General features: G+C 32.9%; 2 protein-coding genes across 2 annotated transcripts; one reads left to right on the top strand and one right to left on the bottom strand.

Moving 5' to 3' along the window:
- Positions 1-40852: 40852 nt before the first annotated feature.
- LOC110651997 (probable inactive purple acid phosphatase 2) lies at positions 40853-44053 on the top strand. The gene is made up of 2 exons (XM_021807485.2): positions 40853-41674; positions 42420-44053. The coding sequence occupies exons 1-2, from the start codon at positions 40991-40993 to the stop codon at positions 43686-43688; spliced, it is 1953 nt and encodes a 650-aa protein (XP_021663177.2). The 5' UTR covers positions 40853-40990; the 3' UTR covers positions 43689-44053.
- An 872-nt stretch (positions 44054-44925) lies between these two features.
- LOC110651996 (putative SNAP25 homologous protein SNAP30) lies at positions 44926-47793 on the bottom strand. Its single transcript, XM_021807483.2, has 6 exons — positions 47533-47793; positions 46439-46954; positions 46144-46237; positions 45912-46042; positions 45724-45821; positions 44926-45347 (listed from the first exon to the last, which is right to left on the bottom strand). Exons 2-6 carry the CDS (start codon positions 46841-46843, stop codon positions 45248-45250), a joined length of 828 nt encoding a protein of 275 aa, XP_021663175.1. The 5' UTR covers positions 46844-46954; positions 47533-47793; the 3' UTR covers positions 44926-45247.
- Between the last annotated feature and the right edge of the window lie 18684 nt (positions 47794-66477).

Raw genomic sequence — 66477 nt, 5'->3', positions numbered from 1 at the left:
ACACTATGTGTCCAAGGAATGCAATCTCATTCAACCAGAAGTCACACTTAGACAACTTAGCATACAGCTTCTTTTCTCTCAGGGTTTGTAGAACAATCCTCAAATGCTCATCATGTTCTTCCTTGGTCTTGGAATACACCAAAATATCATCAATAAAGACCACTACGAACCGATCTAGGTATGGATAGAAGATACGGTTCATAAGGTCCATGAATGCTGCGGATGCATTTGTTAGGCCAAAGGGCATCACTAGGAACTCATAATGCCCATATTGGGTCCTGAATGCAGTCTTTGGCACATCTACATCCCTCACCCTCAACTGATGATACCCTGATCTGAGATCAATTTTAGAAAATACTCCTGCTCCCTTCAACTGATCAAACAGATCATCAATTCTAGGCAATGGATATTTGTTCTTCACAGTCACTTTATTCAACTGCCGGTAATCGATGCATAACCTCAAAGTCCCATCCTTCTTCTTTACAAATAGCACTGGAGCTCCCCATGGTGACACACTGGGGCGTATGAACCCCTTATCCAGTAACTCATGTAACTGAATTTTCAATTCTTTCAATTATGTGGGCGCCATCCTATAAGGAGCAATAGAGATTGGTGCTGTACCCGGCAGTGTCTCAATAGCAAACTCGACTTCCCTTTCTGGTGGTAAACCAGGCAATTCTTCAGGGAACACATCTGGGAAGTTTTTTACTGTGGGTATGTCACATAGATCTGGCTTAGCCTGCCTAGTATCCACCACATGTGCTAGGTAGGCTTCACAGCCTTTTCTCATCAGTTTTCTTGCAACTGTAGCTGAGATGACATTGGACAAGAAATCTGTCCTTTCCCCCATAACTGTAATCTCATTACCCTCAAGAGTTTTCAAAGAAATCCTCTTCAGTTTACAATCAACCATTGCCTGATGACGTGACAACCAGTCTATTCCCAAAATCACGTCAAACTCATGGAAGGGCAACTCTATTAGATCTGCTGAGAATTCATACCCCTGAATCCTTAACGGGCAACCCTTGTACACTTTGTTCACCACTACACAGTGGCCCAATGGATTAGTGACCAGAATGTCTTGATCACTCTCCCCTACTAGTATCCCTCTTTCTACAGGTAGGTTGATGCAGATGTATGAATGAGTGGATCCTGGATCCACCAATGCATGCACAGATGTATCGTAGAGGGAGAACGTACCCCTGATGACGTCTGGGGCATCTTGCTCCTCCTGAGCTCTCATGGCATAGGCTCGCGGTGGTCCGCCTCGTGCCTCTCTCTGGCTCGATGTGCCTGCGTGATGGTCCCATCTGTCAAATTTGCGATTTCCTACCCTTTTGTGGTGCAGAGCAGTGCATGTCGCTTGTGTTGGAGCAGTTGTAGTAGTTCTGCGTGGACAGTTCCTCAACTGATGCTCTGTTGACCCACACCTTAAGCAGGCACCAGTCATTCTCCAACACTCCCCCTTATGCCACTTCAGGCAATGTGGACATGCAGAAGATGCTGGGGCTGGTCCCCTGAACCCCATCCCTGGAGAGCTACCCACTGATGGTGTGGACTGACCTCTCCTAGGGGTAAACTGTGGCCTGGGCCCCTGAGACTGACCCTGACCTTGTGGTTGACCATGCAGGTGGACCTTTGAACTTCTTCAGTGCGGGGAGATGAACTAGACTGACCCAGGCCCCTCTTCTGCTGTCTCTCTCTTCTAGTCTGCTCACTTATTCTTACTTTTTCAACTTTTATTGTAGCTTCCACTAACTTGGTGAAGTCTGTGATTTCCAAGGCAGTGATCATAATCTTTATATTGTCATTTAATCCCTCTTCAAATCTCTTACACCTTTCGGCCTCATTAGGGACTATCTCCCTTCCGTAGCGGCTCAATCTGACGAATTCCTTTTCATACTTGGCCACTGTCAGCTGTCTCTGCCTCAGGTTAATGAACTCTCTTCTTCTCTCTTCCAGGTATACACTACCCACATATTTCTTCTTGAATTCGGAGAGGAAGAAGTCCCAAGTTATTACTTCTGGCTGTACTTCACTGGACACCGTATCCCACTATTCATATGCATCATCTTGCAACAAAGATACAGCAGCTTCTAGATTTTGTTCAGGAGTGCAGTGGAGTTGTTTTAAAACTCTGTCTGTTCTGTTCAACCAATTTTCGGCTGCAACAGAATCATCTTCTCTCTTGCCAAAGAAGTCCACTGCTCCAAATTTTCTCAATTTTTCCAGGTGTGATTTCGATTGTGGAGGTGGTGGTGGTGGTGGCATTACCCCAGCCATTTGTTTGAAGAATTCGGCCATTTGCTGGAACACGGCCTGTGGAGGTTGAGCAGGCTCTGATTGAGCTGGCGGAGCAGGTTCTCCCCTACCCCCAGTCTCAGCTGCTGCAAGTAGAGCATGACTCTCCACTTCCTCCTCAACTGCCCTCTGAGATGTAGGGTCCATATCCTATTCAAAATAACAAAGACAAACAGATCTGCATTAGTGTCACCTCGACTCTTACAAATGCAATGCATGGTATGGACTCAATCTAGGCCCAGAAACGCCTAAACCGTGCTCTGATACCACTAAATGTGACACTCCCTTACCCGTCTATAGTATATCCGAGTAAGATATGTCACACGGTGTACCGGAACACTCTATTTTATCTTAATCATTTTTATTCTTCCTTAATTAATTTTTATCATAGTTTTGAATATAACTTGTGAAATATAATTCATTTAAGTCATTTATCGAAATTATAATTTATTTGAGGTTCCAAAATTTTTATAGAAAATCCGGCAGAGTACAGGCTAAAAATGGAGAAAACAGTTCTTCGAAACCTGTGAAAAACACTTCCAATATTTTCAATCAATCCCAAACTCCATTTCATCAACAAAATCTCAATATGTTTTTCAACAATATTTCCATTTCTCAATCATTCATCTCATATGATAATCATGTAAAAGTCATAAATAAATGTTCACTTTTTCATTCATAATTACAATTTCTACTATTTACATTAATACCAAAATACATTACATAAGTTTCAATTACATATGAGAAAATAAAGGTTAATTACAAAATATCAAAATAAAACCTAGTGTTCTACCAATGCACTGATGACGGTGAGGTGACACGGACACTATGCAGAGCTGCAGGAGGTCTCACCCAGTCTGTGGTCTACTGGGCTCTCAGTCAGTATCTCCAGAACCTACGCATGGCAAAAGCAACGCTCTAAGCAATAATGCTTAGTGGTGCCAATAATAAAATAAAAAAAAATAACAGAAAATAAATATGTAGTGAATGCATTGATATCTCAATGTAAATAAATTTTCGTTGAGTATTTGTAGTCGTACTTATTTTGTACTGGTTATATTCATTATTTCATTACATTTATCCACTTTAATTTTTGGTTGCCCAAGTAACCTATACTGGACGACTGGACTGGATAAACGGGTAAACTGGCACTGGGTATCAAGTACCTCGGGCCGTCACACCATCGGTCACATATGTATCTCCCGGTGTGCAACAGAACAGCTAATAAGCTGTAATAACATCAGGCACAAGGCCAAATCTCAACACAATGTCAGAATGGCTAAAAGCCATGAAGTGACAGAATGGCATAATGCCATATGCAGTACTGCTAACTGAACCCTATTGGCATGCCAAACTATTCAAACCAATCTTGTTAGGTATACTAGGGCATTTGACACTTTTGAATCTTTCAATTTTTGAATTTCAAATTTTGGTGTTACTATTCCCTTCATTAGTCAACAAAAATGTTGACTTTTGTATAGAAAATAGGTACATTGGTTTTAACACTCCCAACATACCACATTTTGCATTCAAAATTTGTTGGTATTGATTACCAATACCATTTCTAAGCTTAAATTTAATGGAGCAAAATTTTCAGTTTTCATACCTTATTTTTACTGTTCCATTAGTTACTGTTGCAGTGGGAATTTGAGAAAATGATAAACATGAAAGTTGTTCCTTATTTTGTCTAGTTGAATTTCTTTTTTTGAATCACTCCATTTGGAGTTTTGTAGCTCAAGTTATGGTCCAAAAACCACAACTGGCCGGATTGAAAATTTTCAGGGCTGACCATATCTATAGTGCAGTGAACAGTGACTGCAACTCCCTTGTTGGATAGGTTCTGGTCATAATTTGGGGTAGGTTTCTTCATGAAAGTTGTTGTTCTATATCTTAGCTTGTTGCTGGTAAAATTTCAGGTCAATTGGACCATTCTACACTAAGTTATGGGCAAATGAACAATCACTGTTCATTTGGTCATTCTGCAGAAACTGGTTGCAGGACACCCGGATTGGGGCAAGTTTTTGGTTCACTTGGTTTGGTCTTATGGGCATGGTTTCTTCACCAAAGTTGTGCCATTATGTGTCTAGTTTCATGTCCAATTGGCCAAACACCAATTGAACCTACTCAGCCCAAGTTATGGCTGTCCAAACAGGCTGGACTCACATCCAAACCTGCTGGTTTCACTAGGCAGCATACCAAATCAGTTTTTTAATGCTACAATTCACTCCAAGTTATGGTCAATTTACCTCAAATGGTCACTAATTGACCATTAAAACTTTAGTTTATGTCCATTGTCATCCACCACCAAAATTAAGTTTCAAAACCCTAACCCTAATTATCCAAGCCTCCAATTCATGCATCTTACTCCCAATTTGCTATATTAATCATATAATTTATAAGAGGGGCAGCTAATATGTCACTTTAACCAAAGAATTCTCCTAACACTAACTCATGTCAAGGCTGCCAAAATTTCATGGAATATAACCATGCTTCATTAATTCAATTTTTATCAAATTTTCAACTTAACTTAGCTCAAATTCATGATTAGAAAGGTATAAAAGCAAAGTATATGGCACTAACCTTGTTGGAGCTAACTCCTAAGCTTGCAAAAACTTTCTTTTCCTTCTTCTTTTTGCTGGTTAGAGAGAGTTTAAGGTGCAAGGAAGAGTTTTTGTGAAGTGATTAAGTGGGTTTATGGTGAAACTTAGTGGGGTGTGAAGCTTGATGAAGTTTTCTATGGTGGAATGAGTATGGAATTTGAGAGCTACGGGTGAGTTTTGTGAAGGTGATGGCTGCTGGATTTTTATGAGTTTTTTTTGTATGCTTATCCATTTTTTATGTTATAATAATTATTTACTTAACTGGACAAGTCGGCCAAAAATCATCTCTGAAGACGAAATGACCAAAATGCCCTCCGTTTGGCTTAACGGGTCAAAATTGTCTGTACCGATTGAAAAATTTTTCCAAATATTTTCTTGGCATTCTAATGCCATAGGAACCTCAATGACCCTTCTCTGGAGTCCCAAAAATTATTTTATGAATTTTTCCCCGGGTCTAGGGCTCCTAGTTGCAAGAACCGCAACTTCTCACTAGGTTACCCATCGCTTGGGCACCGGCTCATTTAACTTGGTTGTATTTTATTTCTAAAATTTTTACTAAATTTTTCTTATTAATATTTGAGTTATTTATGATTCCTCACTTTAGTTTAAATATTTTTCCAGACGTTCTAGCTGTCTGGATAGACACCGATCACCGAAACAGTAGAATGTGCGGAATTACTACAGGGAGGGTGTTACATATGTAGTCTTCACTGGAAAAAAATGAGCTGATTTAGTTAGGCGGTCTACAATTACCCATATCGAATCATATCCTCGCATGGTACAAGGCAACCCAGTCACAAAATCCATAGTAATCATTTCCCACTTCCATTCTAGGATAGGGAGCTCTTGCAGCTTCCCTGACAGTCTCTGGTGTTCAAACTTCACATTCTGACAAGTCAAGCACTTGGACACAAAGTCTACTATGTCTCTCTTCATGCCATTCCACCAATAGCTATCTTTCACATCATAGTACATCTTGGTGGAGCCTGAGTGGACATTGTACAGTGTATAGTGTGCCTCTCGCATGATTTCATTTCTGAAATTGTCCACATCGGGCACACATATCCTAGAATTGCATAAGGGCGCCATCATTGGCAAATCCAAACTCACCACCTTCACCCTGCTGTACTCTGTCTATGATCTTCATCAATTCCTGGTCTCTGTGCTGGGAAACTCTAACCCTGTCTCGCAGGTCTGGTCTCACTGAAAAATGAGCCAACAATACCCCCTCATCTGAAAGATCTAGGATTAGACCTTGATCCATCAACTCATGTACTTCCTGAATCAACAGTCTCTTCTCCGCTGATATGTGCGCCAAGCTACCAGAAGATTTTCTGCTCAAAGCATCTGCTACTACATTGGCCTTTCCAGGGTGGTACTGGATGGTGCAATCATAGTCTTTTAGAAGCTCCATCCATCTCCTCTATCTCAAGTTTAAATCCCTTTGTTGGAAGATGTACTTCAAACTCTTGTGGTCGATGTATATCTCGCACACTTCACCATACAGGTAGTGTCTCTAGATCTTTAGTGCAAAGACTACAGCCGCCATTTCCAAATCATGGGTGGGATAGTTCTGCTCATGCCTCTTCAGCTGCCTTAAAGCGTAAGCCACTACTTTTCCATTCTGCATCAAAACACACCCTAAGCCAACTCTGGAGGCGTCACAGTACACGGTATATCCTTCACCACTCATCGGTAGTGTCAACACCGGGGCGGTGGTTAGACACTCCTTAAGCTTCTGGAAACTCTCCTCACAGTCATCTGTCCAAATGAATGGAACATTCTTCCGAGTTAACTTAGCTAGGGGAGCCGCTATCCTGGAAAAATCTTGCACAAAACGCCTATAGTAACCAGCTAGACCCAAAAAACTTTGCACCTCAGTGACTGTTATAGGCCTAAGCCAATCAGTTACAGCTTCAATTTTCTTGGGATCTACTTGAATGCCTTCACTAGAAACCACGTGTCCCAAGAATGAGATGCTTTCTAGCTAAAATTCACATTTTGAAAATTTGGCATATAGCTGGTGCTCCCTCAAAGTCTGCAACACCATCCTCAAGTGCCACACGTGTTCTTCCTCGGTCCGAGAGTATACCAAAATGTCATTTATGAATACGATGACAAAACGGTCCAAAAATGGCTTGAACACCCTGTTCATCAAGTCCATGAAGGCTGCTGGTGCATTAGTGAGTCCAAAAGACATCACCAAGAACTCATAATGACCATATCTTGTCCTGAATGTCGTTTTGGACACATCCTCATTCCTGATCCTCAACTGATGGTAGCCTGATCGCAGGTCTATCTTGGAAAAGAATCTAGCCCCTTGGAGCTGATCAAACAGATTATCGATCAGAGGAAGTGGATACTTGTTCTTCACAGTCACCTTGTTCAGCTGTCTATAGTCAATACACAACCTCAATGACCCATCTTTCTTTCTCACAAATAAAACAGGAGCGCCCCAGGGTGAAGTACTCGGACGTATAAAACCCTTGTCCAAAAGATCTTGTAGTTGCTCCTTTAACTCTTTCAATTCTGCTGATGCCATCCTGTAAGGCGGCATTGATATGGGGTTTGTACCCGGCACAACATCAATGCAAAACTCTATTTCCCTTCCTGGTGGCAACCCTGGAAGCTCCTCAGGGAAGACATCCATAAATTCTCTGACAACATGAATATTTTCCATGTTGACACCTTCTACAGATGTATCTCTCACCAATGCCAAATACCCTTGACATCTACGCCTTAATATTTTTCTAGCACTAATTGCTGACACCAAATTATATGGAGCCACGCTCCTGTCACCATCAAAGCTAAACTCTTCCACACCAGGTATGTGGAAATACACCTTTTTGTTCCTGCAGTCTAAAGTGGCATAATGAGTTGCCAACCAATCCATTCCCAAGATTACATCGAAATCCATTACTGGTAGAGGAACCAAGTCTGCTAGGAGGATCTTTCCATCCACTACTACTGGGCTACCCGGAAAAACCATGTCTACATCTACGTTATCACTAAGCGGGGTAGCTACAGACAAAGGGCATTCTAAAAATGTAGGGTTTCTACCCAATCTCATGGCAAACACAGGGGAGACAAATGAGTGCATAGCACCCGGATCTATCAAAACACGAGCCTCATAGGAACAGACTAGAAGAATACCTGCCACAACTACATTGGAAGCCTGAGCATCCTGGTGGGTCAGGGTGAAAACCCGAGCTTGACCCCTACCCTGCTTTGCAGAACCCTGATACTGACTTTTACCTCTTGATTTGCCTCCAAATCCACGTCCCCCTTGTCCTCGGCCCTGTTGGCCACTGAACTAACTGCCTGCCATGCTGGAAGCACCAGGATACAACTGACAAGGAACATTTGCAACAGAACCCTGTGACCCCATCTGTGGCTCACTGAACACGAGGCATTCCCTAGCAAAGTGACCTGGTTGGCCACACCTGAAGCATACTCCTGAACCCATCATACAAGGTCCTGAATGTCCTCTTACGCACTGTGCACAAGGTGCAAAGGAGGATCCTGAACCAGACCTAGAACTGCTGTACCTCAAACTATGACCACTACTGGATCCGTACCCTGGCTTGAACCCTCGAGGTTTGCATTTAAAACCACTCTTCTTGTTCCTACTTCTTCCTCTGTAATTACTCTGGCCACCACTATCCGTAGTACCCATGTGGAGAACACCTGAAGAACCCTCTGCTCTATTTTTCTTTGCCCTTCCGCTGTCATCCACAGCATAGCTAATCTCAATCTGTCTGGCTCGATCAACTACCACATCAAAAAACTGATCAGACATCGTGGCCAGGTTTGCATACCTCCTGTCAAGCCCCTTTAGGAACCTCTTCACCTTTATAGTTTCTGTAGCTATTGCTGTAGGGGCATACCTGCTCAATTCCAGAAATTCTGTAGCATATTCATCTATAGACATGCCATTCTGCCTTAAGGCCTCAAAGGCCCACTGCTTTTGATTTCTGAAACTTTCTGGTACAAACCGGTTGATGAACAGTTCCACAAACTGAGTCCACGACAAACCTTCCATTCGAGGTAATATGTAATCATTCATCCATTGTCTAGGCATAGGCCCCATGACATACTGCATACACTCTATAAGTCTTCTATCAGTCAACTGCAACTCTGTTCCTGCCTGTCTGCAGGAATCCAAAAATCGATAAGCATCATCTGACACATCATAAGTACCAGGCACTAACTTCTTGAAATTGATTATCTGTTTGTAAGGTTCCCCTCTTGGTGCGGTGGACTGCTGCTGTTAGGGAGGGTGGACCATATACTGTGCTATCATATCGATGGTTCTCTGCAAACCAGCTAGAGTAGCTGCCATTGGGTCCATGGGACCCTGTGCCATAAAAGACTGATCCTGAACTGGTGGCAGCTGCTCCTCTACTTGAGCAGTTCTAGGCCTCCTACCCCGCCTCCTCGGGGTAGGCGCCTCATCCTGTGCCGACAACTCATCAGGCACATCTGGTTCTGGTGCAGTGGTAGCTCTCCTGCTTCTACGTATTTTTCTGAAATTCAGCAGCATTAGCCCACAAAATTCAAAACTGCATATGACACAGCTCTATAGACTCATATTTATACATAATTATATAAAGCAGAAACTAGAAGCAAAGACAACAATGCAAGACGAATGTGGATCCTATTTTCCGCATGTGACTCCTAGTAGACTCTTCCCAACACTTTAGACAATTATTCCCTATGAATCTGGAGCCTAAGCTCTGATACCACATTTGTCACGACCCAACCTATGGGCCGGTCCGGCACTAGGACCTGGGCCAGCCTAAAGCCCCCGAGGCCCGTAGTAAGCCTAACTATTCCTTAACCCAACTCTAAGGCCCATTGGGCCTAATTTCAAAAATTCAACCGGACAGAGTCCGGCCATAAAATGGACCTTTCAACGGGGAGTTTTTGACTCACCCGACCTGTAAACACAATATATAATCAATTGGGGAGCTCAGCTCACCCTCCATATGCTCATAACAACATAAAAATAAATGGGAGCTCAGCTCCCTCATCCAGCCCAACACACATGCATAAAATAATAAGTTTACAGGTCCAAAATGACAATTTATATTACAGACCCAATTCAAATAAATATTTCTAACACATGCGGAAATTCTAAAAGTTAATAGGTTTATACAAACATTAATAAACAACTTGTGAGGGAGAAAAGCAGGTTAACCTCAAAAATATCCTCCTGTGGCCTGGAAAAATATTGAACAGGAGTGAGCGTTCGACTCAGAGAGTAAAATATCAATTTTAACCATAATCTCTATAACTATCTAAAGCTAATGCACCCTGTAGAGTGAAATGCAACATCAGTAATATTTTCACATCATAACAGCAAAAAGGTAATTTGGAGCACTCACACACCCAGTAATGTCAAATCATAAATATATGGGAGCTGATCCCCTATACAGTTCTCTTAAATCCAACATGTGCCAGTTAAGAACTCAAGCCGAACTTTCGCTTAATAAACCAAATCGGGGTCCCAGCGAAGAACGCAAGTTGTGTCTACCCCGAAGGACCGGGTCCCAGCGAAGATCTCAAGCCGTGTCTACCCGTCCTATCCATAGTCAACACCACATCACTGGCACACCAACGAACGCACACTGCTCCAAATTACCACAACAACATCTATGGCACTTTAACAGTTGTGAATGCAACATAAAACGTGCCTAGAGTTTAACTACATAGATATATGCATATAAGTGATGCATGGGCATGCTTGAATATATAATAATATCGAAATTACAATTAAAATTAATATTTTACTCATAGACTTTATAGCAGTCACTGTGGCGGCTGGGCGGAGGAAGAAAGCTGTCCCGGCTCACCTGACAATTTTATTACAATTATTTAATACATTAACTCAATACAAACCAAGAAAAGACCAAATACGTCCTAAGTCGTGCCGAAAATCTGGCAGAGTCTCCCCTATATCTAGGACCTACCCAACCTGCAAATGGGTTTAAAACACACTTCTATATCCACCAACCATACACTCACAACTCAATCATATCACACAGCCCCTTCTGGGCCCATCCAAACAGTCATCAATCACAAAATGTAAAATTACAGTTTAATCCTTATAATTGACTCTTTTTGCAAAAACTACCCAAATAAACTCTAAAATTTCTAAAACTTTGCCCCGTGGTCCTTAGCAATATTACTAGGCTAATGCAGAAAGAATCATAATCTTCTGAGCTACCACGAATATTTTATAGATTTTTAATCTCATTTAAGCACTAGAAAATTAGGAAAAAGTAAAGTTCGGGTTTACCTATGCCGATTTCAACTACAGGGACGCGCTCGGGACATCTAACAATAGTGGGGTAGCCAAAATCTCGATCCAATTAGGAGACCTTTCTGTGAGATTCAGTGCATGCGTAGGAAATTCGAGCTGACAAGCTGTCAAATTTCTGTGAATTAAAGATACCTACACGAAGCCCACAACATGGGGGTTAGTACATAAATTTTACGGAATTTTCTAAGCTCATTTAATGCTCGAAAAAACACTACGAAGTTTCATGGGACCCACCGAAAAATAGTGTCAAAAAATTTCAAAATTTATATTGCCGCGAAGCTCTCGACGAGTGGAGCGCTCTGGTACTCTCGGTTTCCTCGTGGGGTTCACAATTTGCGAGAAATCTGGCCCAAAAGTCAAAATGGGCTAAAACTTTTCGGACAAAAATTGGGCAAACCGCTCAATGGATTCTGGTGTTCTTGGTGTCTATGGAAAGCTCTCGAGGTGTAGATATTGTTTGACACAAGACCCGGCCCAATCGGTGACCGGATCGGCCGAATTTCGGTCGGGAAGACGAAGCGGTGCGCTACGCGTCGCGCGACTTCGCGCGCGGTTTCCCAACGTTCCAGGCGGCGGCCGGTGATGGGGGGATGCCGGGGTGGTGCGCCTGCGAGGTAGGGAGGGCTGGGTGGCTGCTGGCCGGCTAGGGGAGGAGGGAGGAGAAAGAAAACGGGAGAGAGAGAAGGAGAGGTCGGGATGCGCGCAGGGAGAAAGAAAAAGGAAGAAGAAGTCGATCCGATTCGATCGGTCCGATCCGGTCTGGTTCGATTCTGTCGGTCCGATTCAAGATACAAAATTTTGAATGTTTACTCTGTCTTAGGACCGAAAACGAGGTTCAAAAATTCCGAAAAAATTCTAGAAAACTCAAAAAAATTCGTAGACTCCAAATATATTTTTATTTTTTACTACGTGGTCTTTAAATTAATTTTTAAAAATCATCAAAGTTTTTATTTTTGAAAAATCAAACCCGATTTCTAAAATCCGAAAAAATTTCAAATAATTTCCTAAAATTCAATTAAAATAAAATATCAATATTTACCCAAAAAAATAATAAATTTAAAAATTTAGGGGTGTTACTTTGAATAAGTTGAAATGTTAAAATATTATTAATAAGTTTAAGTTTGATTAAAATAGTTTTCATGAGTATTTTTTTTATTACATATATGTATGAGCTCTCCATATATATTTTTTCTTTCTGCATAATTTCCATTGAGATATAAATCTATGGGAATATATAGAAGTGACCTCTTGGAGCTAGACCTAGCCGTTGGTTTGGTCCAAATTCAAATTTAATTTAATAGGAGGACGGATTTAGAATTAGATTGTAAGATATTGATTTAATTTTAACTTCATTTTAGTTTAATGATACTTCCATTTGATTTTGATATAATTCAATTGTTGATTTTTTTTTATTTTTTTTAAAACAAAAAAAAAATTGATTTGAGTCTTAATTTAAATCAAACTTAACCATTTAACTTTGATGTGATTCGAAATAAAAGAGAGAACAATTAAATTTAGATAGATATCCATTTAACTTTAATTTTGAATTAAATTAATTTAACTTTAATTTAAATCCAAAATCTTTTTATGAGAAGAAGTGAACTCCCTGTGAAGTAACTTATTTTTATATGGGTAAGTAATTTATTCTTAAAGAAGTGAAGGAAATGTCTTATAAGGATCGCAATGGATCGGGTTTTTGTGGGTACTCATCCGACCAAACTCTAATAGAATAGGTTTGGGTAGTATATAATCGGGTTTAGGCCGGGTCGGGTTTGAAATTCAATACTCGTGATGGGTTCGGATAGGATTCGAGTTTTATATATTGGGTATCTGTTACCCGAACTCATTTATATAAATATTTAATTAAATGTAAAAAATATATTTTTTTAATAATATTTATAAATATTTATATATTTTATTTTCTATAAAATAAAATTGAAATATTTTATGAAATTATTAAATTTTTAAAATATAAATTATTAATAAAAATAATTTTTTATATAGATTATTAATTAAATATATAAAATTAAATAGGTTTTGGTATTTTTCGGGTAATAACAATCGGGTTTGAGACGAGTTCGGATAGTTGAGAATAAATTTTAATCGAGTTTGGAATGGATTTGGATTTTGAGAATATTAGTCAGATTCGAATTTGGATAGAGTGATTTTCGTGGGTACCCTACCCATTGCCATCCCTACTCTTATTTGACTTTCATAAAGTTAAAATAAAATACTAACCAAATAAATTATATTTTCACACTTCCTGAAAATTAAAAATTCACTTCCCGGTAAATTTAGAATGTCCAAAAGCCATTATATATGATTCATTTGAAGGAAGGTAATACCATTAATTTCATTTAGGGTTATTTATTTATTTATTTCAAAATTAATATATGTCTTCTAGTTTTTAAAAATCAATTATTTCATCCTGAGTTTTATTAATTCAACACTAAATTATCTCTATCCAAATTTTCATCAGCCTTAATGATATTTTTTTCATAAAAATATTATAATTATTTAAAGGCAGAATATATAAATTTATACCTAAACTTTATTAAACAAGTTTTATGACACCCTCGGTTCTTAAAATATTTCATAATACACCTTAAACTAGGTAAACACATCCGATAATATATTCAAGTGTGAAATAATATTTTCAGCCTTATTTAAAAAAAATATCCTGTATAGTGAATATTTTATACTCATCAAGTTTATAATGATAAGAGATAGAATACACACATATAAAAAATTATGTAATAAAATTAATTTATATATAATAATTTTATTATAACTATTAATTACGGTGAATCTTACATGAGTTTATCACGATCAATGATATAATTAGACTCTTGTATATATAATTATTATATTAAATAAAAATTTAAAACCATAGCCATAAAAAAAAATGTTTAAAAATGACAAGGAAGCCTTCCCACTTCAAGCATCTAGGCAATTTCTTTCCCAAAATCAGAAGCATTGAATCTCGATTTCAAAAGCCACTTGGGACACGTCCCGCAAACCACCTCCTCTCTTAAATCCGGCATTTCTATGCTCCTCTGACCTCTCATCATCAACTTTCTTCTCCTAGACATGGAAGGAGGATAGTAATTATCATGGTTCTCAAATAGATTCAAGAAATCCTAAGGTGAAGTTGATCGATGGAGGTGGAGGGCGGGGGCGATGGCTTTGATGAGCAAGCCGTCGACAACAGAGGTATAAATGAAGATCCTTGCGGTGGGTGAGACCCATAGCACCCAGTCATTGCCTACATCTGATTGCAGTTCAGCTGGTGACTGCGAGTTCCTGACCGCAAGACTCTGTTTCTGAACAGAGACATGTCTAACCTGCACGTGAAAAGTTACCTCTTTCACCTAATTGTTTGAATCTAACACTACTGCGGATCATCGAGTTCCAACACCTCAAAATGAGAGTTTTTTTAACAAAAGGGTGTAATAAAAAAATATATATATATATATATATATATATATATATATATATATATATAATAAATTTAAATTTAATTACTAAAAAAATATGAGATAAAAAATAAGGAGACGAGAGATGCTAATTATAATAATTTAAAGGTTCAAATATTAATATAAATAGTATATAAATTTTAAAGAAAATTTTGATGCTATTTATAGTAGCCAGCTTTGGCTTTAATTTTTTAATTATTTTATTTTATATTTTAAATAAAATATAAATATTATTTTAATAAATAATATTATAATAATTAATATTGTATATTATAATATTTTTATTATAAAAATTATTTTTTAATTTAAAATTAAATTAAATTTTAATTAAATAAAAAATTAAAATATAAAAAATTATTTTTTAAATTAAAATTAAATTAAATTTTAATTAAATAAAAATAATTTTTTATATTTTAATTTTTTATTTAATTAAAATTAAATTTAATTTTAAATTAAAATTATAATGAAAATATTTTAATTAAAATTTAATTTAATTTTAAATTAAAAAATAATTTTTTATAATGAAAATATTTTAATTAAAATTTAATTTAATTTTAAATTAAAAAATAATTTTTTATAATGAAAATATTATAATATACAATATTAATTATTATAATATTATTTATTAAAATAATATTTCTATTTTATTTTATATATAAAATAAAATAATTAAAAAATTATATAAAAATAAATAGTGTCTAACTTTTTATTTAATTTTTTAATTATTTTATTATAATAATAGTTTATATTTTAATTTTTATTTAATTAAAATTTAATTTAATTTTAAATTAAAAATAATTTTTTATAATAAAAATATTATAATATATAATATTATTTATTAAAATAATATTTTTATTTTATTTAAAATATAAAATAAAATATTAAAAAATTAAAATAAAAATTAGACACTATTTTTAAAAATTTTTAATTATTTTATTTTATTTAAAATTTATACGCTATTTATAATAGTATTTCAATTTTAAAATACTATTACAATTAGCATCCCACTCTCTTATATTTTATTTTAGCATAATTTATTTGATAATTAAATTTAAATTCACTTTTTATATATATATATATATTTATTTTATTCCGCCTCCCTCAAAATGACATCGTTTTGCCAATTCGCAGCGTTTGATAATCTGAAACTCCATGCACAACGCCACAACCAACCATTTCCCTAACCAGTTCAGAGAAGTCAACAAATAAGTTAATGATAATCTTATTGATTGCTTAATGCACTCTGCAACTATTATAAAATGACCAAAGTACCCTTCCTTCTCCCTCTCCACTCATTCTCTCCTCTTTTTACTTGCTTCAATCTTCTCCCTCAACCAAAGCAAAAGCGAAACGCTTCTATAATTGCTGGCTCAAAGCTTGGTGCTTTAATAAATCAACAACCAATCAATCACAACGCTGGTGCTTCATAAATCAACAACAGCTATGAGAGACTTCACAGGAGTTGAATCCTGAAATTGCTTAAGCATAGCCATCTCGCAGTTCCATGCCAAATTCTGATTGTTATCAATTTGAGGAACCCACTTTAATCAAAATCTCACCATCCTTGATATTTCGATTCAGCTTGGCCAAAACATAATTAAGAATAAATTGCATATGTTGTCCTTTAACTTTAGTCTTTATTCATGCCAGTCTTTTAACTATAAATGATAATAAAAATTCTTAAACTTCGATTTTTTTTTTTAACAAAAAATCTTGATAGCCAAACTTTGATCATACCTCATTTAAGGGAAAAATTATACAGTGAAATTATGATATTATGTCAATATTTTATATGGAATAACAGAATAATAAGAGATTGATAAATATATAAATATAGTTAATAAAATTAAAAAAAAAATAAATAACTACATTATGACTATAATTTTTTATGACCCACTATATATATTTATTTATTCACTTATTAGTTTGTCATTCTATGTAGGCTATCCTACATAAAATAATTAATGTATTATATATTTTCTCTATTTAAGGGCTAATGTGGCATTGCCACGCTAGCATTTTGTTGATTAAAAAAAAGGATTTCAAGCCACGTGGAGATGCAAATGAAGTGTAAAAAAATAATTGCACATGTAGATAGATGATGGCTCATAGTCACTTTTAGACCTCACCTCTGTCTTGCATGGCTTAAAATCCCTTTTTTTTCTTTTTAAATAAAATGTCAGTGTGGCAATCCCACATTAGCCCTTAAATAAAGGTATGACCGGATTTTCACAGTATCATTTTAAAGTTAAATAACTGATATATAAAATAAATACTAAAATTTAAAGAACAATAAGCTTAATTTAGTCACATAATTGACATCGCAAACATAGATCTTTGATAAAAATTGAGCATATTATATTTTCTAACACAAAATATAACATCAATAATTGAGAAATAGAGTAGAGAAATTAAGATATAATGGGTTTAAGGTGAAAATCATGAAGTAAACTGAGTTATAGGAGTGTGTATTATTTAATGATAACTGAATAACGAATTAAATTGATTATTTTGATAAGAGTGTGTTTAGTGTAATATCTCTAATTTTTAAATAATTATTTTATATATATATATTTTTTATTATAATCCTGGTATCGTGGACTTCGCGTATGTACTTTCATTTCCTGAAAATTTGATCGTCGCCTGGATTTACAATTTCAGGCCGAGCAGATAAGCTGCTAGAACCATTTCAGAATCGGGTCAAAATTATAGGCTACCCCACCGTTTTCAGACGTTCTGGACGCGTTTCTGTAACACCCCAAAATTTTAAATTTTATTATTTTATGAGTATTATTGATATTTTAATTTTAATTAAATTTTAAGAAATTATTTGAGATTTTTCGGATTTTAAAAATCGGGTTCGATTTTTCGAACATATAAACTTTGATGATTTTTAAAAATTAATTTAAAGACCACGTGGTAAAACTAAAAATATATTTGGAGTCTGCGAAATTTTCTGAGTTTTCTGAAATTTTTTCGAAATTTTTGGACCTCGTTTTCGGTCCCAAGGCAGAGTAAAAATTCAAAATTTTGTACTCCGAATCAAACCGACCGAATCGAACCGGACCGGTAGAATCGAACCGGCTCCTTTTCTTCTTCTCTTTTCTTCCGCGCGTCCCAACTTCCTCCCCTTCTCTCCCTTTTTCTCTCTCCTCCCTCCTCCCCTTGCCGCGCCACCTCCTGCCACCCGGTGGCGGCGCCCCCAACCGTCGATCCACCGGCCGCTGGAGCGTCGGAAAATGGCTCGGAAGAAACCACCTTGTGTGCGCCGTTCGTCTTTCCGGCCGAAATCCGGCCGATCCGGCCACCAATCGAACCAGGTCTTGTGTCTAAACTCATCTACTCGTCGAGAGCTTTCCATAGACACCAAGAACACCGAAATCCGTCGAGCGGTTTGTCCGATTTTTGCCCGGGAAGTTTTTAGCCCATTTCGATTTTTGGGCTAGATTTCTCGCAAACCGTGAACCCCACGAGAAAACTGAGAGTACCAGAGCGCTCCACTCGTCGAGAGCTTCACGGCGACATAAATTTCGAATTTTTCCGACACCGTTTTTCGGTAGGTCCCACGAAACTTCGCAGTGTTTTTCCGAGCATTTAATGAGCTTAGAAAATTCTGAAAAATTTATGTACTAACCCCCGTATTGTGGGCTTCGTGTGGGTATCTTCAATTTGCGGAAATTCGACAGTTGTTCGGATCTGTGAATTTCCGGCCAGACAGACCTGTTACCGGAAAAGTCTCCGAATTGGATCGAGGTTTTGGCTACCCCACTATTGTCAGACATCCCGAGCGCATTCCCGAAGTCGAAATCGGCAAAGGTAAACCCGAACCTTGCTTTTTCGTAATTTTCTAGTATTTAAATAGGATTAGAAATCCATAAAATATTCGTGATAGCTCAGAAAATTATGATTCTTTTTGCAATAGCCTAGTAATATTGCTAGGGACCGCGGGGAAAATTTTTAGAATTTTTAGAGCTTGTTTGGGCAGTTTTTGCAAAAATGATCAATTATAAGGACTAAATTGAAATTTTACATATTGTGATGGATGATTGATTTGATGGGCCCAGAAGGGGCTGTGTGATGTGATTGAGTTGTGAAAATATGGATTGTGAATATAGAAGTGTGTTTTGAGCCCTTTTGCAGGTTGGGTAGGTCCTAGGTATAGAGGAGACTCTGCCGAATTTTGGGCACGACTTAGGACGTATTTGGTCTTTTCTTGATTTGTATTTAGTCATTTGTATTAAATAATTGTAATGTAATTGTCGTGTGTGGAATGACCTTCTTCCTCCGCCCGCCCACGATGACCGTTGTCAAGTCTGTGAGTAAAATATTAATTTTAATTGTAATTTCGATATTATTATATGTTCAAGCATGCCCATGCATCACTTATATGCATATATTTATGTAGTTAAACTCTAGGCACGATTTATGTTGCATTCATAACTGTTAAAGTGCCATGGATGTTGTTGTGGTAATTTGGAGCAGTGTGCGTGCGTTGGCGTGCGTGTGATGTGGTGTGGACTATGGACAGGATGGGTAGTCACGGCTTGAGTTCTTCGCTGGGACCCGATCCTTCGGGGTAGTCACGGCTTGAGTTCTTATTTGGGACCCGATTTGGTTTATTAAGCGAAAGTCGGCTTGAGTTCTTGGCACCAGAGTTGGATTTAATAGGTTTTGTATAGGGATCGGCTCCCATATATTATGATTGATGTTACGAGTGCGTGAGTGCTCCAAATTACCTTTTGATGTTATGATGTGAAAATGTTGTTGATGTTGCATTTCACTCTCTGAGTGCATTAGTTTTAGATAGTTATAGAGATTGTGGTTAAAATTGGTATTTTACTCTCGAGTCGAACGCTCACTCTGTTCAATATTTTTAGACTCTGAGGAGGATTTTATTGTGGTTAACCTGCTTTTCTCCTTCGCAGGTTGTTTTATCAATATTTTTGTAATTTTATTTACTCCTAGAATTTTCGCATGTGTTAGAAATATTTAAATGATTCGGGTCTGTAATATAAATTGTCATGTGGACCTGTAAAATTATTATATGCATGTTTGATGGATTGGATGAGGGAGCTGAGCTCCCATTTATCTTTATGTTGATTTGAGTATGTGGAGGGTGAGCAGAGCTCCCCAATTGATGATATATTTTGTTTACAGGTCGGGTGAGTCAAAAACTCCCTGTTGAAAGGTCCACTTTATGGCCGGACTCTGTCCGGTTGATTTCTTGAAATTGGGCCCAAATGGGCCTTAGAGTTGAATTAAGGAATAGTTAGGCTTACTACGGGCCTCGGGGGCTTTAGGCTGGCCCAGGTCCTAGTGCCGGTCCGGCCCATAGGTTGGGTCGTGACAGTTTCAGTTGTCAGATTTGGCATAGGTAAACTCGAACTCTACATTACTCAATTTTTGTCTTGTACTGGGTTATAATAAAATTTATAAAATATTCGTGGATGATAAGAAAATTACGATTCCTATTGCAATAGCCTTATAATATTGTTAAGGACCGCGTGGCAGGTTTATAGAATTTTTAAAGTTAGTTTGAATAGTTTTTGAAAAATATTAGTTTTGAAATCTTATAATTGAGTTGTCTGATGTTATGATTATTGCTTGGTTTGGAGGGCCTAGGAAGGGCCATATAATGATAATGAGATATGGGTTGAGTTTAGAAATGTTATTTGAACCATTTTGCAGGTTAGGTAGATCATAGGTATAGGGGAGAGTCTGCCGGATTTTCAGCACAACTTAGGGTGTTTTTGGTCTTTTCTAAACTTGTATTGAGTCAAATATATTAAATAATTGCAATGAAATTGTCAAGTGAGCCGGGACAGCCTTCCTCCTCCACCCAGCCGCCACAGTGACTTCGGTTAAGTCTGTGAGTAAAATATTAATTTTAATTGTAATTTCGATATTATTATATGTTTAAGCATGCTCACGCATCACTTATAAATATGTATCTATGTAGTTAAACACTAGGCACCTTTTATATTGCATTCATAATTGTTGAAGTGCCATGGATGTTATTTGTGGTAATTTGGAGCAGTATGTGTGCATGGCGTGCGTGTGGTATGGTATTGGATATGGACAGGACGGGTAAACAAGGCTTGAGAGACACTCGCTGGAACCCGGTCCTTCGGGGTAGACACGGCTTGAGAGACACTAGCTGGGACGCCGCATTTGGTTTATTAAGCGAAAGTCCGGCTTGAGAGACACTCGCTGGCAGAGGTTGGATTAAGAGTGCTGTACAGGGAATCAGCTCCCATATATGTATTGTTTGACAGTGTTGGGTACGTGAGTGCTCCAAATTGCCTTTTTACTGTTATGATATGAAAATTATCACGATATTGCATTTCACTTCGCATGGTGCATTAGCTTTAGATAGCTGTAGAGATTATGGTTAAAATTGATATTTTACTCTCTGAGTCGAACGCTCAGTCTTATTCATTTATTTTTCCAGGCTACAGGGGGATTATTTGTTGTGGCTAACCTGCTCTTCTTCTTCGCAGGTCCATTGATAGTATTTAATGTATTTTGTACAATTGAGTTAAATTTTAGACTTCGCATGTGTTAGAAGTACTTATTTTTATTTTGGACCTGTATTATAAAAGTTATGTTGGACCTGTAAAATTATTAACTGTATGCATGATGGGATTGGATGAGGGAGCTGAGCTCCTCTTTGAGTTATGACATTTTGATTATGTGAAGGGTGAGTTGAACTCCCCAATTTATTATATATTGTGTTTACAGGTCGGATGAGTCAAAAACTCCCCGTTGAATGATCCATTTTATAGCCAGACTCTGTCCGGTTGAATTCTTGAAATTGAGCCCAAATGGACCTTAGAGTTGAGTTGAGAAATAGGCTTTAGGCTGACTCAGGTCCTATTACCGGTCCGACCCATAGGTTGGATCGTGACATTTAGTTTAATTCATTTACCTATTAATAATTTTTAAATTTTTATTGATTTGGTTATCTTTACCAATAATTGAGAAATCAAGTGGAGGAATCAAGATATAATGGTTTGAAGTTGGAAGCTATGAAGTTAACGAAATCATTGAGTTGTATGGGTTTGCATTATTCAATAATAATTGAATTACCGAATTCAACTGACAAATTTTGGATCATTTTAATAAGAGTATGTTGGGGATTTAGTTCACTTGTTGATTAATATTTCCTAAAATTTTTTATTTTTTATTATTGATTTGGTTAAGTTTGGTTGGGTAACAGAAATAATTGAATTATTTTTATTAGTTAATATATTAATTAAAATTTTATTAATAATTTATTATTCAAAATTATTATTTTTATAATTTTATTAATAATATTTAATTTATAATTTTTTATTAAAAATAAATGATATTTATTATTTATATGAAAAAATATTATTAATTTATTTTTATTAATATTATATTAATTAATGATAAAAAATATATATTATATTTTTTTCAATTGGTTTAGTTATAGTGATAAAAAAACAAATATTTTCAATTTTTGTAAGGTTTAATTTGGGAAAAAAAGATCAAATAACTTCTTGTATTCTACATCAATGGGTGGACAAGTCTAAAATCAAGTTTTGGGTTAAATAAATTATTGTATTTTCTAATTAAAACTAAACAGGTCCACATTTAATAAAATATTATTTTTTTAATTTTTAAGTAATAAAATATTAAAAAGAATAATTTTAATATTGTACAATTTTTTTTTCAATTTCCTTTTTTAAAATTTCATTTTAATTAAAATTAATAAATAATTTTTAATATTTAAAATTAGAAAAAATTATAACACCTCTAATTTTTAAATTAATTAGTTTATGGGTAGATATTAATATTTTATTTTATTTTATTTAAATTTTGAAAAATTATTTGAAATTTTTACTATTTTAAAAATCGGGTTCTATTTTCCGAAAATATAAAACTTTGACGATTTCTAAAAATTAATTTAAAGACCACGTGGCAAAACTAAAAATATATTTGAACTCTACAAATTTTTCTGAATTTTTTAGAATTTTTTTCAAAAATTTTGGGCCTCGTTTTTTGTCATAAGGCAGAGTAAAATTTTAATTTTGGATATATTGAATCGAACCGGCCCATTTTCTTTTTTTTTTCCTTCTCCTTCGCGTGCCCCGACACCCTCCCTCTCTCTCTCATTTTCTCTCTCCTCCCTTCGTCTCTCACTGCCCCACCGCTGCCCCAGCCTTCCTAGCTTGCCAGCGCATCACCTCAGCCCTTTCCCCTCGCCGGCCGCCACCTGTAGCGCCAGAAAAACGCGCCCAAAGGTGCTTACGCACACAGCACGCCGCTTCGTCTTCCTGACCAAAATCCGGTCGATCTGGCCACCGATTGGCCCGGCTCTTATGCTAAAACCTATCTACATCTTGAGAGCTTTCCATAGACAATAAGAATACCAAAATCCATCGAGCGGTTTGCCCAATTTTTATCTGGAAAATTTTAGCCCATTTTAACTTTCGGGCTATATTTCTCGAAAACCGTAAACTCCACAAAAAATTCGAGAGTACCGGAGTGCTCCACTCATCGAGAGTTTCGCAGCAATACTCATTTCAAATTTTTCCGATATCATTTTTCGGTAGGTCCCACGAGACTTCACAGTATTTTTCCGAGTATTAAATGAGCTTAGAAAATTTCGCAAAAATTATATACTAACCCCAGTGTTGTGGGCTTCGCGTAGGTACCTTCAATTCCCAGAAATTCAACAGTTGCTCAGGTTTGTAATTTCGGGCCGGGCAGACAGGCTATCGAAAAAGTCTCCGAATTGGGTCGAGATTATAGGCTACCCCACCATTTTCAAACATCCCGAACGCGTCTCTAGGGTCGGAATTGGCATAGGTAAACCCAAACCCTCATTTTTCTTAATTATCTAGTGCTTGATTTTTATTAAAAAACTATAAAATATTAGTGGTAGGTTAGAAAAATATAATTCCTTTTGCATTAGCTCTATAATATTGCTAAGGACTGCGGGACAAAGTCTTAGAATTTTTAGAGCTCATGTGAGTAGTTTTTGCAAAAGGGGTAACTGTAGGGACTAAAGTATAATTTTTCAAATTGTGATTGTTGACTGTTTGGGTGGGCCCAGGAGGGGCCATGTGATATGATTGAGTTGTGGATGTGTGGCTTGTGAATATAAAAGTGCAATTTGAACCCTTTTTTAGGTTCGGTAGGTCATGAGTATAAGAGAGATTCTGCCAGATTTTTAACATGACCTAGGGTGTCTTTGGTCTTTTCCAAGCTTGTATCGAGTCAATATATTAAATAATTGCTATGGAATTTGTCAGGTGAGCCGGGACAACCTTCCTTCTCTGCCCAGCCACCGCAATGACCTTAGTTTAAGTCTGTGAGTAAAATATTAATTTTAATTTTAATTATAATTTCGATATTATTATATGTTCAAGCATGCCAAAGCATCACTTATAAATATGTATCTATGTAGTTAAACACTAGGCACATTTTATATTGCATTCATAATTGATAAAGTGCCATGGATGTTGTTTGTGGTCATTTGGAGCAGTGTGCGTGCGTTGGCGTGCATATGGTATGGTATTGGATATGGACAGGATGGGTAGACATGGCTTGAGAGACACTCGCTGGGACCCTGTCCTTTATGGATAAGTCGGGGTAGACACGGCTTGAAAGACACTCTCTGGGACCCCGCATTTGATTTATTAAGCGAAAGTCCGGCTTGAGAGACACTCGCTGGCAGAGGTTGGATTAAGAGAGCTGTATAGGGGATCAACTCCCATATATGTACTGTTTGTACAATGTTAGGTGGATGAGTGCTCCAAATTGCCTTTTTACTGCTATGATATGGTTTGTATGAAAATTATGATGATGTTGCATTCCATGCCTTAGGATGCATTAGCTTTAGTTAGCTATAGAAATTGTGATTAAAATTAGTATTTTACTTTCTGAGTCGAACGCTCACTCCTGTTCATCTATTTTTCCAGGATACAGGAGGATTATTTGTTGTGGCTAACATGCTCTTTTTCTTCGCAGGTCTATTAATAGTATTTATTGTATTTTGTTCAATTGAGTTAAATTTTAGACTCCGCATGTGTTAGAAGTACTTATTTTTATTTTGGGCCTGTATTATAAAATTTATGTTGGACCTGTAAAATAATTAACTATATGTATGACTGGATTGGATGAGGGAGCTGAGCTCCCATTGGATTTTTGATATTATGAGCATATGGAGGGTGAGCTGAGCTCCGCAATTTATTTTATATTGTGTTTACAGGTCGGGCGAGTCAATAATTCCCTGTTGAATGGTCCATTTTATGGTCGGACTCTGTCCAGTTGAATTCTTGAAATTGGGCCCAAATGGGCCTTAGGATTGGGTTGAGGAATAGTTAAGCTTACTACGGGCCTCGAGGGCTTTAGGCTGGCCCAGGTCCTAGTGTCGGTCCGGCCCATAGGTTGGGTCATGATAAATGTGGTATCAGAGCTTAGGCTCCAGATTCATAGGAAATATATGTCTAAAGTTTTGGGAAGAGTCTAATAGGAGTCACATGCGGAGAATGGGGTCCACATTCGTCCTTGCATTGTTATCTTTGCTTATAGTTTCTGCTTTATATAATTGTGTGTAAATATGAGTCTATAGAGCTGTGTAACATGCTGTTTTGAATTTTTGTGAGCTAATGCTGCTGAATTTCAGGAAAATGTGTAGAAGTAGGAGAGCTGCCACTGCAATAGAACGAGATGTGCCAGACGAGGTGTAGGCACAAGATGAGACGCCTACCCCAAGGAGGTGGGGCAGGAGACCTAGAGCTGTTCAAGTAGAAAAGCAGCCGCCACCAGTTCAGGAACAGTCTTTTGTGGCCTAGGGTCTCATGAACCCAATGGCAGCTACCTTAGCCAGATTGTAGAGAACCATCGATATGATGGCACAATATATGGTCCACCCTCCACAACAGCAGCAGCCCACCACACCAAGAGGGGAACCTTACAAACAAATAATTAATTTCAAGAAGTTGGTGCCTGGTACTTATGATGTATCAAATGATGCAAATCGATTTTTGGATTCCTGCAAACAAGCAGGAATGGAGTTGCAGTTAACTAATAGGAGGCTTATAGAGTGTGTGTAGCATGTATTGGAGCCAGTGCCAAGACAGTGGATGACAAACTATGTGCTACCTCATATTGAGGGATTATCATGGACCCAATTTGTGGAACTGTTCATCAACAGGTTTGTGCCAGAAAGCTTCAGAGATCAAAAACAGTGGGCCTTTGAGGCCTTAAGGCAGAATGGCAGATCCGTAGATGAATATGCTACAAAATTTTTGGAACTGAGTAGATATGCCCCACAGCAGTGGCTACAAAGAGTATGAAGGTAAAGAGGTTTCTAAAGGGGCTGGATAGAAGGTATGCAAACCTGGCCATGATGTCTGATCAGTCTTTTGATATGGTAGTTGATCGAGCCCAATAGATTGAGATTACCTATACAGGAGATGACAGTGGACGGGCAAAGAAGAATAAAGCAGAAGGTTCTTTAGGTGTTCCCTACATGAGTACCACAGATAGCGGAGGCCAAAGTCACTACAGAGGTAGGGGTAAAAACAACAAGAAGGGTGGTTTTAAACACAAATCTCGAGGATTCAGACCAGGGTATGGATCCAGCAGTGGTCACAGTTCGGGTTACAGCAGTTCTGGGTCTGGTTCAGGATCCTCCTTGGCACCTTGCACGCAGTGTGGAAGAGGATATTCAGGACCTTGTATGATGGGTTCAGGAGTATGTTTCCGATGTGGCCAGCAGGGTTACTTTGCTAGAGAATGTCCAGTGTTCAGTGAGCCACAGATGGGGTCATAGGGTTCTATTGCAAATGTTCCTCGTCAATTGTATCCTAGTGCTTCCAGTATGGGAGGCTGTCAGTTCAGTGGCCAACAGGGCTGAGGACAAGGAGGACGTGGATTTGGAGGCAGGTCAGGAGGTAGAATTCAATTTCAGGGTTCTGCAATGCAGGGTAGGGGTCAAGCTTAGGTTTTCACCTTAACCCACCAAGATGCTCAGGCTTCCAATGCAGTTGTGGTAGGTATTCTTCTATTCTGTTCCTATGAGGCCCGTGTTTTAATAGATCCGGGTGCTACGCACTCATTTATCTCCCTTGTTTTTGCCATGAGATTGGGTAGGAACCCAACAACTTTAGAATGCCCCTTGTCTGTAGCTACCCCACTTAGTGATAACATAGATGTGGATATGGTTTTTTCGAGTAGCCCAGTGGTAGTGGATGGAAGGATCTTCCCAGCAGACTTGGTTCCTTTACCAGTAATGGATTTCGATGTAATTTTGGGAATAGATTGGTTGGCAACTCATTATGCCACTTTAGACTGCAGGAACAAAAGGGTTGATTTCCACATACTTGGTGTGGAAGAGTTTAGCTTTAATGGTGACATGAGTGTGGCTCCATATAACTTGGTGTCAGCAATTAGTGCTAGAAAAATGTTGAGGCGTGGATGTCAAGGATATTTGGCATTGGTGAGAGATACATCTATAGAAGGTATTAACATGGAAAATGTTCTTGTTATCAGAGAATTCATGGATGTATTCCCTGAGAAGCTTCCAGGGTTGCCACCTGGAAGGGAAATAGAGTTCTGCATTGATGTTGTGCTGGGTACAAACCCCATATCAATGCCGCCTTACAGGATAGCACCAGCAGAATTGAAAGAGCTAAAGGAGCAGCTACAGGAGCTTTTGGACAAGGGTTTCATACGTTCGAGTACTTCACCTTAGGGCGCTCCTGTTCTATTTGTGAGAAAGAAAGATGGGTTCTTGAGGTTGTGTATTGACTATAGACAGTTGAACAGGGTGACTGTGAAGAACAAGTATCCACTTCCTCGGATCGATGATCTGTTTGATCAGCTCCAAGGAGCTAGATTCTTTTCCAAAATAAACCTACGATCAGGCTACCATCACTTGAGAATCAGGAATGAAAATGTGTCCAAAATAGCATTCAAGACAAGATATGGTCATTATGAGTTCTTGGTGATATCTTTTGGACTCACTAATGCACCAGTGGCCTTCATGGACTTGATGAACAGGGTGTTCAGGCCATTCCTAGACCGTTTTGTCATTGTATTCATAGATGATATTTTGGTATACTCTCGGACCGAGGAAGAGCATGTGTGGCATTTGAGGATGGTGTTGCAGACTTTGAGGGAGCATCAGCTATATGCCAAATTTTTAAAATGTGAATTTTGGCTAGAAAACATCTCATTCTTGGGACATGTGGTTTCTAGTGAAGGCATTCAAGTGGATCCCAAGAAAATTGAGGCGGTAACTGATTAGCTTAGACCTACAATAGTCATTGAAGTGCGAAGTTTTCTGGGCCTAACTGGCTACTATAGATGCTTTGTAGAGGATTTCTCTAGGATAGCAGCTCCCCTAACTAAGTTAACTCAGAAGAATGGTCCGTTCATTTGGACAGATGATTGTGAGGAGATTTTCCAGAAGCTTAAGGAATGTCTAACTACCGCCCCTGTGTTGACATTACCAATGAGTGGTGAAGGATATACCGTGTACTGTGATGCCTCCAGAGTTGGCTTAGGGTGTGTTTTGATACAGAATGGAAAAGTAGTGGCTTATGCTTCAAGGCAACTAAAAAGGCAGGAGCAGAACTACCCCACCCATGATTTGGAAATGGCGGCTGTAGTCTTTGCACTAAAGATCTAGAGTCACTACCTGTATGGTGAAGTGTGCGAGATATACACCAACCATAAGAGTTTGAAGTACATCTTCCAACAGAGGGATTTAAATTTGAGACAGAGGAGATGGATAGAGCTTCTAAAGGACTACGATTGTACCATCCAGTAACACCCTGGGAAGGCCAATGTAGTAGCAGATGATTTGAGCAGAAAATCTTCTAGCAGCTTGGCGCATATATCAGCGGAGAAGAGACCGTTGATTCAGGAAGTACATAAGTTGATGGATCAATGTGACACCCCTTACCCGTCTACAGTGTAGTCGAGCAAGATATGCCACATAGTGTACTGGAATACCATAATTTATCTCATTGATATTTATCAGTTCTTAATTTATTTATTATAGTTATTAAGTGAAATTTATGAAATTGATCTCATTTAGATCATTTATTGAAATTATAAATTAATTTGTGGCTCCGAAAATTTTATAGAAAATCGTGAGTCTTGCTAAAAATGGAGAAAACAGTTCTTCGGAACCTGTGAAAAACACTTCCAATAATTTTCAATCATTCTCAAACTCCATTTGTATCACATCAATTTACAATAATTTCTTAACAATTCATCCATTTATCATTCATTTATTTCACATCATCATCAGGCTCAAATCATAAATAAATTCTCATATGTTATTTATAAACACAAAGTTACAAATACTTACATTAATATAAAATTATATTACATAGGTTTTAAATATACATGATAAAATAAAAGTTTAATTACAAAACTTACAAAAATCACAAAATACAAAATGGGACCTAGTGTCCTACCAATGCACTGTAGCTTGTGAGGTGACACGGATACTATACAGAACTATGAACGGCCTTACTCAATCTGTGGTCTACTGGGCCCTCTGTCCAAACCTTCAGTACCTACGCATTGCAAAAGCGACGCGCTAAGCATAAAACTTAGTGGTGCCAATAATACAAGAAAATATAATATGCAAATAAAAGTAATAATTTCCTAGTTATTGTGTTCATAAGAAATAAATAATTACTAACTTATTATTTAGTCGAGGGCTAATTACATTTTATGATATTAACTTCTTCATGCATTTTTTTAATTATTTTCTTGATGATTTTGAGCTTCTTTGTATTTTATTGTAATCATTCTTGATATTTAATTTCCGTATTTTCTTTAATAATCAGTTCAATTACAGTTATACTTTTCCATGCCCAAGTAACCTATACAAGTTGATCGGACTGGATAAACGGGTAAACTAGCACTGGGTACCAGGTACCTCGGGCAGTCACACAATCGGTCACAATGTGTCTTCCGGTGTGCAAACAGAATGGCTAATAAGCCATAAAAGCAATAAGGCATAAAGCCAAGTAAAACATCATAATCAGTATAACCATAGGCCATCATATCACAGAATGGCAATGAAGCCATACATCATACGCAGTACTGCTATCAGAACCCTATTGGCATGCCAACCTATCCAAACCAATCACATTAGGCTTACTAGGGCATATTACAAAGTCATTTCTTGAATATTTGAACTTTATGTGTAAAGTTACTATTCATTTCATTAGTCAACTAAAATGTTTACTTTTTCATAGATAATAGGTATATTGGTTCAAATATCATCAACATACCACATTTTGCATTCTAAAGTTGTTGGCATTAGTTGCCAATTCCATTTCAAAGCTTAGTGTTAGTTATTCACAATTTTCAGATTTCAAGCCTCATGTTTACTGTTTCATTGGTCATTTGTACAGTAGGAATTTGGCAAAATTGTCTTCATGAAAATTGTTTCTTATTGTGTCTAGTTACATTTCCTTTTTTGAATCACTCCATTTGGAGTTTTGTAGCACAAGTTATGGCCTAAACACCATAACTGGCCGGATTGGACAGAATCCAAAATTCTGGGCAAAACTGGTTCTACCAGATTTGGCAACCTAAGTTTGGTTAGCAATTTGACTAGGTTATGTTCAGAATTTGGATTTGTGTTCTTCATGAAAGTTGTAGATCTATGTCTCAGCTTTCTGCTGGTAAAATTTCAGGTCAATTGGACCTTTCTACGCTGAGTTATGACTAAATGAATAAATACTGTTTATTTGGTCATTTTGCCTAGGCAGAATGCAAGTCACCCGGATTAGGGTAATTTTTAAGTCAACTTGGTTTGGTTTTCTAAGTAAGGTTTCTTCACCAAAGTTGTGCCATTATGTGTCTAGTTTCATGTCCAATTAGCCTTGCACCAATTGAACCTCTACAACTCTATTTATAGCTGCCCAAACATGTTGGACTCACATCCAGACCTGCAGGGCACTCAAGGGCAGCATACCTAACTTCAATTCTCGTGGCGCAAATCACTTCATTTCCTAATCAAACATAGCCAAATGGTCACTAATTGACCATTACAACTTTAGTTTATGTCCATTTTCATCCACCACTAAAATTAAATTTCAAAACCCTAACCCTAATTAACCAAGCCTCCAATTCATGCATCTTACCCCTAATTTGCTATACTAATCATATAATTTATACTAGGGGCAGCTAATATGTCACTTTAAATTAAAGAATTCTCCTAACCCTAACTTATGTCAAGGCTGCCAAAATTTCATGGAACATAATCATGCCTCATTAATTCAATTTTTATCAAATTCTCAACTTAACTTAGCTTAATTCATATTTACAAAGATATAAAAGCAAAGAATATGGCACTAACCTCTTTGGTGATTTTCTAAGCTTATTCACACCTCACTTTCTTCCACTTTCTCCTCTTCTAATGGCTGCCCAAGTCTAGCTCTAGTGGTAGAGACAAATTTTTGTAAAGGGAAGATGAGGTTTTGAGGTGGTTTTGATAGAGGTTTGGAAGCTTGGGTGAAGCTTCAATGGTAGAAGAGAGGGAGCTGGTTCATTTGTGAAGAAGAAGCAGATTGTTTCTTCAATTTTTCTACCCATTTTGCTCATTTTAAGTGGTTTAAAAACATGTGTCACAATGTGATTGGGTGAGAGTGCTTAGTGACATAAGCATGAGGTCAAAATTACAATTTTAACTCATTTTCTTTTCTTTTCTTTGCTACTCATTTTCAATTCAATTTTTAACAATATTTATTCATATTTTAGATCATAATAATTATTTACTTAACTGGACAAGTCAGTCAAAAATCACCTCTGAAGGTGAAATGACCAAAATGCCCTCCGTTTGGCTTAATAGACCAAAATTATCTGTACCAATTGAAAATTTTTTCTAAGCATTTTCTTGGTATTCTAATGCCATAAAAACCTCAATGACTCTTCTCTGGAGTCCCAAAAATTATTTAATGAATTTTCTCCTAAGTTTAGGGCTTCTAGCTGCTAAGACCGCAACTTCCCATGAGGTTACCCATCGCTAGGGCACCGGCTCATTTAACTTGGTTGTATTTTATTTCTAAAATTTTTTCTACATTTTTCTTGTTAATATTTGAGTTAATTATGGTTCCTCACTTTAGTTTAAATATTTTTTCCAGACGTTCTAGCTGTCCGGACCGACACCGATCACCGGAACAGTAGAATGTACGGAATGATTACAGTGAGGGTGTTAAAATCAAGGTCTGATCTTAGATCTTTCAGATGAGGGGGTATTATTGGCCCATTTTTCAGTGAGACTAGACTTGCGAGACAGAATCAGAGTTTCCTAGCACAGAGACCCGCAATTGATGAAGATTATAGCAAGAGTATAGCAGGGTGAAGGTGGTGAGTTTGGATTTGCCAATGATAGCGCTCTTATGCAAGGTTCCAGAATATGTGTGCTCGACGTGGACAATCTCAGAAATGAAATCATGCGAGAGGCACACTATACACTGTACAATGTCCACCCAGGCTCCACCAAGATTTACCATGATGTGAAAGATAGCTACTGATGGAATGGCATGAAGAGAGACATAGCAGACTTTGTGTCCAAGTGCTTGACTTGTCAGAAGGTAAAGTTTGAACACCAGAGGCCATCAGGGAAACTGCAAGAGCTCCTTATCCCATAATGGAAGTGGAAAATGATCACTATGGATTTTGTAACTGGGTTGCCTCATACCACGTGGGGATATGATTTAATATGGGTAATTATAGATTGTCTGACTAAATCAGCTCATTTCTTGCCTATGAAAACCACATATTCTGTTGCACAGTACGTTGGGCTCTATGTTTGAGAAATAGTCAGATTGCATAGAGTTTCTGCTTCCATAATATCTGACAGAGGGCCCTAATTCACTTCTAGGTTTTGGAGAAAGCTGCAAAAGGCACTTGGCATGCAATTCAACTTTAGTACTGCCTTCCACCCTCAGACAGACGAGCAGTCCGAAAGGACAATCCAAACACTGGAAGACATGCTTCGCATGTGCGTTTTGGATTTTGGAGGTCAATGGGATGATCAGCTACCCTTGGTGGAGTTTGCCTACAACAACAGTTATCATTCCAGCATCGAGATGGCACCCTATGAGGCACTATATGGCAGAAAGTGTAGGTCTCCTCTGTGTTGGACGGAAATGGGAGAAGCGAAGGTGCATGATGTAGACTTAGTGTAGTACACTTCAGAGATGGTTCCTTTGATCAGGGAACGATTGAAAACAGCTTTCAGTAGGCAGAAGAGTTATGCAAATCCCAAAACGGAGGGATGTAGAGTTTGCAGTAGGCGATTACGTATTCCTAAAGGTTTATCTGATGAAGAGAGTCATGAGATTTGGAAAGAAGGGCAAGTTGGCACCTCGGTATATTGGACCTTTTGAGGTTACTGATAGAGTTGGAACAGTTGCCTACTGGTTGGAGTTACCACCCAACCTTTCTCATGTTCATCCTATATTTCACATCTCCATGCTCAAGAAATACATACTTGATCCCTCTCATGTGTTACAACTGAATGTAGTAGAGCTGAAAGAAAACTTGACATTTGAGGAGCAACCTGTAGCCATAGTGGACTACCAAATGAGGCAGCTAAGATCAAAACAAATCCCTATGGTTAAGGTTTTGTGGAGGAGTCAGTTAGTGGAAGAATGCACCCGAGAGTCAGAGCGGGACATGCGTAGCAAGTACCCTTATTTATTCAATGTGTAATTATATTCTTTTATTCTGCCTTGTGTAAAAATTCGAGGACGAATTTTTTGTAAAGGGAGAAAAATGTAACACCCCTAATTTTTAAATTAATTATTTTATGGGTAGATATTAATATTTTATTTTATTTAAATTTTGAAAAATTATTTGAAATTTTTCAGATTTTAAAAATCGGGTTCTGATGGGTGTCAAATCCACCAGAAATTTAATTAACTGAAATTAACAGTTGTGAAATATTTTCTGCAATAAGTGGTAAGTCCAGGTCGACCCCTAGAGACTGAATTATTAAATCTCGTGCACTTGTGTAATGGAAAAAGAAATAAAAGTTGGGGGGTGTAATTCGCAATCCAAAGAAGAAATCAAAAATTAAGATTTAAAATTAAATAAGAAACTCTAAAATTAAACAAACTTCAGTCCAAGGTAATTCTTATTCCAATGCATTGATTCGATCATAGACAAAAGAAATACAATTATATCTTATTGAATACTTAACGTAGATTTACCAAACAGCGAGGTAAACCTCTGACTTCCCTATACTCATCAATTCGAGCCCAGCACTCTTGTTGACTCTAATTATTAACTGAATTGATATTAAGCAATCCTCATCAAATTAATAAATGCTTTAAGAAAAGGAAGTAGTTAAGCTGAACAATAATTTATGAAGCATAAATCATTTAATTCACCCTATTGTTTCCTTAGGTTATTATCGAAAACTTGGATCATAATCAATAAAACCTAATTGCTACTTATGTTCAATCTTACACAACAATTACGGATTATGAATATAAACTAGCAATTGATCAAATCAAATAATTAACTAATAGGCCTTTTTAGCAAATCATTCAAAGATAAAAAACAATTAAATCAGAAAACAATAGATATTCAAAAAGACATAAATTAAATTAAGAACTTGGTCTCACAAATCACAAATAAGAACTTGAATCCCTTGAACTGAATTAAGAACTTAGCCACTCATGTTCATGGCTTACAGAAAAATAAAGAAAAATAAAGAAGAAATCTAAAAAGAATGAAGAACGAATGTCTTCTATGGAGAACGAAAGTCTGAATTTAGATGCTCTTAGTTGCTGCCCAAAGATGTATTTATAGTAAAAAACCTAACCCCAAAGATAGGAACCAAACTAGGAAAAGTTTTGAAATTTAAAAGACAGATTTTCAGCTTGCATTCATGTCTTTGAAATCAAGGTCGATTTTCAGCGACTTCCTTTCCGAGTCTGCCTCTGCCCTCTTCAGGAAAGTTGTAGCCCTATTTCTTAGCTTTCTAACGGGTACTTATTCGCCCAAATCCAAGGTCTACAGCCCAAGTTATGGTCTAAAAACTGGGACTGGTTTAGACAGACGGTCCAACTCATAGTGACAACTTCATTGCCATTTTTGACAATTAAAATGGCATCATCTCACGTCCAGCCCCTCATAGAAGTTATAGAGGTGGCTCTTAAAGTTCAATTGGGTTTGGGCATGCTTCATTTGGACATCTAAAACTCCAGATACAAAATAAATACCGAAACTGGTCTTGACACATCAAGTCTGGGCTTTTACAATAGATCCATAGCTCATTTTGTCAATCTTGGAGACTGATTTGGGCTTTGGTCCCTCTTTATCATTTGAAGTGCTCTATCTTAGCTTTTCAATAGATTAAACAGCACTCAATTTGGAGACCCACAACTTTAGAAACACCTGAAAAATACAGCAAAGGTCAAGTGCTGAAAATTTCTCCATTTAACACAATTATTCCACAACTATCTAAAAATATGTCTAAATGATAAATATATTTTAACCAACTGAATTAAACATAAAAACACACTAAAACACTAAATGTGATGGGAGTAAAATTGATAAATTATGCACTTATCAGGTTTGATTTTCTGAAAAATATAAAACTTTGATGATTTTTAAAAATTAATTTAAAAATCACGTGGCAAAACTAAAAATATATTTGGACTCTACGAATTTTTCTGAGTTTTCTAGAATTTTTTCAGAATTTTTAGGCCTAGTTTTTGGTCCCAGGGTAGAGTAAAAATTCAATTTTGGGTATCTTAAATCGGACCAGACCGGATCGGACTGGCCCATTTTCTTTTTTTTTTCTTTTTCTCCTTCGCGCGCCCTTGACACCCTCCCTCTCTCTTGTTTTCTCTCTCCTCTCTCCACCTCTCGCTGGCCCAGCCTTCCCAACTCGCCGGTGCACCACCTCAGCCCTTCCCCCTCACTAGCCGCCACCAGTAGCGCCGGAAATGTAACGATCAGACTCTAACCACTAGAGGAATTGTCCGCTTTGGCCATAAGCCTCACGATTTTGTCCCATAGGTGGAATGGAGAACTTTCCAGGAGGTCACCCATTCTAGGATTTCTCTTAAGCGACCACGCTTAACCCTGGAGTTCTTCCAACTCTCCCGGCCATTCCACCAAAAGGCGCCTCTAGTGATTAATTCCCCCATTTTATATATCATTACTTTTTGAACCCAAAACTATCTCCGTGCTTTGCCGATGTGGGATTTGCCTAAGGGGGGGAGAAATCCTAGGAAGTTCTCCATTCCACCTATAGGACAAAACCGTGAGGCTTATGGCAAAAGCGGACAATTCCTCTAGTGGTTGGAGCCCGATCGTTACAGGAAAAACGCGTCGCTTCTTCTTCCCGACTAAAATCTGGCCGATCTAGCCACCGATTGGACTGGGTCTTGTGTCAAAACCTATCTACACTTCGAGAGCTTTCCATAGACACTAAGAACACCAAAATCCATCGAGTGATTTATCCAATTTTATCCGGAAAGTTTTTAACCCATTTTGACTTTTGGGCTAGATTTCTCGAAAACCGTAAACCCCACCAAAAATTCCGAGAGTACCAGAGTGCTCCACTCGTCGAGAGTTTCGCGGCAATACCCATTTCAAATTTTTCCGATACCGTTTTTCGGTGAGTCCCATGTGACTTCACAGTTTTTTTCCGAGTATTAAATGAGCTTAGAAAATTTCATAAAAATTATATACTGACCCCGTATTGTGGGCTTCGTGTAGTTACTTTCAATTAGTGAAAATTTAACAGTTGCTCAGGTCTGCAATTTCGGGCCAGGCAGACAGGCTACCAAAAAAGTCTTTGAATTGGGTCGAGGTTATAGGCTACCCCATCATTTTTAGACGTCCCAAACGCGTCTCCAGGGTCAGAATTGGCATAGCTAAACCCAAACCCTCATTTTTCTTAATTATCTAGTGCTTAATTTCGATTAAAAATCTATAAAAATATTCGTGGTAGGTTAAAAAATATAATTCCTTTTGCGTTAGCTTTATAATATTGCTAAGGACCGCAGGGCAAAGTTTTAGAATTTTTAGAGCTCATTTAAGTAGTTTTTGCAAAAGGGGTAACTGTAAAGACTAAAGTGTAATTTTTCAAATTGTGATTGTTGACTGTTTGGGTAGGCCCAGGAGGGGCCATGTGATGTAATTGAGTTGTGGATGTGTGTACTTGTGAATATAGAAGTGCAATTTGAATCCTTTTTCAGGTTGGGTAGGTCCTAGGTATAGGGGAGACTCTGCCGGATTTTCGGCACGACCTAAGGTGTCTTTAGTCTTTTCCAAGCTTGTATCGAGTCAATATATTAAATAATTGCTATGGAATTTGTCAGGTGAGCCGGAACAGCCTTCCTCCTCCGCCTAGCTACCGCAGTGACCTTAGTTTAAGTCTGTGAGTAAAATATTAATTTTAATTATAATTTCAATATTATTATATGTTCAAGCATGCCCATGCATCACTTATAAATATGTATCTATGTAGTTAAATACTAGGCACGTTTTATATTGCATTAATAATTGATGAAGTGCCATGGATGTTGTTTGTGGTAATTTGGAGCAGTGTGTGTGCGTTGGCGTGCGTGTGGTATGGTATTGGATATGGACAGGACGGGTAGACACGGCTTGAGAGACACTCGCTGGGACTCGGTCCTTTATGGATAAGTCGGGGTAGACACGGCTTGAGAGACACTCGCTGGGACCCCGCATTTGGTTTATTAAGCGAAAGTCCGACTTGAGAGACACTCGCTGGCAGAGGTTGGATTAAGAGAGCTGTATAAGGGATCAGCTCCCATATATATACTGTTTGTACAGTGTTGGGTAGGTGAGTGCTCCAAATTGCCTTTTTACTGCTATGATGTGGTTTGTATGAAAATTATGATGATGTTGCATTCCATGCCTTAGGATGTATTAGCTTTAGTTAGCTATAGAAATTGTGATTAAAATTAGTATTTTACTCTCTGAGTCGAACGTTTACTCCTGTTCATCTATTTTTCCAGGCTACAGGAAGATTATTTGTTGTGGCTAACATGCTCCTCTTCTTCGCAGGTTCATTAATAGTATTTAATATATTTTGTTCAATTGAGTTAAATTTTAGACTCCGCATGTATTAGAAGTACTTATTTCTATTTTGGATCTGTATTATAAAAGTTATGTTGGACCTGTAAAATTATTAACTGTATATATGATTGGATTGGATGAGGGAGCTGAGCTCCCATTAGATTTTTGATATTACGAGCATGTGGAGGGTGAGCTGAGCTCCTCAATTTATTTTATATTGTGTTTACAGGTCGGACGAGTCAAAAATTCCTCATTGAATGGTTCATTTTATGGCCTGACTCTGTTTGGTTGAATTCTTGAAATTGGGCCCAAATGGGCCTTAGGATTGGGTTAAGGAATAGTTAGGCTTATTACGGGCCTCGGGGGCTTTAGGCTAACCCAGGTCCTAGTGCCGATCCGGCCCATACGTTGAGTCGTAATGCTGATCTGGCCCATAAGTTGGGTCGTGACAAAAATAATAATTTATCATTAAAAAACTATTTTATTAAGTGTAAATTTATTTAATCTTATTAAAAAGTATAGGAGCTTATTTGATCCAAAACTTAATTTTAACTTATTTGACTCTCTACTGAAAATATAAGAATTTATTTAACCTTTTTTCATTTAATTTTTCTCAAATTTAGTTGGAGTTTGGTTAGTATTGTAAAGTCCGTTAAAAATTTAGTTAGTCAGAATTTCATTTCAATTTGTTAACCGAAAACCCCAATGAGTTAATAAAGCTTTGATAATGGATTGAGTATGAATCTTTAATAAAATCTGTGCTGCTGAAATTTTTCATTAAATATAATTATTATAAGTTTCACCTCATATAAAAATAAATTAATTACTATTACATCAGATATTTATATTTAGATTTATATATTTATATATATAATTTAATTAATTTTATATAAATATAAATATAAATATTTAATTTAATAGTTATAAAAAAATAAAAAATAAAAAATTATTTATATATGAGGTGGAGTTATATTTTTCATTTTAGGCCAAATTTCTCTATCAATATTACATTTTTAAGATGATTGGTAGTGTGGCAGTGGGTGGGTGGGTGAGGAGTATGCACTTTGTAGAGACTGAGAGGGTGGGGGAGGTGGTTGGCGGGAGTAGTATTTAGGATCTGTTTGGTATTATTATTGGAATTGTTTCGGAGAAAAATTATTTTTTTTTTAAATATATTAATTAAAGAATTTTAAAAAATAATTTAAAATTAAATTTAATAAATTTTAATTATAAAAATATTAAAATAATAAAATAATTATTTTCATATTAATTTTTTTAATAATATTTAAAATGATATTTTTATTAAAAAAATAGTTTTGACTTTAAAGATAAGTGATTGAACTACGATGGCAAGGGTTAGGGAGAGAGATTTCGCTACGATAAGTAAATATTTGAAATTTTGTAATGACTATTAAAAATTGATTTTGGGCCTTTAAAATCATTCAAAATTTTGCATAAAAATTTGAAAATAAAATTAATTTAGAGATTTTAATTTGATAGACAAAAGATTTATCTATCTTTATTTTTTTTACGTTTGAAATTTACTAAACGTGGTAAGATTTTTATCTTTTCAATCTTTCAAAGGCATTTTAATTCATATTTATTTGTTTTATCAAAATATTTTGTTTCTGAAAAATATGAAATTAAATCAGAAACATGATTCAAATAAAATTTTGAACATAAAGATTATTAATTTTATTATTATCAAAATCATTTAATCTTGCAACTTTGAAAATTAACATTGGAATATTCAAAGGAAATTATTTTTTAAATCATTGCTCATAGGGTAAATTTGTATTTATTTATTATAATTTTAGCTATTTTAGATATTTAATAAGTTAAAAAATAATTAATATATTTAATAGATAAATGTCAAATAACAAAAATTATGAATTTTGCGGATATTGCCACAAGATGTGGTGCAGTTGTTGCTTGTTCTAGCGTAGCAACCTTGGAGAATCAGCACCAGAAAAAGAAGAGCTGCATATCCAGCAAAAAGGATCCTTCGATTACAAATCATTCTGTGAGCTGACAGAAAGGGAGAGAGAGAGAGAGAGAGAGAGAGAGAGAGAGACGATCAACAAGTGACACAGAGATCACTTACATACAGATAATGCTTCTACTTTGACACAGAAGGAGCAGAGCAGTTTCTCGGGTCCTCACAGAAGTCTTCAGAGTTAGTTTTTTTCCATATGATGCCAAAGAGTTATACTCATGAATTAATTACAGAAGGAGCAGAGCAATTTCTCGGGTCCTCACAGAAGTCTTCAGAGTTAGTTTTTTCCCATATGATGCCAAAGAGTTATACTCATGAATTAATTACAGAAGGAGCAGAGCAACTTCTTGGGTCCTCAAAAGAATCTTCGGAGTTTGAAAATAGCTTTTCCATTTATGATGCCAAAGAGTTCCACTCATGAATTTTATCCACTTAAAAATTTTACTTCCATTTTTATTTAGCAAAATTTTAGTTTTTTAATGCAAATAATTAATATTAAATAATTATAATTTGTCATTATTTTTTAAAGCTCAAGCAAGATTTTTATATATTTTTTAAAAATTTTTTAGCTTAAATATTATAAAACAGATTTAACATAAATATTTGGTCTTATAGTTTGATATTGTTAAAAAATTATGGGCCTGTTTGGATTAACTGTTGAATACAACTGATAGCTGTTAGCTGATAACTGTTACTGTAAGCTGATAGCTGATAATTGATAGTCGATGATAATTATTTTATATTAAGTGTTTGATAAAATTATATTTAGTTGTTGCTGTTAATATTTTTATCTCTTTATTTTTAAAAATTAATGATTTCTTAGATAAATGGGTGGAGAGTAAATATTATTATTATTAAATTTAAATAATATGGAGGCATTTTAGAGACTGGAAATAATTCTCTGTTTTCACCCATTTAACTTAACAGAATCATGAATAAAAGTATTTCAATTTTGACGGTATCAAAACTCAGGGGCGAGTTAGACTTTTAAAAATAGTGAGAGAAAAATCTTAATTATGACGAAAAAAATAATTTTTCCATAATAAATATCTTTGATATAATATTCGTAAAATAATCAAAGAATATGCCTGCTTTCTCTGATAGATAACCATAACATTGCCCATTCTCTGATCAACAATATTGGGCTCACCACCACACTCCTCCTCCTTCTCCGCCTCTTCCACCACTACCAAATTGTTCACTATCTCTCACCATGAAAATCCCTCTACTTCTCCTCCTCTTCTCTCTTCTCACCTCTTCCTCTCTCGCCAAAGTCAAAATTTCCGTCACACCTACCATCCTCTCCAAATCTGGCGATACCGTCACCGTCTCCTGGTCCAATGTTGATTCGCCCTCCAAACTAGATTGGCTTGGCCTCTACTCGCCCCCTGACTCGCGTAACGACCATTTCATTGGCTATAAATTCCTCTCTTCCTCGCCCTCATGGGAATACGGGTCGGGCTCCATATCCCTACCCATTACCAACCTCCGCTCAAACTATTCATTCCGGATCTTCCGCTGGACCGAATCCGAGGTCAACCCAAAACGCCACGATCACGACCAGAACCCTCTTCCCGGGACGGCCCATTTGCTTGCTCAATCTGAGGAGGTTGGGTTTGAGGCGGGTCATGGACCAGAACAGATCCACTTGGCTTACACGGACTCGGAAGATGAGATGCGGGTAATGTTCGTGGTGGGTGACAAGGAAGAGAGGAAGGTGAAATGGGGGCAGGGTGATGGAGAGTGGAGTCACGTAACAGTGGCACGTGTGGTGAGGTATGAAAGGGAGGACATGTGTGATGCTCCGGCTAATGGGAGTATTGGGTGGAGAGATCCTGGGTGGATCCATGATGCTGTCATGACAAATTTGAAGGATGGTGTTAGATATTATTACCAGGTAATTGCGTATGGTGATTTCAACTGGGTTTTTCCTTTTATACATGGTAATAATTCAAAATTCATATTTTGCTAAGAATTATTCGATTCTGTAGCTGTTTTTATTAATCTCAGCTGCCTTTGATCAATTGCCGTGCCACACCTAACTGGGTTTTGGTAGATTAAAACTCTGCAATTATGACTTGTTTATGGAGCAATTCTTTTTCAACTTTTGTTTTGCTGTTTCACTAAGAATTGTTCCTTTTGAGGATTCTTTGATGACAATGCCTTCTGAGACTTGGAATTGGTTAGAAGCATAAGTTTTCATGGGAAGTCATCTGCTTTTCAGCTTAAGCTAGTTCATACTCTGTTCCTGTGTTTAAATCAATTTAATTTTGAAGTTAACTTGTATTTTGTGGTATGATTGGATGTTGTTCTCATTTAAAACTGAAAGTGGTTTTACTTGATAACTTGTTTTAATCTTATATCGTGTTCCTTTTTCTGTTCTTTCCCACAAACAAAGGAACGAATCATCTGAGGAAACTTTGATTCATCAATTATTAAAAGCCTTATCTAGATAGGCTCTTTTAGTATGTCCAGTTGCATTGCAATTTGTGTTGACCTGATTTGTTCTCTATCACTTCATGTTAATGCGAGGATGAGAGCAACATAATCCATTTCTTGCTCATGCAGCCCATGGCAAATTTCACTGCGGCAATTAAGCTTACTTGTCCACTATCTGAGTTAGCACAACTTTGTTATGACAGGTTGGAAGCGACTCTAAAGGTTGGAGTGCAACTCAGAGCTTTGTGTCACGGAATGGAAACTCAGATGAAACAATAGCTTTCCTGTTTGGAGATATGGGAACTGCAACGCCATATGCAACCTTCCATCGAACACAAGATGAAAGCATATCAACCATGAAATGGATCCTTCGTGACATAGAAGATATTGGTGACAAGCATGCTTTCATTTCTCACATAGGAGATATTAGCTATGCAAGAGGCTACTCATGGTTGTGGGACCATTTTTTCACTCAAATTGAATCTGTTGCATCCAAAGTACCATACCATGTGTGCATTGGTAACCATGAATATGATTGGCCTCTACAACCGTGGAAACCTGATTGGTCCTATTCAATTTATGGAACTGATGGGGGTGGTGAATGTGGAGTTCCGTACAGCCTTAAATTTAATATGCCTGGAAACTCTTCAGAGCCAACTGGAACCCGTGCCCCTGCCACTCGAAACCTATACTATTCATTTGATACAGGGGCTGTACATTTTATGTACATATCAACTGAGACCAATTTCCTTCCTGGGAGCAGCCAGTATAACTTTATAAAGCATGATTTAGAATCAGTTAATCGGAGCAAGACCCCTTTTGTGATTGTCCAAGGGCACAGGCCAATGTACACTACAAGCTATGAGAACAGGGATGCCCCATTGATGGAGAAAATGCTTAAGCACTTGGAACCCTTGTTTGTGAAAAATAATGTTACCCTTGCGTTGTGGGGTCATGTACACAGATACGAGAGGTTTTGTCCAGTGAATAACTTCACATGTGGAAGCACTTGGAAGAGATATCCAGTTCATGTTGTAATTGGGATGGCAGGACAAGACTGGCAGTCTATTTGGAAACCCAGACCTGACCATCCAGATATGCCTGTCTTTCCACAACCTGAGCGGTCCATGTACCGTGGGGGTGAGTTTGGGTACGCTAGACTGGTTGCCACAAAGGAGAAGCTGACACTTTCTTATGTAGGGAACCATGATGGAGAGGTGCATGATATGGTGGAAATTTTGGCATCAGGCCAAGTTCACAGTGGTAGTGATGGTGTTAGCAATGTTGCTGGAGCCAGGTTTGAAGTGGTGGTGGACTCCACATTCACAAAGTATGTCAAGGTTGCGAGTTTCCTTGTGCTTGGGGCTTTTATGGGTTATATTCTTGGGTTTATTTCACATGCCAGGAAGAAAAATGCCTCCAAAGGCAACTGGATTCTCGTGAAGAGTGAGGAGCATGAAACATTGTCATGAAAGTTGGAAAGTTGCTTGACATGCAGAATATACTTCCTCATATCCTCGTATCTTCAAACCTATTTGCGATGAGTGTCAAGGTTTTCGTGTTGTACATGATCTCCTCCTGTTTGTTGGTCGAGCAAGGACTCTCAAAGTTTTATGACTTGTTGTACTCGGTATTTTAATGAAGGTCTGTAAATACTCAATTCTCTCATATTTAGTGAAAAGAAAACCATTTTATTACTAGAGAAAATTAAAATAAAATCTTTGTAAGCAGAAGTATGCTGTAAACAAGCATGTATAATTAAGCGTGTGCTTAGCATAATCCTTATTGTAAACTTAAGAAGTAGGTACTTTCAGAATATTATCTTTCTTGTGTGAAATTATCTTGCTGAATTTTCACTCACCTTAGTTCTTGGTTGTCCCAAGCCTTGCTATTACTTTCACAACATGATGATTGATTCATGTTGTGAGCGTGTGAGAGCTAATTGGGTAGTGGAAATAATACCGGGGAGAGGGATGAGAAATGATTTGTCGCAACCCAGTTCAATTTTTGGCATTTCCTCCTTTCTGTTTGGTTACTGAGAATTAGATGGGAGAAATTAAAATTTTTAATTTAGTTGAAGAAATATCGTTAAGAATGTGTTTAACAGAAGGTTAAAAAATTAATAAATAAATGTTATTTTTATAAATATTAACCTTTAAAATGGATATTTATTTCATTTCAAAATTAATATTTAATTTCTAAAAAAATATAAATATTAATAAAATGAAAAGTTAATCTAATAAATTAAGTATCTAAATAATATTAATAATGAGTTAAAAATTTAAAAAATTATAAGGATAATAATTATTCTTGTTAAACTCGTATCAAATACTGTATAAGAGTATTTTGATTATTTTTCAGTTAAATAACGGAAAATTAGTAGAAATTTGGATAGGGGGGCTTAGTTGTTGAATTAATCAATATTTGGGGATAAATCCATGGACTTTTAATAATTGGAGGACATATGTATTAATTTTGATATAATTCAGGGATTAAAAAATAATTTATCCTATAATTAATCAATCTATTTGAGTTTGTCAGAGAAGTTTATTTTGCTTTTGGGTAAGAGTGAACAACCATCCGGTAAGCTCCTTACACTTCTATCCATTGTCACCTGGAAGCAGTATTATCATATCCAAATCTCCTGACCATAAGAAACCAGCAAGTTGAAAGCCCACTGTAACTCAGTAAATCAAGGTTCCTCTAACATTCTCTAAAGCCATCAAATAGAAATAATTTTGAAGAATTTTCATTGTCATTGGACATTTGAGTAATTCTCAAGCTTGTGCAGTATACACAATCAACTATACAGATATCATATTATCAATGAAAAAAACTAAAAAAGGAAGAAGAAGATTGTATGACAGTATCTTGTAAGGGGAAAAAAATTGCAGTAGCATGAATACAAATGAAGGGTTTCCAGGTATGAACTGATGAATTCACCAAGAAGGGGTTAAAAAGGCCATTATGACCACTAAACAATATGCAGAAATCAAATTTAGTAATCTGGTGGTGGTGCCTGCTCAGTGTCTCACTTCTCAAGCAAACGGCGGGCACGCTGATTGGCTCCTTTCACTCGAGAGTTCAGCTCGTCAACATCATCACCAAGATGATCAAGGGCTTTATTTTGCCTGCATGTGCCATATAAATCAGAACAATACATTTGTGTGTTTCAGAGAGAAAGAGAGAGAGAAAGTGAGCTATAATAATCTTTATTTTTGGATTTCAATTCCTTGTCCTTACTTTGTTTTCCCTGCTAAAAGAACTTGATGAGCACTGTTATTGTACTTCAGTTTTTTTGCTTATTATATATGTGAGGCAGAGGGAGTCGAACCCGGGTCTCCTAGGTTCAATATATATGCAACCATACCATTGGAAATATATATGCAACATACATCCTAAAATTACTTTAAATACATCTTGTTAGAAGCTTAAAAATATAAAAACTTGCAAAAATAATGCAAAAAATTCATCACTGCTACACCCAATGAGAAAATAATAGCTGACCTGTCAATTTCACTTCCCATATCAAAAGCCATGCCCTTCAAATCACCCAGGATATTACTCAAATCTGAAAGCGCATCATCTTGCTTTGCCTTCTCTAGCTGGCATTGGTAAAGTACAAATATATATTTTTTTCAATAATACAACTCAATAAAATCAAGCATTCCTGATGACCGGCTAAATGCACAGACCTCAACTTTCTGCATGGCATTTGTTGGTTCGGAAGGAGGTGTTGCAGGAGCTGACTTTCCTTTTGGTTTACCTCCTAAACCCAGCTTTTCTCTTTGTTCTTTGTGGTTCTCACTTTTCTTGGATGGATTATCTGTAGCCAACAAAGTACATCATGCAAAAGCATGATTATATGGTCAAGTAATGTGAATTTCTTAAAAAACAAAACTAGCCAATGATGTTAGAAGTAAAGACCTGCTGTGATCAAAGGCCCTGTTATTTCCCGGGTCTTCTTAGGTCTCCAAGGCTTGGAGAAGATGCCTCCAAGATTATTTAATAGCTTTTCACCCTATCATTAGCAATACAGAGTCAATAGAAATGATCCCTATAACTAGTAAAAGGCTGCTGAAAGAAATCCAGGAAACAGAAAACAGAATGTCAATGAAGACATGTATTATTATTTCGCCATCATTTTCCAAAACATTTATCAAAACTTCCTTGATAAAACAGGAAAATGTAAAATGAATTCACAACAATAAATTGAACTTACCTTGCTCAGATCCTTATCCATGTCAACGGCCATCTGGTGGGTCCTGGTGATTTGTTCACCCTGAGCATGCAACATATCAAGAGTTCTTGTAGCATCTTGTCTGATGTCCTCAGCAATCCTTAGGCAATTGTTAACACTCTTTGATGTCTCCTCAGCCTTGTACATAGCATAATTCTCCAGCTCTTGAACACTTTGGTTCTCTAGTCCTCCTGAATCACGGAAGTCATTCTTATATTTGTCTGGGTTTCCCTTAACATCAAAAGGGACATTTGGAATATTGAGCACAGGTTCAGAAGCAGCTCGTTTTCCAGGCTGACGTGTTTGCTTGGCATTGGATTCATCATCTGAATCTACTGAATTTTGCTTAGTTCCTTTATTTGCTGGTGATTTCATAAATCCAAACATTTTGTCTTAAATGAAAGATTGCACGCATCAAATGCATAAAATGACTTGGCTTGAAATCCAAAAACCAGAGGAGGAAAAGATGGGATCCTCAAGAAAATTTCTTTATGGTACCTTAACATATAAAATGTTAATTAGTAAACAAATAATTTCTCAACAGTAGTATTAGATCTCAAAATCTCAAAACAGAGACAATTTAAACACACCAGCAATTAATTTATACTATAAATTGTATCTTCATCAATAGAGGGTAAAAGCCAGACAAAGAAAAAGAAAAAGAAAACTATTTTAAAGACATGAAAGCCTTGAGCAATGAACAAGAAACCATATTTGCAATAAAAAAGCATCTTACAGATTAAGAATGAACCCTATGCCAACTAAAGAGATGGAGGAAATGCTAACCCTGGAGTTCCCAATTATACTATTTGCAATTATATTCAATCTTGACAACAAATAACTGAAATTAAACGAAACCCAAAACAGAGTTTTGCATAAAAGAGTAGAAATTCTTGTTTCAAGGGCTCAAATTCACTCAAGATCGATCAATCAATCAATCAAAGACTACAGGAAGAAAAGAAGAAAGAAAAAAAAAGGGAAAATTTTTCACTTGGATTCATTGCATATGCTGAAATAATAACGCACTTGACAATCGATAACAAAATCACAAGAGAAAGTTAAAGAAATCAAAAAACCTGAGGCTCCTATACAAGTATTGGGATTTTTTGGCAATTTCGAAAGAGATGTTTGAATATTGTTATACAGTATAGCAGATGAAGGATTAGATGCTTGTTTAAGAGTAGAAATAGGAAAGGAATAGAGATTAAAGAGAGAGAGAGAGAGTCTCTGTTCCTGAGTTTGAAAAATATCAAACAGATGGTAGGCGCCGCGGCAAAGGGGAGAAAGCCCCTCTAATTTGCCTTTGACAATTTTTAGACCGTTGGAGCTCTGCCTTTTCCCTTAAACTAAAATGGAAATTTTCCTATTTTGTATCTCTATTTTACAAAAATTATCTATTCTTCATATCAGCATCTTAATAGTAATTAACTGTTCATATTATGTTTATTGATGGAGGAAAATACCAATATCAAATTAATAAAAATTAAATCATTATTCTCCATGTGTTAAAATGTAAAATCATTGGGTATTTTATTTATATTTTTTTCTATTTTTTAAGTCTTGAATAAAAGTAATTTTTTTCTTATTTAATCGATTAACTAGCAAAAAATTTAATTTAAACTAGACAATAAAATTAAAAAAAAAATAAATGTAACAAAAATATAAATATTAAATAAAATATACTTTAATAGAAAAACATATAAATATTTAATTTCATTAAAATAAATAATTTAATAATTTTCCCAACTAAAATAGAAAATATATGTTAGATTTTGGGCCGAGGCCCTACTACTGCACATTGCCAAATTTTCTCGCTGCTTGAACCAAAGGCCCAACCTCTTGATATGCCATAATTGTAATCAAACTCAAGTCATAGTCCGGTTCAGCCCTAAAATCAGATCCGTCTTAATTCAGATTAGAGCTAGACAGAAGTTTCATGGGTTCAAACCAGAACCTTATCATTTTCTCAATTCTCTTAAATTGAATTGGCATTGGATCAAAATCAAACCGGTCTAAATCAATCTCAATTGACAACTTTTTTTTTTCTTTTCTACTGTTAAATTAGCTCAAATAAAATTGAATTAGAATTGAAACCAAAAGGACCTTAGGATTTAATTTTGAGCCCTTGATTCTAAAAATTTAGTTATATTTATCCTTAAATAATAAATAAATAGAATGATACAAAAAATATTACTAGTTATTAATAAATTTTATTGCTCTTTAAAATTATAAAATTTTTGAGTTAGAATTCTAATTAGAGTTAAATTAATAACAAAATAATATTATCCTGTTTGATAGAGGAGAAATTATTAAATAGTAATCGTTGCATATTGGTTTCTTTTTAACGCCAATGTTTGGATATGTAATGAGGGATGTAGGAAAATAATAGAAGAAAAATATTTTTTATTTTCTATTTTTTATTTTCTCTTTCTTTGTTTGGAATGGGAGAAAAATGGTGGGGAAAAGGAAAATAAATTTTATTTTTTCATGTTTGAAAAGAGATAGGAAGAAAAATAAAGTAACACTTATTCTTTTAAATTACTATTTTATTCCTAATTTTGTAAATTATTTAAAAGTTAAATGAAAAAATAAGGGTATATATATAATTTCATCAATTGAAGTATGATTTTTTTTTAGTTATTTTATTTTCTCTCCGATTTGGAGAGTGTAATGCCCTGAAAAAAAGTTTAAAATTAATTAAAATTTAAGAAAATAAATATTTTATTAATTTATTTATTTTAATATTGTTTTAATGTACTTCTAAGATTTTGAAGTCTTAAATTTCAATTATTACAATTGAGTTTTGAAGTAAATAATTTTAAATGTTATATTATTATTATTTTTTATTTAGAAAAAAAATTGTAATATTACAATATATTATATTATAAATTTAAATAAAAAATTAAAAAAAAATGAAAGGAAGGAACCTGGGCATGAATCAATTCCAAGTTCATTCAAAATAGCTTTCCCTCCCCTTTTTTTTTGTTCCCATTTCCTTCCCGTAAGTCGCCTCCTCCCCCTTTGTTCTTCCTTTTCCGGCAGCACTCACCACCAACTAGCCACTCTAGTCGACGACCCCCAGCCAGTGATGCCGGCTAGTAGTCAAGTAACAGAAAACGGCAAGGAACAACGTCGAGAAATAGCCAAATCGAGGAGAGAGAGAAGTAGCACCACAACTTCCCAATGCCATTCCGGCATCGTCTAGCAGTCTTTTCCAACGATTTCAAATGCTATGGACTCCTGGGATCATAAGCTTTCAGATGTGACGGTGTTTCATTTGGTGAATGGGAGAGCAAGATTCGAAGAGAGAGAAATTTAGTATTTGTGGCTTTTCGACTAGATTTCGACCAACTGGCGGCCAATTTGGACCATCAGACCCGGGGATCATGATCTACACTTCTCAAACTTCGTTTTGACACCAATTATGCCTTGATCGGAGATCGAATGGAGAAGATACTTATCGAATGGCCTAAATTAAATCAGCTAATATCGGGCAATTGGAGCAGAGTTTTGATGAACCATCAGCGGATCTGTCACTAGCAGCTCATGGGCATCTCGGATATGCACTCGGATATATCATAGCTCACCAACATCCAGGATCGAGTTTCCGGCCTAAACCGAATGCCCGGTGATCCGTCCTAGAATATAGTCAATATTATAGTCAATCTCAATATTTTCAATTCCGGACTTATTCCAAGTAGCAGAAACTCAAGTTATGTAGTTTGTGCCTTGATTAAATTAGCTGGTTAAATCTGTAAAATATTATTGACTTAGTAAAATTAAGTAAAATGATTTTAATTAATATAAGGATGATGTGGAGGACCTCTAGGAATATTTTTATAATATTTGAAGTGCTGAAAAATAATTATTTGGGCCGTAGATGAGTTAAAAATCCGAACTAGGGTTCGGAATATTGGACCTAGATTAGATTTCTTGTAAGCTCTAGATAGGCATTATAATCATTGTTGTGGGCCTCAGGCCTTATGTATTATTGTTGTTGTGTTTTTTTGTAGGGGGTTTCGGTCCAGTTATAGGAGAGGCTTGGTCAAAATTTCAGCAAGACCTTAGAAATTATTCCTGCTTCTTTAATTAAATTAATTGGTTAATTCTGTTAGTAAATTGATAGAGGTCATTGTGTCTGTATAGGTGATAGGTGCCGCCTAGCCTTTCTTCTCTCCAGTCGGACTAGCTGCAATCAGGTCGACTAGTCTGTGAGTTAAATATTGATTATTTTTGTAAATTTCAATATTAATTATATATTTGGCATGCCTATGTATTTTATAAATATTTAATTATGCACATAAATAGCTAATATATTAGAGGTATTTTGATTATTACATATTTAATTATTGTTATTTATTTGTGATTGCAGCCCTGAGGATAATTTGGGGCTGAATGTGTTATTTATATATATGGATATGGATATAGAAAGTTGGGGTAAGGCACGACTTGAGTTGATCTCGCTGGCCCCTGCATTTGGATTTAAGCGAAAGTCCGGCTTGAGTTAAACTCGCTGGCAGGATTTGGATTGAGGGAGTTGTGTAAGGGATCAACTCCCATATTTATGCATTGATGTCACACATTGAGTGCGTGAGTAGTTCCAAATTATCTTCTTGTGCAAAAATTGAATGAATTATTATTATATATGGTGGATGTGCATTTCATGATAAGATTGCACTAGTTTTACATAGTTATAAAAATTGTATATATAATAAATATCTAGACTCTCTGAGTCGAACGCTTATTCTTGTTCAAATATTTTTTTTTCTAGGTTAAAAGAGAAGCGAGTTTATTTTTCGAGTCTAACCTGCATTTTCCTTCGCAGGTTGTGATGCTTCTTAGTTTAATAGCTTTTATTATGTCTATTTATTTGTTTATTTATTTATATATTTGTTTAATTACTAGAACTTCACTGTGACATTGGTTTATAAATATATTATATTAATTAATAAAAAATTAATGATATTAAATGATTTATACATACTGTGTATCAGGGTTAAGCTTTGGGTTGGGCCAAATAAATTTATAATATTTTATTTTATCTTGTTCACATATTGGGTCTTAATTTTCGTTTTGGTTATAGGTTTGAGAATAGTAATACTTATTACAGATCTCTTGAGCTTTATGCTAGCCCAGATCCTAGTGTTGGTCTAGCCCGTGAGATCGGGTCATGACAAAGAGAAAATAAGAAGGGTAAAATATATTTTATTTTCTCTTCTCCCGTTATTTTCCTTCATTTCCAAACAATGGAAAGTGACAATCCTAATTAATTTTCTTTCCTCTCCCTTTTCCTTGTATCCAAATAGAGTGTAAAAGTGTTAAGTTCTTTTCAAGATCATGCCTAATGTGAGTGGAAGAAATCATAAATCTCATATGTCACGTGGGAAATAACTTGTATATGAAAAATTTTTTGTATAAAAATTATTTATTTTTTTAAATTATAAAAATACTTTTTATTATTTGATTATAATGTTTAACTAATGATAAGTATTTTATATCATACATTTATAAGTGTTTTTACATTTTGATAAAACTATCAAAATTTAGGAAATAAAAATTACTTACCTTTTTTTAAAGCGAAAGTTATTTTTCTTAAAAAATGACTTAATTTTTTCTTTGATCAAAAAAATATTTTTCGTTAATTTATTTTTAAATGTGCTAAATATTGAAAAAATATAAAAAAATATTTTTTTAATAAATTATTTTCTATAAAACAAACGGGGCCTTAATTAATTATCTCCTTCTATGCGGTTTAAGACCTCAAGTGTATTTATAATGAAAGAAATGGAGAGAAACGAAAGCAAAGCGATATTTATATTAAATTGTTTTATTATTTTTTAAAATGAGAAAAAAAAGTAAAGTGGCTTATTTGTTTGTTTTGTGAAAATATTTTTTTGCATCTTTTAAAGTTTAGGGCACTAAAAAAGAGTTAACTAAGGAAAAATTAAATTATTTTTAAAGAAAATGATAATCTTATTAAAATATGAAAATACTTATACGTGCATAATATAAACGTATATCATTAGTTTAATATTACAATTAAATAATGAAAATATTTTTATTTTTTTAAAAAAATATTTTTAATATATAAATTATTTTCATGAAAATAAATAGAATCTAAAATTGGATAATTGGGACAATTATAATTTCCTTTCAAAACAAAGAAATAAATTAAGAAATTAATTACTACGAATTTACCAACATACTAGTATTTTAGAAATAAACACTCATAATAGTAAAAAATAATAAAAGAAATTCAACCTCTCTGCTCTACGCAAAAGGGAACCAGATAGAAAAGGCAAATGCAAATTTATTTATTGTTTTTCTCTAGCAAAAGGCATATTTAAGCCATCAAACTTATATTAAAAAGTCATTTAAGCTTTTTTAATTAATTTGAGGGGTAAATAAATCCTTGTATTTTTTTAAATAGACTTTATTAGCCCAAACTTATTTTAAATCATACCAAAACTGCATTATGTCACCCCTGAGCATAGTCTTACAAATACATAGTCATTCAAAATCATAACTTTATAAGAAATTAAAAAAAAAAAGTATTTGTCTTAACTTATAAATTAGTCAAACCAATTTATAAGTTCTATAAACAAATTTACTTGTTTGTTTTGAACATTTTTTGGGCTTATAAAATGAGTTTATAAACTAAAAGACAATAAGTTGTGGGTAATCAGCTTTTCATTTTAATATTTATAAACACTGTGCTTGTAAACTAGTTTGACCAAGACTCTGTTCGACAATATTAATTATTCTAATAGTTGTTAGCTACTTTAGAAACTGTCAACTGTTTCACTAACTATTAGTTGCTAGATATTAACTGTTAGTGGTTAGTTGTTTATATAGCTGTTAAAGTAGAAATGTTCGGTGTAAATAACTATTAAATTAAGTGTTAAATGTAAAAATAATAATAAAATCTTATTGACCTTAGTTAAAATACTTTCTCAATCTCTAAAAGCTATAAGAGATAGTTTTTCATGAATTACTCCCCCAACCTCTAAAAGTTAGTATAAATACTATATTATCGAATAATATAAATAAAAAAAGTAGTATTTTGACTCTAATTAAAACAGAAGTGTTCAGTATAAATAACTGTTAAATTAAGTGTTAAATATAAAAATAATAATAAAATCTTGTTGACCTTAGTTAAAACACTCTCTCAACCTCTAAAAGCTAGAAGTGATAGTTTTTTCATGAATCACTCCTCCAACCTCTAAAAATTAGTATAAATATTATGTTATCGAATAGTATAAATAAAAAAAATAATGTTTTGACTCTAATTAAAATGCTAAACACTACTTTAAAAGCTGTTATCAAACAGGGTCTAAATATTTTACTATATTGTTTTCATTTAATTTTTAAAATTTCATTGCAAATATAGTTATAAATTATTTTTTACTAAACATACCAATTATTTATCAGTTACTAATAAGTATGTTAAACAAATACATAATTATTAGAAATTTTAAATACATATAGATTAATTTATAAATTAAGTCAAACACCATCTAAAACGTACCACTATTATGTTCAAATTGCTCCATCACTAAGTTCTTGTACCATTTACTACAAATATTCCATAATCCATTTACAATGTAACTTTGTTTACTCATCTTTGCCGAATATGATGATCAATTACAGTTTAATTGTCACCCCTCCTGATCCTTTGTACTAGTTTGCCTACTTGCTTCACTCTTTGCTCTTTAAGCTGCCTCATTAACACATATAGCTAGCTTGCCTTATCATGTCAATCCGTGAGCTTCAAATCCTAGATTGACTAAAGTATGGCCACTAAAGCCTCATTGACTATGAATATATTGATGAAAACATCCCAAAAAGTAAAGAAATTGAATTCAATTTAATAATGCATATATAATAATGTTTTATAATTTATAAAGAAAGAATAATTATTAATAGATTTAAGTATTTTTCTTCTTTCAAAGTATAAAAATTAACTTAGAGGGATTGCTCCACTAGATAAGACTATGAAATTTCACACATTTATCAAAGTGTACCAACTAGACCCAAGTGAATAGATTGTATTAAAATAATTAATATGATCTGGATTCTCCTTAATTACTATGTTAATTATAACTATAAAAATTTTAATAAGCTTTTAAAAATGCCTATCTATATGAGCCGGTGTGTATTATTTAATTATAATTGGATAATTAAACTAAATCAATAAAATTTGATTATTTTAATAAGAATAAATTCAATTTGATTCAGTTTTCGATTAGTAATAATAAAAATTTTCAATTTTTTATTATTGATTTGGTTACTTTTAATTTGGAAATCAAATTAATTGAAATAATAAATTTATAATAATTAATAAATTAATTATAATTTTATTAATAATATCTTATTTATAATTATTATTTTATAATAATATTTAATTATATTTATTATTTTTTATAAATAAAAAAGATTATAAATATATTTTTATTAATATTTTATTAAATAATTAATAATATAAAATATATATTTTATTTTTTAATTAATTTAATCTTAACTAGCAACGATCAAATATTTTCAATTTTTTTTTTATTTTCAATTTAATTTAATTAATATTTTTAGAATTAATTAACAATTCATCTAATTAAAATTTGATTTGATTCAATTCGATTAACTGAATGGAAGATATTTTATTAAATAATTAATAATATAAAATTATATATTGTATTTTTTAATTAATTTAATTATAATTAATGATTGAATATTTTTAGCTTCAATTAATTTTATTTTTAAAATTTTAATTTAATTTAATTAATATTTTTAAAATTAATTAATAATTTAATTAATTAAAATTTTAATTTAATTCATTCGATTAACAGAATGTTCACCCCTCTGGATCAGCAATTTCTGCACTGGCCTAATTATTGTAGCAAAGTACTTTCTGCTAATGTTAACCGCTTTAAGTAGATTCTTAAATGCTCTGGCGGCCAAACGCTCCCAATCAATTGCGCTTCTCCTCGGTACAAGCACAATTAGCAGCTTAACAACCAATATTAATTAATAATTTACTTTGTATCAAGATTGTAACTATTAATTAAAAAATTATATTAAAATTTATACACTAATTATTTTAATTATATATTATAATTTATTTTATATGAATTATAAATATTTAATGTAAATATTATTAAATTTACTTTTATATATTAGTTATTATTGCTTGATGTCGCACAGCAAAAGAATATGATTTTTGAAATACAAGGGTAGTGATTGTGATGGTGACTTGAGTGAATTGATTGGTTAGAGGTACCCACTAATTGTAGATTATAATTAATTAAACATGATAAAAAAAAAAGATTACTTTACAAAGAAGAAATAAAAAAAAAAATGTAGACTAGGGTTAGGGTATGGAATACATTATATGTCTACCATTTAATTACCTATTTGACATTAAATTGAAGGTTAAAATTATTTTTAAAAAAGTTAATTTAATTATAGTTGAAAATATAATTTAAATAAAAATTATTTTATTATTTTAATATTTTTATGATTAAAATTTAATAAATTTAATTTTAAATAATTTATCAATATTTTCTAATTAATATATTTAAAAAATATTTTTTTTAATGATAATTATAATAATAATATCAAATCCGCTCTAAATTAATGAGAATCTCCTTTATCATTTAAAAAAGAAATAGAAAAGGGGGGTGGGGGAGTTGGGGTGGGGAAGTAATTTTGGCCTTTGAACTGAATTGGAACTAGCTTGACATGTTCCAATGAGCATACTTGAGATACACATTGGAATATAAGTCTTTTTCAAAAGTTGCTATCAAGCTAATCTTCCCAAATGTCACATTGACATGAATATATAACTCACCTTATTATTAGAGTCCCTAGACCAAAAAAGTCTAATTCTACAGCAAACCCCACTTCACATCAAGAGATTGATGAAAAAGGGGTAATAGTATAAATAAATAAAACTATACTCACTTTTATAATTGCACTTTGTTTTTTTTTTTAATAATTTTAACTTAAACTATTGACAACAGTATAATTATATTACATTTTATCGTTAATCATATAGCTAGAAATTAATAAAATCATTACCTTAATTATATTTTTTTCTTTCATTAGATAAAGACACAAACACACCGAGTCAGTAACAGAAATGAAATACTTTTAAATCATAGCAATTTTAATGGAATTTTTATTTTTATATAATCCAAAAGGATCAGTATCTGGTCATGTCTCACATGCGACCTCAACCAGGGTCTAATCACACTGGCAACTCCAAAAATAGCTCAAGGCCTACTTATTTTTTCTTTCATTAGGCAAAGACACATGCACACACCTCAGTTATATTAATCTCCTAATAAAATTGTCAAAATGTAATTATTAAATGGTATTAATAATTGAGATGATAATTTCATTAATTTTTAATAATGTCGTTTACCACATAGTATAATTACATCGAGGTGTAATTATTAAAAAAAAAAGGATATAATTATAAAAATAATAAAATTTAGAATTTTTTTGACCATTTTCAAAAAAGAAGAAGAAAGATAGAAAGTTGAGATCACTCACTTCAATTATTTTCTGGTTTGGTGTTGGAGATGGACTAAACCTTGGTTTTACTTTTCTCTTTTTTCAAGTTAGGTATGACTCCAATATTGGTCCATGATGTTTTTCTATTTCTATTTCCACTCCAGGCAAGCCAAGCATGCAGAAAGTTAAGTCAATGACAAAATGATTGTATTTGCTTTCCTCTCACACAATTTTAGGCTTTGGTGACCCCCAAATTAATCACAATTCTTCACACTTCATTACACTTTACCCACTCACTAATGAGTGCATGTGATCATCTTTTCGGCCATAACTAATCAACCCATTAGTAGGGCCGACCCTGGTTAAATTTGTCTTGGAATCAAAATCGAATCAATAATTACAATTTTTTTAATTTAATTTAATTTTAATTAAATTTAATAATTAATTTTTTAAAATCTCTTTTTTATATAAAAAATTTAATTTTGATATAAAATTAAATTGAACCAAATTAACCAATTTCGATTTCTTTTCAAGTCTGATTTCATTCAATTTAGGTTTAATCGATTTTAATTTCAAATTAAATAAGCATTTTCTTTTTATTTTAATTGTCTCTTAATTTTAAAAATAAATTTAATACTACAACTAAATATATATAAAATTATTCTCCTATATAGCATTTATCTACAAATGTGAACTTAAAGAAAGGCGAAAAAGGCTATAAAAACTTTTGATGATGGGTCATTCTCATTATAAAATACATCAAAACAAAGTTTCTCTACTATAATGAAGCATGACAAAGGAACAGTGAAGCAGGTGGAATTTAATGGCTAAAATACCCCTCCAATGAGTGAGTAGAAATATATGGGCAAAATGGAAAGTGTGTTATGTCATTTGGAAATTGGAATCATTTTAGACAAATTCTTAAAAATCTCATAGGAATAAAGCTCAAATAAATTTTTATATACCAGATGATATACTCTCTATAAAGTTTTAGAGAGAGAAAAAAAATCTCTGTAAAGGTTTCTTAGTTTCACAGTTTAGCCAAGTATTTTTCAGTAGTATTTTCTACCCTTCAAAATAAGAGATGTATCTCTTTCCGAGCTAATTATTATATACACCGAGAATATTAAAAAATAGTACTCACTCTCTCATAAAAAAGTGGATCATTCTCACAATATAGAGAATAAATCTTACATAATTATAAAAAATAATATATATACATCAGATACACCTAATAATTTATTCTCTTCTAATTAGATTTGATTTTCTTCTCTTTTCCTTATTGGAATGTATATTTTTTTTATTTTAATAATTAATTTTTCATCTTTTATGACATTATTTATTAAATTAAATATTTATTTAATTCACTTAACTTTTATTTTTTATATAATTATTTTAATTGAAATTTAAATTTAAAAATCTTACCGTTTTAAAAAATATTCTAACATTAAAAAATTAAAATTTATCGATATTCGGAACATTACTAAAATTTATTAATTATTAAATTAATATTTTTATTAATTTTTAAAATATTTAATGCATATAAACACTATATCATCACATGGTGCATCTCACGACATTTAAGTCGGTTGTGTAGCTTAAGACAAAAACATGATGAGCAAAATCGTGTCGGTGTTGTTCCCAATTCAAATGACACAAACACGAGCCTCACCCCAACCTTGTTTTCTTCGTCCAAAATTCTCCTTTTTCTTTTTTTTTTTCCTTTGTAGAAATTACATAGAAATAATTATTGATTTGGGAATTATTGATTTAAAAATTACTTAATTATTGTTTCTTACTTAGTTTAAAAATTAATTAGTAACCCGAATTACATGATATGCCATATGAATTATTTTATTTTTTATAAATAGGACCCCCATGGCATGTTAATAATAACATATAAATAATAAATTAATCGAATATGATAAAAAAAATTGTGTTCACTATATCAAATGTTAAAATTAATAACAAAAAGTTTTATAGCGATACTAATTTTGTTATTATATATTAACTTTATAACAATAACTTTTAGCAGTAATATGCAGTAATTCTTATATTATTATCATAAATTTATAATAGTAAATTTTATACTTTTAATTGCTGTATATTATTACTAAAAAAATTATAATATAAGTATTTTATAATAAAATTATATTTATTATAAAAAATGTTATCCGCAATAATAATTATTATTGCCAAAAAATTATCAATGGCAATTATTGTCATATTTTTTTATGTACCATTAATAGTAATTATTTATTTTGCTACTGTATGTTAACTTTATAGTAATAAAATTAATGTCACAATAAAATTTTTTATTGTTAATTCTAACATTTATTGTAGTAATTTTATCTTGTATTTCATTTTTTATGTATATGTTTAAGTTAAGTTTTAAATATTGATGTGAATTTGGTGTACTTTAAAGTTGTCTAATTATTCTTGTCACTTAGCATAAATAAAAGATTTTGATTCAAATCAAGTTAATTTGTAAATTAATATGCCCGCCTAGCTTTGGTCCAGTGGCAATGGCATAATGAACCTGGGGTCATATTATCTCTCTTTAAAAATTAATTTTATTTATTTTCAACTTTTGGTTTGAAATTCTGAATAATATGATAAATCCAAACAAATCAAATTTTAGCTATATTTTATGAAAAAGAAAAAAAATATTCCACTAATTGAAAATATAAAAGTGAAGTACAACCAACATTTTATAACTTTGAAAATAACTAATTATACAAAAAATAATATAAAATATTTGAAAGATTTGATAATATTGACAGAGCATATAGGTTAATTAGTAGATGGATTATACACATATGCATCTAAGCACCTTTCTCTAAAAACAAAATAATTCACTAATAAATACACATAATAACTATGTTTGAATGAGAGAAACATAGCAAAACCTCGCTAAGGAGGTGATATATAAACTCAAGATATACCAACAATGACAGATATAAGGATTTATGTATTAAAAATAATAAATCTAAGGAGATATTTCTAGAATTTATTCTAAATAAATATAGATCTAGCGTTATAATTAGGAAAAAAAATACAAAAAACTACAGAAAAAATTAAAAAAAAAAGGAAAAAAAGAAGAGAAGGAGTTATCTCATTGAACACACTCATCAGTGACCACCCAAAAAGGAGATCAAAAGGAGAAAAAAAAGGGAGAATGAAAAAATAATGACAAAAATGGAGATAGAGAATGTATTTCTAGAGAGAAGGAAGGGCCTTTCTCTTTAGAAAAATGGTTCTCTTCAATAATTTCCAGTTGAATTATATATGTCTTCAATTTGATATTTATTTTTTTTCTGGTTATTTAAGTTATTTCGAGTTGAAGATGAAATTATGAATCAATAGAGTTCGGATCAAATTAACAAATCAGATAAAAAAAAAAACTATTTATATTCACAATTATGGATAGTTAGAGGTAATAAATAGATAAATTGAATTGGAAGATAAATTTTAAGAATTGTTACTAACTTTAGGGTTGTAATAAAGGTGTTAAATTTAAAATTTTAATATAAAACTATTAAATTTTAAAAATTTATACAATAAAATAATTATAATCCTCAATAATTGATTTATAAGTAACACGTTTACGTGGACTATTTAGAGTGGTGGTAGGGATGGCCACGGGCAGGGTACCCGCGAAAATTACCATACCCGAATTCGAATCCGAATCCGATTAATATTCTTAAAACCCAAACACGTTCCAAACCCGATTAAAATTTATTATTAACTACTCGAACTCGTTCCAAACCTGATTGTTATTACCCGAAAAATTCTCGAAGCCATTTAATTTTATATATTTAATTTATAATCTATATAAAAAATTATTTTTATTAATAATTTATATTTTAAAAATTTATTAATTTCATAAAATATTTCAATTTTATTTTATATAAAATAAAATATATAAAAATTTATAAATATTATTAAAAATATATATTATATTTAATTAAATATTTATATAAACGGGTTCGAGTAACGGATACCCAACATATAAAATCCGAACCCGACCCGAACTTGTCACATATATTAAATTTCAAACCCAAACCCATCCCAAACCATATTATATACTACCCAAACCCGTCTTATTAAGGTTCAGTCAGATCGGGCACCCGTAAAAACTCGATCCGTTGCCATTCCTAAGTGGTGGTAACATGGACAATTGCTATTTTCTTTTTAAGGCAAAATCCTTCTATTAAGCTGCTATACATTTAGTATTTTATTATTCTGTATAGTTGAGATTTTTTTATGGTTCATTTGTAAAAAAAATCATAATCGATTTTATTACTATTATATATTAAAGACATATCACCATCATTTTAGATTATATAAACTTGCTATGGAGAGTTAAAATAATTTTATTATATAAAATTTTAAAATTTAAAAAATTTATATTATATTTTTAAATTAAGGGATAATAATATTACAAATATTGACAGATTAAAAAAATTTAAAATAAATAAATAAATTATATAATATATTGGGTACCTAAAAAAAACTCACACTTGCTCATATGGTCGTTCATATTATTATTATTATTATTATTATTATTAGTAGCAGTAGTAGTATCTAGTGGAGACAAAGTTTCAGATTTGTGGTACAATTTTTTATAATATAAGCAGAAGGCAACGGATCACAAGCCAGAAAACCAGATTTGGAAGAAACCTCAGAAAATGTAGAAATAAATTCTTTTGGCCCACTTGGATTGGTGGTTTCCTTTCTCTACAAATCAATCCTTTTCTCTGCAAATCAACCATCAAATGCCAATAAATTGAATAAAAAATAACATATATTTACATGATGAGAGGGTCAAGGTCTCAATAAGCAATCCAACAACTCATAATTTTAATAGGATTCTTTTTCTTCTAATTTTCTTATTTTCATTAACTGTGCATAATTTTAGTTATCAATTTTTCTAAAATATAAGATATATAATGAAATTTATCTATTAAATATATGAATCCCACATATTTATATTTTAAATTCATAATGAATAAATTCTAAATAATAATTGCCCTTTAATTATAATGTGTATTTTTTTAATAGGAAATTTAAAAGAATGAGAACTCAAAATTTATCAGCGATATACTTTTAACAATTGAATCAAGTAAGAATATACCGTGTTCTTTGATTTAATGGTAGAGCAAATTTTTGACACTTAATTAAACTTCAATTATTAACTTGAGTTTTTTTTTTTTTATACTGCCATTTATGGTTATGATATTTTTTAATCAATTTTCACATTGATTTTTTATAATGATTTTAAGAGTACATTTTCTTATATTAATTTAATATATTTAAAATAAATTATTTTAAAATACTTTAAAAAAATCGAATCATGATTGATATAGAAAATGACTCCTATCTTTATTAAATAAACCAATAACTTGAGGGGAAAGAGAGATGGAGTAATATTGGTTTCCAATCACTTGAGTTGTTAATATTCTCTTAAAATTAATCAGAATCGGTGATTTCGATTTAAGATTTACAAGGATTGGAATCGAACCAAAAAGTTTTTCACAATTTTAGTTTAAATTTGATTTAGTTTAATTTTAATTAAATTTAAAAAAAATTAAAATAAAATTTTAATTTAGAATTAAATCAATTAATTCTTGTTTGATTAAGATTAATTTTAATTAATTTAATTTCAATTTTAAATTTATCCAATGTAATTTTAATTTTAAATCAGTTCATCAAAGGGACTACTTGTATAAAACTATCCTATTGGGTATGGACAAAGAAATATATATATATATATAATGAGATGGGTGGAACCAATGAGAGGGTGCATCATGTATCACATGACATTTTATAATTTAGTCTTTAAAATATCATAAAAATTATAATTTAATTTTTATATTTTTAATAAAAATAAATTAATTTTTACTGAGGTAATAATTTTGTTAATGAAGTAGTGCTTTTGTTAATAAAATAGTTTTTATTTCACTTTAATTAATTATAAATTTAAAAAATTAAATTATTATAAATATTAAAATTACAGAAATTAAAATATTATAAAAATAATATATTAATAAGCAAAAAAATCTAAAACACACATAATTACATAATTATAATATATATAAAAAAATAAAAAACAAAATTTACATGGTTCACTATAAAGATATGAAAGAAAAATATTTAAAAATAAGATACAATCACGTAATTCTCTCCGAATTTTTATAACTCTTACAATATTATCAAAATAAATAAATAATACAATATTTATATTGTTCAGTACCTTTCGGTATCATGTACCTTATAAAATATTTCATTCGAATTATCAAACTTTCATACTGAATCAAATTCTATGAAAATATAGAATTATTATATAATAAATAGAATTTGATAGATTAAACTGATATACAGTTTTTAACTTAACAATAAATTTCATTAAAATGACTATTTTCTTAACATAAAATATATCTTAAAAACTAATTTCTCATAAAAATAAAAATAAAAAAATTATAAGTTTTATCATAACTCAAAAACTAAATTATAAGTTACCTATTAAATTTTAGTGTAATATTTATTCTCAATCCATAAATGGAAAAGTGTATAATAATGTTTTTAAAATCTAAAAAATGTTATCATAATCTTTAATCTTTCAAGACTATGAAAGATAGCCCTGGTGCATTTTTTTTAATTTTTTAATTTTAATGAAAATAAAATTTCAAATTTTTAAACTTTAAATAGTGTTTGATATAAATAAATTTCATAAAATTTCATGAAATTTATTTATAAATATAAAATTTTAGTGTTTATTTTAAATAAAAATTTATTTAAAATTCTTAATAATTAATTCAATGAAATTTGTTACAACTAAACTAAATTCCATCAAAATTGATAGAATTTATAAATGAATTTTAAATTTAAAATCATATATATTTTAAATTTCAAACTTAAAATCATATATATTTTAAGTAACAAAATTATCCTCATATTATATATATTTTGTTTTATTTCATTTATTTTAAAAATAAAATTTATTTCATTTAAAATGAATTATATCATAAAATTTATTTGGAAATGAAATGAATTTTATTATAAAATTAAACCAAACAGGTCCTAGACACATTAAAGAATAAAAATTATAAATAATGATTGAAAATAATTTTCATATTAGAAAAACTAACATCAATAATGATTTAATGGAGAATGTAAAGAGATACTAAAACAATTTTGTGAGATTCAAAAGAGTGAAAAAACAATGGAAACAGTCTTAAAGTTCACAAATCAGATATATATTTCCCTGACTCCTCACTCTAATATTTTTATACATAGAACCCACCAATTCTAGAGGTCTCAATATAGGTTAGAAGGGTGTTTGGCTTGACTAATTATTTTTAATTTTTAATTTAAAATATACTTTTTAACTTATAAGTTAATTTAAAAATAAATAATTAATTATTTAATAAAATTATTTAAAATTAAGTTTTAAATAATTTAAGTGTTTGGTTAAAAAGTGTTTAAAAAAATTTAATTTAACCAAAATGAGTAAAATAAATTTATCATTGAATGTTATGATTGTTAAAATAAGAATAGTATTGATATTTTTTAAAATTATTAGGATAATATGATTTTTTACTGAGTCAAATAGTAGTTTTAAAGTTTTAAAATATACATTATTATTATGACTTCTGATTTATTTTAAATATTTTTTTTAACTTGTAAGTTAAAATAAATACTAATCTATTTAGGACTTTCTATTTATAAATAAATTTGATCAACTTATAAATCAAATCAAATATCCTCTAGAACATGTCAAGCCTTTAAAATACTTGATAATTATCTATTTATCTACTGAGTTTTGGCCAAAAATACTAACTAATTGCTAAATTTTATTAAAATGACTATTTTCTTAACATAAAATATATCTTAATAACTAATTTCTCATAAAAATTTTAAAAAAATTATAAGTTTTATCGTAACTCAAAAACTAAATTATAAGTACTATTAAATTTTAGTGTCATATTTATTCTGACTCCATAAAGGGGAAAGTGTATAATAATTTTTTTTTAAATCTAAAAAATGTTATCATAATCTTTAATCTTTGAAGACTATGAAAGATAGCCCTGAAGCATTTTTTTTTATTTTTTAATTTTAATTAAAAAATTTTAAAATTTTAAACTTTAGACACGATTAAAAAATAAAAATTATAAATAATGATTGAAAATAATTTTAATATTAAAAAAAATAACACCAATAATGAAGTAATGAAGAATGTAAAGAGATGCTAAAACAATTTTGTGAGATTCAAAAAAGTGAAAAAAACAAGCAATGGAAACAGTCTTAAAGTTTACAATTCTGAAACCAATCAGAGGGGGGTTTGGCTTCACTTTAATTTTTAACTTAAAATATATTTTTTAAATTATAAGTTAATTTAAAAATAAATAATTAATTATTTAATAAAATTATTTAAAATTAATTTTTAAAAAAAAAAAAAAAATAAAAAAAAAAAAAAAAAAAATGACTATATATATATAATATTTTTTTTTAATTATTAGGATAATATAATGGGTCAAAGAGTAATTTTAAAAAAAAAAAATATAATAATATAATATATAAGTAATATATATATTTATATATTTTTTATTTTTTTTAATTTTTTTTTTTTTAAAAAAAAAAATTAATTTTTTTTAAAATTTTTTTTTTTTATATAAAATTTTGATCGGTTTATAAGTCAAACTAAATATCATATAGACCATGCTAAACCTTTAGAATACTTGATAATTATCTATTTATCCTCTGAGCTTTGGCTAAAAATATTAATTAATTGCCAATAATAGCTTTTCAAAATTAGATACTAATATGTAGCATGATTAATCTAGTTAGGAAGGATGCAAGTTTCATTCTTCATTAATTAAGAAAATACATTTTTCATTTTGTATAATTTATTTTGACTATGACTCAAATTCGAAATATCACAATTTTAGAGACGACTCCAATATTATTGAGATAAAACTTATTAATTGAAAAAAATACGCATTTAAATCACTTTGCAATTATATTTAATTTTAAGCTTCATTTATTTTGTAGAAAATATTTAATTAAAAATTATATATATTTTTCATTTTTAGTGTTTGAACACTTAGAAATATATCAATGAAAAATATTTTATTAATTAAAGAGAAAATTAAATCATTTTAAAAAAAAATAATTTCATCTTTTTAAAAGAATAAGTCATATTTTAAATTTTAATATTATTAAAATATAAAAATACTTATAATAATGATATAAACACATATCATAATTTAATATTACAACTAAATAATAAAAAATATTTTTATAAAAAATAATTTTTATATATAAATTAATTTTCACAAAACATACATAACTTCAATATAGAAAAATTGACTTGAGAATGTATCTGAACCTTAAAAAAATTAAAAATAAAAAGGACATTAATTTTAAGTGGCTTAAAGGCCTCATTTTCTTGATTGCTACCAGTTGATATGATTTGATTTTTTGCAATGCACATAAATATGAAGAAC

Source organism: Hevea brasiliensis, chromosome 9 (assembly GCF_030052815.1).
Source record: "Hevea brasiliensis isolate MT/VB/25A 57/8 chromosome 9, ASM3005281v1, whole genome shotgun sequence".
Classification (NCBI taxonomy): domain Eukaryota; kingdom Viridiplantae; phylum Streptophyta; class Magnoliopsida; order Malpighiales; family Euphorbiaceae; genus Hevea; species Hevea brasiliensis.
This window is presented reverse-complemented; position numbering and strand designations above follow the sequence as displayed.

Excerpts from the sequence above, each read along its gene's own strand:
- LOC110651997 (XM_021807485.2), top strand. The coding sequence starts at position 40,991 with ATGAAAATCCCTCTACTTCTCCTCCTCTTCTCTCTTCTCACCTCTTCC. Across the intron at positions 41,675-42,419 it reads GTGTTAGATATTATTACCAG|GTTGGAAGCGACTCTAAAGG; the intron begins GTAATTGCGTAT and ends TTGTTATGACAG.
- LOC110651996 (XM_021807483.2), bottom strand. The coding sequence starts at position 46,843 with ATGTTTGGATTTATGAAATCACCAGCAAATAAAGGAACTAAGCAAAAT. Across the intron at positions 46,043-46,143 it reads AGGGCCTTTGATCACAGCAG|ATAATCCATCCAAGAAAAGT; the intron begins GTCTTTACTTCT and ends TGTTGGCTACAG. Across the intron at positions 45,822-45,911 it reads ATGCCATGCAGAAAGTTGAG|CTAGAGAAGGCAAAGCAAGA; the intron begins GTCTGTGCATTT and ends TACCAATGCCAG.